General features: G+C 36.3%; 3 protein-coding genes across 7 annotated transcripts; 1 reads left to right on the top strand and 2 right to left on the bottom strand.

Moving 5' to 3' along the window:
• Window positions 1-35,256: 35,256 nt before the first annotated feature.
• Window positions 35,257-38,862, bottom strand: LOC139897063 (pentatricopeptide repeat-containing protein At1g06270). 3 transcript variants are annotated; one of them, XR_011776432.1, is made up of 3 exons: window positions 38,779-38,862; window positions 36,441-38,249; window positions 35,257-35,470 (listed from the first exon to the last, which is right to left on the bottom strand). XR_011776432.1 is itself a non-coding variant. In XM_071879709.1 (2 exons), exon 2 carries the CDS (start codon window positions 38,224-38,226, stop codon window positions 37,189-37,191), a length of 1,038 nt encoding a protein of 345 aa, XP_071735810.1. In that variant the 5' UTR covers window positions 38,227-38,249; window positions 38,779-38,862; the 3' UTR covers window positions 36,348-37,188. The 3 variants fall into 3 exon arrangements, 1 of the variants encoding a protein (XP_071735810.1); XR_011776433.1 differs by lacking the exon at window positions 35,257-35,470 and adding an exon at window positions 36,138-36,295; XM_071879709.1 differs by lacking the exon at window positions 35,257-35,470 and having other exon boundaries at window positions 36,348-38,249.
• On the top strand, window positions 35,282-36,748 carry LOC139900669 (senescence-specific cysteine protease SAG12). The gene is given in 2 exon segments (XM_071883431.1): window positions 35,282-35,789; window positions 36,159-36,748. Coding segments are annotated over 2 exon segments (1,098 nt in total).
• A 1,771-nt stretch (window positions 38,863-40,633) lies between the features above and the next one.
• On the bottom strand, window positions 40,634-49,327 carry LOC139897062 (glucosidase 2 subunit beta). Of its 3 annotated transcripts, none has more exons than XM_071879708.1 (6): window positions 49,169-49,327; window positions 48,960-49,073; window positions 48,608-48,703; window positions 48,054-48,236; window positions 47,267-47,407; window positions 40,634-41,024 (listed from the first exon to the last, which is right to left on the bottom strand). In XM_071879708.1, the coding sequence occupies exons 1-5, from the start codon at window positions 49,275-49,277 to the stop codon at window positions 47,301-47,303; spliced, it is 609 nt and encodes a 202-aa protein (XP_071735809.1). In that variant the 5' UTR covers window positions 49,278-49,327; the 3' UTR covers window positions 40,634-41,024; window positions 47,267-47,300. The 3 variants fall into 3 exon arrangements, 2 of the variants coding, with proteins under 2 accessions (XP_071735809.1, XP_071735808.1); XR_011776431.1 differs by lacking the exon at window positions 40,634-41,024 and adding an exon at window positions 41,045-41,257 and having other exon boundaries at window positions 47,202-47,407; XM_071879707.1 differs by lacking the exon at window positions 40,634-41,024 and having other exon boundaries at window positions 47,196-47,407.
• Window positions 49,328-72,089: the final 22,762 nt, after the last annotated feature.

The following is a 72,089-nucleotide window of genomic DNA, read 5'->3' as shown; positions in this document are numbered from 1 at the left end:
TACACCTAGCATAACATCACTTCATCACGTTGCTCTCTTTCACCCTCAGCTGGTGATAACCGGATCGCTAATCGATCTTAGAGTAAATGCTTGATCCTTGTAGTTGATCAAAAAGATCGTCAATTCGGGGAAGAGGATACCGATTCTTGATCGTCAATTTGTTGAATTCACGGTAGTCGATACACATGCGGAATGATCCGTCCTTCTTCTTCACAAATAGAACAGGTGCGCCCCAAGGCGAGAAACTTGGTTAGATAAATCCACGATCTAACAGTTCTTGTAGTTGGCTCTGCAACTCTTGCATCTCGGAAGGTGCGAGTCGATAAGGTGCGCAAGCTATAGGTGCAGCTCCTGGAACTAAATCAATTTGAAACTCTACTGCTCTTGGTGGTGGTAATCCAGGAAATTCTTCAGGAAAAACATCAGAAAACTCGTTCACAATTTGAACATCGTTCACACTCTTCACCTCGGATTCTAATGTTTTCACATGTGCTAGCACAGCAAGACGTCCTTTCTTCATGATCTTTTACGCTTTCACGCAACTAATGAGGTTCAGCTTCGAGGTAGATCTCTCTCCGTAAATGATCAGTGGCTCGCCGTCTCCGTGTGGTATACGAAGAGCTTTATCTCCACAGATAATGTCGGCCCTTATCTTGGTCAACCAGTCCATACCGAGAATAACATCAAAGCTTCTCAACTTAATGGGTATCAGGTCAATCTCGAAATCCACACCAGCTATGTTGATAATGGCTCCTCGGCTAATATGGTCAACTTTCTCAAGTTTTCCATTGGCTACCTCTACAAGCATACTCTCCTTTAAAGGAACTAACGACCAATTTATCTTATCGCAAAAGTGTCTACATACATAACTTCTATCGGAACCAATATCAAATAGGACAAAAGCTAATAGATTGTTGATAGTGAATATACCTGTCACCAAGTCGGGGTTCTTACGAGCATCCCTTGCATTAACATTGAAAGCTCGTCCACGCGGTGGTCCGCCGTCCTTTCGCTTGTTGGGACACTCATTTCTGAAGTGGCCCGTCTGTCCGCATTCATAACACTTTCTCGGTCCATTGGGGTTCGGCTTCCCAGTCATGGTGGTAATCTTGCAGTCCCTACCAATATGCCCAGTCCGTTTTCACTTTTCACAAACAACGTTACAATACCCGGTGTGGTGCTTGTAGCACCTCTTGCATTTCGGTAGGGTGCCCTTGTAGTTGGGATTTGAGTTGGTGTTCGGAGTGGGATTCCCACCGTTGTTGTTTCCTTTGAAACCCTCATGTCGCTTCGCCGGGTTTTGATCATAGGCTATACCCTTGTTGTTATCCCACTTACGCTTATCACTACTACCTGCTTTAGACTTAGCCTTTTTCGGTTCATCGATGATAATTTGGTTCATTAAATTATGCGCCATGCGCATTGCCTCCGGGACATTAGGTGGCTTAGACGAGGTGACATTTCCCTTAATGGACTTAGGAAGTCCCCACAAGTATCTCTCCATACGTTTGAATTCCGGGGTGACCATGGTAGGACGCATCAGGGCTAATTCTAGATACCTTCGGTTGTAACCATCGAGGTCGTTTCCCACAAACTTCAACTGCATAAACTCAATCTCCATCTTCTGGATCTTGTCCTAGGGCAATACTCTTCAATCATGGCCGCTTTGAATTCCTCCCATGGGGTAGCAAATGCCTCATCAATACCCTTTGCTTGAGCCAAAGTGTTCCACCAAGTTAGTGCGCTGTCAGACAGCGTACATGAAGCAAACTTGGTTTTGTTCGCCTCTGAGCAGTTACTAACTCGAAACACAGATTCTAATTTTTCGAACCACCTAGTGAGACCAACCGCCCCCCCCCCATTCCACTAAATTTGTGGGGCTTGCAGCTTTGAAACTCTTTGTATGTACACCCATTACGAATGGGTTGGATAACCGGTGGCGGTGGAGCTTGTGTAACATCCCGCCTTTTTCTATTTACTTTTCCGTTATACTAATATAAAGTCTGTTATATGTTTATAACATCTCCCGTTGATACGCGTTTTAAATTATCTCGTTTAGGTAATTCCCGCACCCGAACGAAAGTTGAGGGACTAAACTTGACAAGGGATCAAACCCTTGACTAGGTCAAAGGGTCAAACCCCTTTCACCCATTCATTACCATCTCCCTCTCTCTCCCTCTTTCTCTCTAGCAAGAACACACCCAATTTCCTTCCTCATTCATTCATCATCTAAATCCGGATTAGGGAGCTAGCAACCAAATAAATTACATATTCGTGATCCTCTCTTCATCCTCTTCATTTTGGTACCAACTTCATCTCATTTGGGTAACTTTCTAAAATCACTAATTTTATGTGTTCTTGAGATTTTTGAGTTATAAAGTTGTTAATTAGTGTCTATGGCTCATTGTGATGTCGTGTATGTAATTTGTATGCTCGATTCGTTGTTTTTGGTGTAACTAGTTCAATATGAAAATTGCTTGCTAAATCCTTGATTTTGGATAATCAAATGTTGTTAGATTGTTAAAGTGCATGTTTTAAAAGTGTTACTAGTATCATTAGTTTCGTTTTGATGTGTAGGTTGATTAAGAAAACTTCAAAAACATGATTATTGATTTTGAGATGTTTGACTAGGGTTTGATAGTTCTTGACATGAATTTTTGGATGCTTGAATGTCATGGAATGTTAATTGTTAGTGTTTAGTAGTAATGTATGCTCCATTACCTTCAAAACGGCATATCATATGTGTGAATTGGTTTCCCGAAACTCAAATTGCATTTGATGAACTTGAAACCTTGAAATGAACGTTTAATGATCACTTGAGGAGTCTTCGGCTATTGTAAATGATGTTGTCGTTTGATGATAAGTGCTTAGTTGTGTTCCTTGTCAAAAGAGCTTTCCAACGGTATAAGATACGTCTTCTAGTTGTTTACGGTTTGCGTTTTATGGTTGTTTGAAGTTTTGACCAAGACTTGAACATTTGAAACTGACCTGGTACCAGGCCACGGCCATTGTCGCGCCGCGGAGCAATTTGTCGCGCCGTGGCCCAAAGGGTGATTTTAGAACATGTTTTTCAAGCTTTCTGACCTTCAACATAGGCATTTGTCGCGCCGCGGAGCAATTTGTCGCGCCGTGACAATTGCCTGTTTCATCCGAACTTCAGCAAACTTGTTTTGGCCATAACTTTTTGACCGTAACTCCGTTTTCGATGAATCAAATATCGTTGGAAACGTAATAAGATTTCCTTTCTAATGGTAAGGTTTTGAAAGGTCAACTCAAACTTTATTACAAACGTTCTAACATGCTTTTATACTTGATTCTTGCATGAAACTTGACAACGTGATTCACATGCTATACTATTCGAGTCGTAACGAGCCATAGGACTAATTGAACACATTTCACCCGACCTTGTGTCGTAACCGGTTAATTGATATAACTTACTTGTTTAGGTCAAGGCTAGCATTGTTCTTTGCACACGTTTACTTGTTGAAGTACTTTACTACTCGTGCACTCAAGGTGAGATCATAGTCCCACTTTTACTCTTTTTGAACTTATATTTGGGATGAGAAAACATAAACGATTCTTTTGAACTAAGTGAACACAAGAACGGGAAAACAAACATTCTACATACGAGTTTAGAACAAAATCCTCAATTCGATTATCATTAGTTACACTTGCCGGGTGTAAGCGAGAACTTATGTTGTATGGATCCATATGGGTTTGACAAACCCTCATTCAAACGGTTCGCTACCGTTTACGAATGAAATATATTTTCGAGAAACAGTGTTTGTTCTAGCACTAAGTGATGGGGTATACAATGGAAGGAATGTTAAGCTTTGATAATTGGGTGCTCGTGAAACAAACTTTTGGAATGTATTACTATTATTTCATTGATGCAAATCTTGTGGTTCACTTGTACTTACTTACTTAAACCTATGATTTCACCAACGTTTTCATTGACAGATTTCTATGTTTTTCTCAGGTCCTTGAACGATACATGATACATGCTTCCGCTTACTATTTGATACTTGCATCCGATGTCGAGTATACATGCATTTCATGGAGCGTCTTTTGACTTTACTTTAAACCGTGTCGCCTAGATTTCAATCGTATCTATAACGTTGTAACTTAACTTTTGGTTGAACAATTCTTGTAAACTTTGAAACAATCTTTATTTTGAAATGAAGGCGACATATTTTGGTCAAACGTTATCTTAAAGACTTATGACCACGTAACGGGACCTAAGTAGACGGCGCCGTCAATGACGATTTGGTCGGGTCGCTACAGATGGTATCAGAGCGTTGGTTGTAGGGATTTAGAGTTCATTGGTGTCGACCCCGAGTCATAGGGTACATTGGTGAGTCTAGACTACAACCGGCATATAGACTTGAAGTAGGAATTACTTGACTACTTGTGCATTTATACTCGAACGCTTCTACTCATATCTACTCTTAGTTCATCTTAATCTCACGTTGTTTAATTTGATTGACGCGCCACCTTGACTATATGAAATGATGTCGAATGCACATATGAATCAGGGTAATATAATTTCCGGGATTATATTACGGTGACTCATATGAACGTTCCGACATTATGACATAAAGAATTTAAGGCGAGTCGAGGAAAAACTTCTCTTTATCTTTATTCTATATCACGGTTAGTATTATTGAGAATACTAATCAATGATATTCTTGTGTCTTGAAGGAACAATGGCTCCTCGTCGTGTACGCCGCAATGAAACTCCCGAACAAGCTCTCGAACGGATGATAGCTACCGCCGTAGATGAGGCCATGGCCGGTCACTCATCCAACAACAATAATAATAACAACCACAACAACAACAACAACAACAATGGAGCCGGAAACTCAAACGAGGGATGCTCCTATAAAGCTTTCATGGGGTGCAAACCTCACACTTTTGATGGAACCGGGGGACCGGTCGTGCTCACCCGATGGTTTGAGCAAACGGAAGCCGTCTTTAGCATAAGCGGTTGTCGGGACCAAGATAAGGTCAAATACTCCACTCACACTTTCTCCGGAATTGCTCTAACATGGTGGAACACCTATGTTCAATCGGTGGGTACCGATGAAGCTCATGCCCTCTCTTGGGCCGATCTAAAGGAAAAAATGATTGTTGAATATTTTCCGCGCGAAGAAACCCGAAAGCTTGAGGAAGAACTAAGAGCTTTGAAAGCGGTCGGAAACGATCTTAAAGCTTATAATCAACGCTTCGCCGAACTATCCTTGATGTGTCCTAATCTTGTTAACCCCGAATCTCAAAGGATTGAGCTCTACATGCTCGGTCTTCCAAAAAGCATCAAACAAGGGGTGATGTCATCCAAACCCACTACTCATCAAGCCGCTATGAACATGGCTCGCCAACTAATTGAAACGGTTGACGAAATCGTAGTTCCGGCACCTAAGGCCGAGGATAAATCGGGCGGCAACAAAAGAAAGTGGGAACCCTCCCAATCAAGCAACAACAACTTTGCCAAGAAATCTTTCACTTCCGACGGCAAGAAGGGTTATGCCGGGAATCTACCTCTTTGCAACAAATGCAACAAACATCACTTTGGTGAATGTGGCAAGTTAATTTGCCACCGGTGCCAAGGAGTTGGTCATAAGGCCAACGATTGTAAAAGTGCCACTCCCGTTGCTCGAAAGTGGCCCAATGCACCAAAGACGGGCACTTGTTACGAATGTGGTCAAACGGGTCATTATAGAAATGCATGCCCGAAAAGGAAAGATAACACCAATACGCGCGGCCGAGCTTTCAACATCAACACCGAGGAAGCCCGGGATGACACTGAACTAGTCACGGGTACGTTTCTTCTCAACAATTCTTATGTCTCTTGCTTATTCGATTCGGGTGCCGATAAATGCTTTGTATCCAAAACTTTGACTCATTCTTTTAGCATTCCACCTCTTCCATTAGATACCACTTATACCATTGAAGTGGCTAACGGGAAATTATTAAGTGCCAACACATATTACCGGGGGTGTACGTTAAACATTTTGGGTAAGGAATTTGAAATTGACTTGATACCCATGGAACTAGGAAGCTTTGATGTAATAATCGGTATGAATTGGTTAGTCAAAACGAAATCTCACATTCTTTGTGATCTTAACGCAATCCGAATTCCTATCGAGAATGGTGAACCTTTGATCGTCTATGGCGATAAGAGTTGCACCGGACTCAACCTCGTTTCGTGTATTAAAGTTAGAAAACTACTCCGTAAGGGTTGTTTTGCGATTCTTACTCACGTTAAGAAAGTCGAGTCCGATGAGAAGCACATCGATGATGTGCCAATTGTTAGTGACTATTCCGATGTATTTCCCGACGAATTGCCGGGTCTTCCGCCTCATCGACCGGTTGAATTCCAAATCGATCTTATTCCGGGAGCCGCACCCGTAGCACGTGCACCATATAGACTCGCTCCATCTGAAATGCAAGAATTGCAAAGTCAAATCCAAGAACTACTTGATCGAGGTTTTATCCAACCTAGCCATTCACCTTGGGGCGCTCCGATTTTGTTTGTTAAAAAGAAAGACGGATCCCTACGAATGTGCATTGATTATCGGGAACTAAATAAATTGACGGTTAAGAACCGATATCCTCTTCCTCGCATCGATGACCTCTTTGATCAACTACAAGGGTCTTGTGTATATTCAAAAATCGATCTCCGCTCGGGTTATCATCAATTGAGGGTTAAGGGGGAAGATGTCTCCAAAACCGCTTTCCGAACTCGTTACGGTAGTTATGAATTCCTTGTCATGCCATTTGGTCTCACTAACGCACCGGCGGTGTTCATGGATCTTATGAACCGCGTGTGCAAACCGTATCTCGATAAATTCGTTATTGTGTTCATCGATGATATATTGATCTATTCAAAAAATGAAGAAGAGCACGAACAACATCTCCGACTTGTGCTTGAACTCTTGAGACAAGAACGACTTTATGCCAAATTCTCCAAGTGTGAATTTTGGTTGAAGGAAGTTCAATTTCTTGGTCATGTTGTAAGTGACCAAGGTATTAAAGTCGATCCAACGAAAATCGAAGCCATTAGCAAATGGGAGACTCCTACTACTCCTACTCACATTCGTCAATTTTTGGGTCTCGCCGGGTACTATCGTAGATTCATCGAAAATTTCTCTTTGGTTGCACGTCCTCTAACCGCATTGACTCACAAGGGAAAGAAATTCATTTGGGCGACCGAACATGAATCCGCATTCCAAATCTTGAAAACGAAGCTAACCACCGCTCCTATCTTGTCACTTCCCGAAGGCAATGATGACTTTGTTGTATATTGCGATGCCTCAAAACATGGTTTTGGGTGTGTATTGATGCAACGAACGAAAGTCATTGCTTATGCTTCTCGACAACTCAAAATTCATGAACGAAACTATACGACACATGATCTCGAACTCGGAGCCGTTGTCTTTGCACTTAAAATGTGGAGACACTATCTTTATGGAACCAAGAGTACTATCTTCACCGATCACAAAAGCCTTCAACACATTTTCGATCAAAAGCAACTAAACATGAGACAACGAAGGTGGATTGAAACCTTAAACGATTACGATTGCGAGCTTCGTTACCATCCTGGGAAGGCAAATGTAGTAGCCGATGCCTTAAGTCGAAAAGAAAGAGCGGTGCCTCTTCGTGTCCGAGCCTTAAACATCACCATCCACACAAACCTTAATAGCCAAATTCGGGTAGCCCAAGATGAGGCTCTCAAGGATGAAAACCTTTCACACGAGCTCTTGAACATTCTCGTCTCTCGATTCGAAATTAGGGAGACCGGACTCCGATATTTCGCCGGAAGAATTTGGGTGCCTAGTTATGGGGACCTACGAAGCCTTATTTTAGATGAAGCCCATAAGTCACGATACTCGATTCACCCCGGTGCCAATAAGATGTACCACGACCTTAAACAACTATATTGGTGGCCGAACATCAAAAGGGACGTAGCTACTTATGTTTCCAAGTGTTTGACATGTTCCAAAGTCAAAGCCGAACACCAAAGACCGTCCGGACTACTTCGACAACCCGAGATCCCGCAATGGAAGTGGGAAAGGATAACGATGGATTTTATCACCAAACTACCAAAAACGACGGGCGGTTATGATACCATTTGGGTTATTGTTGACCGTCTCACCAAATCCGCACACTTCCTGGCCATGAAGGAAACGGACAAAATGGAGAAACTTGCACAACTTTACATTAAGGAAATCGTAGCCCGACACGGTGTACCTTTATCGATTATCTCCGACCGAGATGGCCGTTTCGTTTCTAGATTTTGGCGTACATTGCAAGAAGCGTTGGGAACGCGTTTAGACATGAGCACCGCATATCATCCTCAAACCGATGGACAAAGCGAACGTACGATCCAAACCTTAGAGGACATGTTACGAGCTTGCGTGGTTGATTTCGGAAAAGCTTGGGACAAGCACTTACCTCTCGCCGAGTTCTCTTATAACAATAGTTATCACGCGAGTATTAAAGCCGCACCTTTTGAAGCGCTATATGGCCGCAAATGTCGTTCACCTCTTTGTTGGGCCGAGGTAGGCGATGTGCAAATCACCGGACCCGAACTCATTCACGAAACCACCGAGAAAATCGTTCAAATCCGAGATAGGCTTAGGACGGCCCGAAGTCGTCAAAAGAGCTATACCGACAAACGACGCAACGATCTTGAATTTCAAGTCGGTGACCGAGTAATGTTAAAAGTCGCACCTTGGAAGGGTGTAATCCGCTTTGGTAAACGCGGGAAGCTAAATCCGCGGTATATTGGTCCTTTCGAAATCTTGGAGCGTATTGGAACCGTTGCTTATCGTTTAGATCTTCCGCCTCAATTGAACTCCGTTCATCCTACCTTCCATGTATCTAACTTGAAAAAGTGTCTTGCCGAACCCGATATCGTCATCCCTCTCGAAGAACTTACTATTGATGACAAACTTCATTTTGTGGAGGAACCGGTTGAAATTGTGGACACCTCCGTCAAGACATTGAAACAAAGCCGAATCCCGATTGTTAAAGTCCGTTGGAACGCCAAAAGGGGACCCGAGTTTACTTGGGAAAGACAAGATCAAATGCAAAGGAAGTATCCTCATCTATTCGTGAATTCAGAAACGCAAGATCTCGAGGAAGAAACAACGACTACTACGCCTACTTAAATTTCGGGACGAAATTTCTTTTAAGGAGTAGGTAATGTAACATCCCGCCTTTTTCCATTTACTTTTCCGTTATACTAATATAAAGTCCGTTATATGTTTATAACATCTCCCGTTGATACGCGTTTTAAATTATCTCGTTTAGGTAATTCCCGCACCCGAACGAAAGTTGAGGGACTAAACTTGACAAGGGATCAAACCCTTGACTAGGTCAAAGGGTCAAACCCCTTTCACCCATTCATTACCATCTCCCTCTCTCTCCCTCTTTCTCTCTAGCAAGAACACACCCAATTTCCTTCCTCATTCATTCATCATCTAAATCCGGATTAGGGAGCTAGCAACCAAATAAATTACATATTCGTGATCCTCTCTTCATCCTCTTCATTTTGGTACCAACTTCATCTCATTTGGGTAACTTTCTAAAATCACTAATTTTATGTGTTCTTGAGATTTTTGAGTTATAAAGTTGTTAATTAGTGTCTATGGCTCATTGTGATGTCGTGTATGTAATTTGTATGCTCGATTCGTTGTTTTTGGTGTAACTAGTTCAATATGAAAATTGCTTGCTAAATCCTTGATTTTGGATAATCAAATGTTGTTAGATTGTTAAAGTGCATGTTTTAAAAGTGTTACTAGTATCATTAGTTTCGTTTTGATGTGTAGGTTGATTAAGAAAACTTCAAAAACATGATTATTGATTTTGAGATGTTTGACTAGGGTTTGATAGTTCTTGACATGAATTTTTGGATGCTTGAATGTCATGGAATGTTAATTGTTAGTGTTTAGTAGTAATGTATGCTCCATTACCTTCAAAACGGCATATCATATGTGTGAATTGGTTTCCCGAAACTCAAATTGCATTTGATGAACTTGAAACCTTGAAATGAACGTTTAATGATCACTTGAGGAGTCTTCGGCTATTGTAAATGATGTTGTCGTTTGATGATAAGTGCTTAGTTGTGTTCCTTGTCAAAAGAGCTTTCCAACGGTATAAGATACGTCTTCTAGTTGTTTACGGTTTGCGTTTTATGGTTGTTTGAAGTTTTGACCAAGACTTGAACATTTGAAACTGACCTGGTACCAGGCCACGGCCATTGTCGCGCCGCGGAGCAATTTATCGCGCCGTGGCCCAAAGGGTGATTTTAGAACATGTTTTTCAAGCTTTCTGACCTTCAACATAGGCATTTGTCGCGCCGCGGAGCAATTTGTCGCGCCGTGACAATTGCCTGTTTCATCCGAACTTCAGCAAACTTGTTTTGGCCATAACTTTTTGACCGTAACTCCGTTTTCGATGAATCAAATATCGTTGGAAACGTAATAAGATTTCCTTTCTAATGGTAAGGTTTTGAAAGGTCAACTCAAACTTTATTACAAACGTTCTAACATGCTTTTATACTTGATTCTTGCATGAAACTTGACAACGTGATTCACATGCTATACTATTCGAGTCGTAACGAGCCATAGGACTAATTGAACACATTTCACCCGACCTTGTGTCGTAACCGGTTAATTGATATAACTTACTTGTTTAGGTCAAGGCTAGCATTGTTCTTTGCACACGTTTACTTGTTGAAGTACTTTACTACTCGTGCACTCAAGGTGAGATCATAGTCCCACTTTTACTCTTTTTGAACTTATATTTGGGATGAGAAAACATAAATGATTCTTTTGAACTAAGTGAACACAAGAACGGGAAAACAAACATTCTACATACGAGTTTAGAACAAAATCCTCAATTCGATTATCATTAGTTACACTTGCCGGGTGTAAGCGAGAACTTATGTTGTATGGATCCATATGGGTTTGACAAACCCTCATTCAAACGGTTCGCTACCGTTTACGAATGAAATATATTTTCGAGAAACAGTGTTTGTTCTAGCACTAAGTGATGGGGTATACAATGGAAGGAATGTTAAGCTTTGATAATTGGGTGCTCGTGAAACAAACTTTTGGAATGTATTACTATTATTTCATTGATGCAAATCTTGTGGTTCACTTGTACTTACTTACTTAAACCTATGATTTCACCAACATTTTCGTTGACAGATTTCTATGTTTTTCTCAGGTCCTTGAACGATACATGATACATGCTTCCGCTTACTATTTGATACTTGCATCCGATGTCGAGTATACATGCATTTCATGGAGCGTCTTTTGACTTTACTTTAAACCGTGTCGCCTAGATTTCAATCGTATCTATAACGTTGTAACTTAACTTTTGGTTGAACAATTCTTGTAAACTTTGAAACAATCTTTATTTTGAAATGAAGGCGACATATTTTGGTCAAACGTTATCTTAAAGACTTATGACCACGTAACGGGACCTAAGTAGACGGCGCCGTCAATGACGATTTGGTCGGGTCGCTACAGCTTGGAGGTTCATTTCTGCTAAAGCTGCGGCGACTCGTTCATTGATCATTTCCTCGATTTGGGCTGTGGTCGGTGTTGATCTTCCGTTGGCCATGATGTTCTAAACAAAAATTTTGACTCAAGTCAAAATCCATCATTCAAATAGTAATAATACATTATATGGTAACCAGCATGGAATCAACACAACACATGCTAATTAAGTAACGCAAATAGATTCAGATACCACAAAGTCATCACACAGTAACGTAAATAGAACACTGTGCAAGAATTAAACAACACAAAGTTCCATTCATTAATAATAAGTTGCATACATCCGCATAGGTTCGTACAATACATAAGTAGAACATAAAACTACAAATGAGATTACATAATGAAATCTACTACAAAGGTCCTATGGTGAAGGTGGGTGTAGGATGTCCAATACATGAGACATCTGGTCCTCGAGCTCAGCTACCCGAGCACGGAGGATCTACACCTCCCTTGTCAGTTCCTCGACAGTGGGAGATGGTGGGGCAGGCGGTGCAGGTGGTGCCAGTGGTGCACACGGTCTGGCTCCAGAAGTAGAGGTTGCAAAGCGGTAAGGCTTACAGATGAAGGGATCAGCAGGATACGGCACAAGTCGCTTACGGGCGGTAACTCTACGACGCCGACCATATGCGTCAGTGAATGCTCGACCTCCGTTGATCCCCGGAATGATGGTGCCATCGAAACGGTACCGCTTCTTCGGTGGGGTGGAGGGTGGCTGTACAGGTGCATCATCAGGGTCCTCATCAGAATCATCGTCACTGGAGTCGTCTGAGGAGGTGTCGTCGGATGATGAGTCGGAGGATGATGCCATTGTATAACCCACACATATATAAAGTTTAAGTACTCGTGCCTAGTATGTAAAACGTAAAATGCGCATGTATTCTCTGTTCCCAAAATAGTTAAAGTAAAAAGGGATGCTATAACTCACAGTGGAAAAGTAGTAGTAAAGTTGACTCGGGAAAAGTAAGCAAGTACGTTGGTCCAGAAAGTCCTCAACCTAAGTCAAAAGTTACTAAGTCAGTAAATCGTCCCAATAGGTTTAAATGTATATAAATTAGGTCTTAAGGGTCATCATCAATCATCATTAAACAAAAAGTATAAAGTAAGTTTCATCTTAGAAAAGAGTTTAAAACAAAGGCTGACTTCGATCAGTCACCACGGCCTCGATACCTACTGAAATAAGGTTAGACCAGTGGCCATGGCTCCGTATATAAGTCCTTTAGTTGCTGTAAAAATTCCAGAAGCAAACTCGTCTTTGTTTGACCGTGGTGACGGTTTAAGTGCGAGTAGGTCAGAATTTTCAGCACAACATTAAAAGGACATAGTGACGTTCGGAGGGCCATAGATCCTATACCGTAACTCGGATTAAGACGAGTCTTAAATGAAAAATTATCTACTCGAATAGAGCTAACTGAAAATCAACTTTACAGTAGCCTAGGTGGTCGGGTCCAACCCAGAAACAGTAGCTAAAAGTGTTCCGGTGGGTTCTTGGTGCTTGATGTTCATCACGGTTCTCATCCTTGATGCTTGAAGACAAAGCTAACCACCGCTCCTATCTTGTCACTTCCCGAAGGCAATGATGATTTTGTTGTATATTGCGATGCCTCAAAACATGGTTTTGGGTGTGTATTGATGCAACGGAAGAAAGTCATTGCTTATGCCTCTCGACAACTAAAAATTCATGAACGGAATTACACGACTCATGATCTCGAACTCGGAGTCATTGTCTTTGCACTTAAAATGTGGAGACACTATCTTTATGGAACCAAGAGTACTATCTTCGCCGATCACAAAAGCCTTCAACACATATTCGATCAAAAGCAACTAAACATGAGACAACGACGGTGGATTGAAACTTTGAACGATTACGATTGCGAGCTTCGTTACCATCCCGGGAAGGCACACGTAGTAGCCGATGCCTTAAGTCGAAAAGAAAGAGCGGTGCCTCTTCGTGTCCGAGCCTTAAACATCACCATCCACACAAACCTTAATAGCCAAATTCGGGTAGCCCAAGATGAGGCTCTCAAGGATGAAAACCTTTCACACGAGCTCTTGAACATTCTCGTCTCTCGATTCGAAATTAGGGAGACCGGACTCCGATATTACGCCAGAAGGATTTGGGTGCCTAGTTATGGGGACCTACGAAGCCTTATTTTAGATGAAGCCCATAAGTCACGATACTCGATTCACCCCGGTGCTAATAAGATGTACCACGACCTTAAACAACTATATTGGTGGCCGAACATCAAAAGGGACGTAGCTACTTATGTTTCCAAGTGTTTGACATGTTCCAAAGTCAAAGCCGAACACCAAAGACCGTCCGGACTACTTCAACAACCCGAGATCCCGCAATGGAAGTGGGAAAGGATAACGATGGATTTTATCACCAAGCTACCAAAAATGACGGGCGGTTATGATACCATTTGGGTTATTGTTGACCGTCTCACCAAATCCGCACACTTCCTTGCCATGAAAGAAACGGACAAAATGGAGAAACTTGCACAACTTTACATTAAGGAGATCGTAGCCCGACACGATGTACCTTTATCGATTATCTCCGACCGAGATGGCCGTTTCGTTTCTAGATTTTGGCGTACATTGCAAGAAGCGTTGGGAACGCGTTTAGACATGAGCACCGCATATCATCCTCAAACCGATGGACAAAGCGAACGTACAATTCAAACCTTAGAGGACATGTTACGAGCTTGCGTGGTTGATTTTGGAAAAGCTTGGGACAAGCACTTACCTCTCGCCGAGTTCTCTTACAACAATAGTTATCACGCGAGTATTAAAGCCGCACCTTTTGAAGCGCTATATGGCCGAAAATGTCGTTCACCTCTTTGTTGGGCCGAGGTGGGCGACGTGCAAATCACCGGACCCGAACTCATTCACGAAACCACCGAGAAGATCATACAAATCCGAGATAGGCTTCGGACGGCCCAGAGTCGTCAAAAGAGTTATACCGACAAACGACGCAACGAACTCGAATTTCAAGTCGGTGACTGAGTAATGTTAAAAGTCGCACCTTGGAAAGGTGTAATCCGTTTTGGGAAACGCGGGAAGCTAAATCCGCGGTATATTGGTCCTTTCGAAATCTTGGAGCGTATTGGAACCGTTGCTTATCGTTTAGATCTTCCGCCTCAATTGAACTCCGTTCATCCTACCTTCCATGTATCTAACTTGAAAAAGTGTCTTGCCGAACCCGATATCGTCATCCCTCTCGAGGAACTTACTATTGATGACAAACTTCATTTTGTGGAGGAACCGGTTGAAATTGTGGACACCTCCGTCAAGACATTGAAACAAAGCCGAATCCCGATTGTTAAAGTCCGTTGGAACACCAAAAGGGGACCCGAGTTTACTTGGGAAAGGCAAGATCAAATGCAAAATAAATACCCTCATTTGTTCCCGGCTCCGGAAACGCAAGATCCCGAGGAAGAAACAACGACTACTACGCCTACTTAAATTTCGGGACGAAATTTCTTTTAAGGAGTAGGTAATGTAACATCCCGCCTTTTTCCGTTTACTTTTCCGTTATACTATTTTAAACTCCGTTATATGTTTATAACATCTCCCGTTAATACGCGTTTTAAATTATCTCGTTTAGGTAATTCACGCACCCGTTTCCAAAGTTGAGGGACTAAGTTTGACAAAGGAGCAAAGAGGTGACTAGGTCAAAGAGTCAACACTCTTCCTCCTCCATTCATTAAATCTTTTTTCTTTTTCCTTTTTCTCTAACACTTTCACCAAATCTCTCAAACACCACTTCAAGGATTCATCATCCAAATCAAATCGAGCAAGCATCCATCTAAACAAATTGCATATTCAGAATCCTCTCATCTTCCTCTTCGATTCCATACCGATTTCATCAAGTTTGGGTAACTTTCTAAAATCACTAGATTTTGTGTTCTTGATGTTTTTAACTTATAAAGTTGTTAATTAGTGTCTATGGCTCAAGTCTAACATGAATATATGATTTATATATTCGATTTCGTTATTTGAAGTAACTAGTTTGAATATGAACTTTGGTGTGTTTGATTTGGTGGTTTGGTTGTTTGAATGTTGTTAAAAGTGATAAATGCATGTATTAAATGTGTTCCTAGTATCACTAGCTTCAATTTGATGTGTAGGTTGTCTTAGAAAACTTCATAAACATGATTAGTGATTTTGATGTTGTTGGTTAGGGTTTGATAGAATTTAATGTGAACATTTAATGCTTTGAATGACATGAAATGTTATTTGTAAGTGTTAGGTTTTATTGTATGCTTGATCACCTTCGAAACGGCATATCATTCATGTAAATTGGTTGCCGAATCATCAAATTTCATTTATGAACTTGAATGCATTTAATGAGGAGCCTTGAATGTGATTTTGGTTGTTGTAAAAGTAAATGTGATTGTTGAAATGTGTTTAGTTGTTTTCCTTGTCAAAATACCTTTCCGATGATATAAGATACATGTTTTGGTTGTTTGCGGGTCATAAATGGTGATTGTTTGAAGTTAGGTTCGTGCATAAAACTTAAAAACTGCCAGATTTCTCTGTACAGGTAATAGCGCGGCGCGCCATATACCCGCGCGGCGCGCCAAAGTGGTCTGTCCAACTTTGTCAATTTTTGAATAATGTTTGCTATGCTACGCACCTCCGATTCACACGTAACTTGTTCTAACATGCTCATACATGATTAAAAACCTCAGAAAATTAGTTCGGGACCCGACCCGAACGTGTTGACTTTTCGTTGACTTTGACCGACCAAAGTTTGACTTTTTGTCAAACTTAACCAAATGATTATGCAACTTTCCTAACTTGTTTATATACTTGTATCTTGCATGAAACTTGACAATTTGATTTCACATGCTACATAATCGAGTCGTAACGAGCCGTAGGACTAATTGAACATCTTTGACCTATCGTGTTTACCGTTATTGATACGACCTATTTGTTTAGGTCAAGACTAGCACTATCCTTCGCACACGTTACTTTGTGAAGTACTTTTCATACGTGCACTCAAGGTGAGATCATAGTCCCACTTTTACTCTTTTTGAACTTACAATTGGGATGAGAAAACATAAACATTTCTTTTACTAAGTGAACACAAGTACAGGAAAACAAACATTCTACATACGAGTTTAGAACAAAATCCTCAATTCGATTATCATTAGTTACACTTGCCGGGTGTAAGCGAGAACTTATGTTGTATGGATCCATATGGGTTTGACAAACCCTCATTCAAACGGTTCGCTACCGTTTACGAATGAAATATATTTTCGTGAAACAGTGTATGTTCTAACACTATTGTGATGGGGTTCTATGGAAGGAAAGTTAAGCATTGATAATTGGGTGCTCGTGAAACAAACTTTTGGAATGTATTACTATTATATCAATGTTACAAATCTTGTGGTTCATTTGTACTTACTTACTTAAACCTATGATTTCACCAACGTTTTCGTTGACAGATTCTATGTTTTTCTCAGGTCCTTGAACGTTTTGTGATACATGCTTCCGCTCATTACTTTTGATGCTTTGCTTGGATATCGAGTATACATGCATACGTGGAGCGTCTTTTGGCTACTTTTAAATTGTGTCGCATATGTTTCAATTGTACTTTAAACTTTGTTATGTATCTAGTTGTCGAACTACTTTGTAAACCTTGAAACATCTTTACTTTTGAAATAAATGCGACATACTTTTGGTCAAACGTTGTTTTAAAGACTTATGACCACGTAACGGGACCTAAGTAGACGGCGCCGTCAAACATGATTTGGTCGGGTCGCTACAGATGGTATCAGAGCGTTGGTTATAGGGATTTAGAGTTCATTGGTGTCGACCCCGAGTCATAGGGTACATTAGTGAATCTAGACTACAACCGGCATATAGACTGAAGTAGGAACTACTTGACTATTTGTGCATTATACTTGAACTCTCCTATCATATCTAACTCTTATTCGATCTTGATATCACGTTGTTAAATTTGATTGACACGCCACCTTGACTTTATGAAGTAGTGTTAAATGCACATGTGAATCAGGGTAATATAATTTCCGGGATTATATTACGGTGGTTCACATGGACGTTCCGACATTATGACATAAAGAATTTAAGGCGGGTTAAGGAAATTTTATCTTTATCCTTATTCCATATCACGGTTGGTATTATTGAGAATACTAACCAACGATATTCTTGTGTCTTGAAGGAACAATGGCTTGTCGACGCGCTCCTCCCGAAACTCCCGAACAAGCTCTACAACGAATGATAGCCACCTCCATGGATGCGGCCATGGCCGGTCACTCTTCCAACAACAATAACAATAACAACAATCACTACAATAACAACAATGGAGCCGGTAACTCAAACGAAGGGTGCTCCTACAAATCCTTCATGGGGTGCAAACCTCACACTTTTGATGGAACCGGGGGACCGGTCGTGCTCACCCGATGGTTTGAGCAAACGGAAGCCGTCTTTAGCATAAGCGGTTGTCGGGACCAAGACAAGGTCAAATACTCCACTCACACCTTCGCCGGTGTCGCTCTTACATGGTGGAATACTTATGTACAATCGGTGGGTACCGATGAAGCTCACGCCCTCTCTTGGGACGACCTGAGGGAAAAGATGATTGTCGAATATTTCCCTCGTGAAGAAACCCGAAGGCTCGAACAAGAGCTAAGAACTTTAAAGGCGATCGGAAACGATCTCAAGGCTTATAATCAACGATTTTCCGAACTAGCCTTGATGTGCCCAAATCTTGTGAACCCCGAAGCTTTAAGGGTTGAACTTTACATGGATGGCCTTCCAAAGAGTATCAAACACGGAGTAATGTCATCCAAACCCACTAATCATCAAGAAGCTTTGAACATGGCCCGCAAATTGATAGAAACGGTTGACGAAATCGTAGTTCCGGCACCTAAGGCCGAGGATAAATCGGGCGGCAACAAAAGAAAGTGGGAACCCTCCCAATCAAGCAACAACAACTTTGCCAAGAAGCCTTACACCTCCGACGGCAAAAAGGGTTATGCCGGGAACCTACCTCTTTGCAACAAATGCAACAAACATCACTTTGGTGAATGTGGCAAGTTAATTTGCCACCGGTGCCAAGGAGTTGGTCATAAGGCCAATGAGTGTAAAAGTGTTGCCCCCATCGCTCGAAAGGGGCCCAATGCACCAAAAACGGGCACTTGTTATGAATGTGGCCAAACGGGCCATTATAGAAATGCATGCCCGAAAAGGAAAGATAACACCAATACGCGCGGCCGAGCTTTCAACATCAACACCGAGGAAGCCCGAGATGATAATGAATTAGTCACGGGTACGTTTCTTCTCAACAACACTTATGTTACTTGTTTATTCGATTCGGGTGCCGATAAGAGTTTTGTATCCAAGACTTTGACTCATTCTTTTAATACTCCACCACGTCCACTAGATACCACTTATACCATTGAAGTGGCCAACGAAAAACTATTGAGTGCCGACACATATTACCGGGGGTGTACGTTAAACATTTTGGGTAATGAGTTTGAAATTGACTTGATACCCATGGAACTAGGGAGCTTCGATGTAATAATCGGTATGAATTGGCTAGCCAAAATGAAATCTCACATCCTTTGTGATCTTAACGCTATCCGAATCCCTATCGAGAATGGTGAACCTTTGATCGTCTATGGCGATAAGAGTTGCACCGGACTCAACCTCGTTTCGTGTATTAAAGTTAGAAAACTACTCCGTAAGGGTTGTTTTGCGATCCTTGCTCACATTAAGAAAGTCGAGTCCGATGAGAAGCACATCGATGATGTGCCAATTGTTAGTGACTATTCCGATGTATTTCCCAATGAATTGCCGGGTCTTCCACCTCATCGACCGGTTGAATTCCAAATCGATCTTATTCCGGGAGCCGCACCCGTAGCACGTGCACCATATAGACTCGCTCCATCCGAAATGCAAGAATTGCAAAGTCAAATCCAAGAACTACTTGATCGTGGTTTTATCCAACCTAGTCATTCACCTTGGGGTGCTCCGATTTTGTTTGTTAAAAAGAAAGACGGATCCCTACGAATGTGCATTGACTATCGTGAACTAAACAAATTGACGGTTAAGAATCGATATCCTCTCCCTCGCATCGATGGCCTCTTTGATCAATTACAAGGGTCTTGTGTATATTCAAAAATCGATCTCCGCTCGGGTTATCATCAATTGAGGGTTAAGGGGGAAGATGTCTCCAAAACCGCTTTCCGGACTCGTTATGGTAGTTATGAATTCCTTGTCATGCCATTTGGTCTCACTAACGCACCGGCGGTGTTCATGGACCTTATGAACCGTGTGTGCAAACCGTATCTCGATAAATTCGTTATTGTGTTCATCGATGACATATTGATCTATTCTAAAAATGAAGAAGAGCACGAACAACATCTCCGACTTGTGCTTGAACTCTTGAGACAAGAACGACTTTATGCCAAATTCTCCAAGTGTGAATTTTGGTTGAAGGAAGTTCAATTTCTTGGTCATGTTGTAAGTGATCAAGGTATTAAAGTCGATCCCACGAAAATCGAAGCCATTAGTAAATGGGAGACTCCTACTACTCCTACTCACATTCGTCAATTCTTGGGTCTCGCCGGGTACTATCGTAGATTCATCGAAAACTTCTCTTTGGTTGCACGTCCTCTAACCGCATTAACTCACAAGGGAAAGAAATTCATTTGGGCGACCGAGCAAGAATCCGCATTTCAAATCTTGAAGACAAAGCTAACCACCGCTCCTATCTTGTCACTTCCCGAAGGCAATGATGATTTTGTTGTATATTACGATGCCTCGAAACATGGTTTTGGGTGTGTATTGATGCAACGGAAGAAAGTCATTGCTTATGCCTCTCGACAACTAAAAATTCATGAACGGAATTACACGACTCATGATCTCGAACTCGGAGCCGTTGTCTTTGCACTTAAAATGTGGAGACACTATCTTTATGGAACCAAGAGTACTATCTTCACCGATCACAAAAGCCTTCAACACATCTTCGATCAAAAGCAACTAAACATGAGACAACGACGGTGGATTGAAACTTTGAACGATTACGATTGCGAGCTTCGTTACCATCCCGGGAAGGCAAACGTAGTAGCCGATGCCTTAAGTCGAAAAGAAAGGGCGGTGCCTCTTCGTGTCCGAGCCTTAAACATCACCATCCACACAAACCTTAATAGCCAAATTCGGGTAGCCCAAGATGAGGCTCTCAAGGATGAAAACCTTTCACACGAGCTCTTGAACATTCTCGTCTCTCGATTCGAAATTAGGGAGACCGGACTCCGATATTACGCCGGAAGGATTTGGGTGCATAGGTATGGGGACCTACGAAGCCTTATTTTAGATGAAGCCCATAAGTCACGATACTCGATTCACCCCGGTGCCAATAAGATGTACTACGACCTTAAACAACTATATTGGTGGTCGAACATCAAAAGGGACGTAGCTACTTATGTTTCCAAGTGTTTGACATGTTCCAAAGTCAAAGCCGAACACCAAAGACCGTCCGGACTACTTCAACAACCCGAGATCCCGCAATGGAAGTGGGAAAGGATAACGATGGATTTTATCACCAAGCTACCAAAAATGACGGGCGGTTATGATACCATTTGGGTTATTGTTGACCGTCTCACCAAATCCGCACACTTCCTTGCCATGAAAGAAACGGACAAAATGGAGAAACTTGCACAACTTTACATTAAGGAGATCGTAGCCCGACACGGTGTACCTTTATCAATTATCTCCGATCGAGATGGCCGTTTCGTTTCTAGATTTTGGCGTACATTGCAAGAAGCGTTGGGAACACGTTTAGACATGAGCACCGCATATCATCCTCAAACCGATGAACAAAGCGAACGTACAATTCAAACCTTAGAGGACATGTTACGAGCTTGCGTGGTTGATTTTGGAAAAGCTTGGGACAAGCACTTACCTCTCGCCGAGTTCTCTTACAACAACAGTTATCACGCGAGTATTAAAGCCGCACCTTTTGAAGCGCTATATGGCCGAAAATGTCGTTCACCTCTTTGTTGGGCCGAGGTGGGCGACGTGCAAATCACCGGACCCGAACTCATTCACGAAACCACCGAGAAGATCGTACAAATCCAAGATAGGCTTCGGACGGCCCGGAGTCGTCAAAAGAGTTATACCGACAAACGACGCAACGAACTCGAATTTCAAGTCGGTGACCGAGTAATGTTAAAAGTCGCACCTTGGAAAGGTGTAATCCGTTTTGGGAAACGCGGGAAGCTAAATCCGCAGTATATTGGTCCTTTCGAAATCTTGGAGCGTATTGGAACCGTTGCTTATCGTTTAGATCTTCCGCCTCAATTGAACTCCGTTCATCCTACCTTCCATGTATCTAACTTGAAAAAGTGTCTTGCCGAACCCGATATCGTCATCCCTCTCGAGGAACTTACTATTGATGACAAACTTCATTTTGTGAAGGAACCGGTTGAAATTGTGGACACCTCCGTCAAGACATTGAAACAAAGCCGAATCCCGATTGTTAAAGTCCGTTGGAACACCAAAAGGGGACCTGAGTTTACTTGGGAAAGACAAGATCAAATGCAAAATAAATACCCTCATTTGTTCCCGGCTCCGGAAACGCAAGATCCCGAGGAAGAAACAACGACTACTACGCCTACTTAAATTTCGGGACGAAATTTCTTTTAAGGAGTAGGTAATGTAACATCCCGCCTTTTTCCGTTTAATTTTCCGTTATACTATTTTAAACTCCGTTATATGTTTATAACATCTCCCGTTAATACGCGTTTTAAATTATCTCGTTTAGGTAATTCACGCACCCGTTTCCAAAGTTGAGGGACTAAGTTTGACAAAGGAGCAAAGAGGTGACTAGGTCAAAGAGTCAACACTCTTCCTCCTCCATTCATTAAATCTTTTTTATTTTTCCTTTTTCTCTAACACTTTCACCAAATCTCTCAAACACCACTTCAAGGATTCATCATCCAAATCAAATCGAGCAAGCATCCATCTAAACAAATTGCATATTCAGAATCCTCTCATCTTCCTCTTCGATTCCATACCGATTTCATCAAGTTTGGGTAACTTTCTAAAATCACTAGATTTTATGTTCTTGATGTTTTTAACTTATAAAGTTGTTAATTAGTGTCTATGGCTCAAGTCTAACATGAATATATGATTTATATGTTCGATTTCGTTATTTGAAGTAACTAGTTTGAATATGAACTTTGGTGTGTTTGATTTGGTGATTTGGTTGTTTGAATGTTGTTAAAAGTGATAAATGCATGTATTAAATGTGTTCCTAGTATCACTAGCTTCAATTTGATGTGTAGGTTGTCTTAGAAAACTTCATAAACATGATTAGTGATTTTGATGTTGTTGGTTAGGGTTTGATAGAATTTAATGTGAACATTTAATGCTTTGAATGACATGAAATGTTATTTGTAAGTGTTAGGTTGTATTGTATGCTTGATCACCTTCGAAACGGCATATCATTCATGTAAATTGGTTGCCGAATCATCAAATTTCATTTATGAACTTGAATGCATTTAATGAGGAGCCTTGAATGTGATTTTGGTTGTTGTAAAAGTAAATGTGATTGTTGAAATGTGTTTAGTTGTTTTCCTTGTCAAAATACCTTTCCGATGATATAAGATACATGTTTTGGTTGTTTGCGGGTCATAAATGGTGATTGTTTGAAGTTAGGTTCGTGCATAAAACTTAAAAACTGCCAGATTTCTCTGTACAAGTAATGGCGCGGCGCGCCATATACCCGCGCGGCGCGCCAAAGTGGTCTGTCCAACTTTGTCAATTTTTGAATAATGTTTGCTATGCTACGCACCTCCGATTCACACGTAACTTGTTCTAACATGCTCATACATGATTAAAAACCTCAGAAAAATAGTTCGGGACCCGACCCGAACGTGTTGACTTTTCGTTGACTTTGACTGACCAAAGTTTGACTTTTTGTCAAACTTAACCAAATGATTATGCAACCTTCCTAACTTGTTTATATACTTGTATCTTGCATGAAACTTGACAATTTGATTTCACGTGCTACATAATCGAGTCGTAACGAGCCGTAGGACTAATTGAACATCTTTGACCTATCGTGTTTACCGTTATTGATACGACCTATTTGTTTAGGTCAAGACTAGCACTATCCTTCGCACACATTACTTTGTGAAGTACTTTTCATACGTGCACTCAAGGTGAGATCATAGTCCCACTTTTACTCTTTTTGAACTTACAATTGGGATGAGAAAACATAAACATTTCTTTTACTAAGTGAACACAAGTACAGGAAAACAAACATTCTACATACGAGTTTAGAACAAAATCCTCAATTCGATTATCATTAGTTACACTTGCCGGGTGTAAGCGAGAACTTATGTTGTATGGATCCATATGGGTTTGACAAACCCTCATTCAAACAGTTCGCTACCGTTTACGAATGAAATATATTTTCGTGAAACAGTGTATGTTCTAACACTATTGTGATGGGGTTCTATGGAAGGAAAGTTAAGCATTGATAATTGGGTGCTCGTGAAACAAACTTTTGGAATGTATTACTATTATATCAATGTTATAAATCTTGTGGTTCATTTGTACTTACTTACTTAAACCTATGATTTCACCAACGTTTTCGTTGACAGATTCTATGTTTTTCTCAGGTCCTTGAACATTTTGTGATACATGCTTCCGCTCATTACTTTTGATGCTTTGCTTGGATATCGAGTATACATGCATACGTGGAGCGTCTTTTGGCTACTTTTAAATTGTGTCGCATATGTTTCAATTGTACTTTAAACTTTGTTATGTATCTAGTTGTCGAACTACTTTGTAAACCTTGAAACATCTTTACTTTTGAAATAAATGCGACATACTTTTGGTCAAACGTTGTTTTAAAGACTTATGACCACGTAACGGGACCTAAGTAGACGGCGCCATCAAACATGATTTGGTCGGGTCGCTACAGATGGTATCAGAGCGTTGGTTGTAGGGATTTAGAGTTCATTGGTGTCGACCCCGAGTCATAGGGTACATTAGTGAATCTAGACTACAACCGGCATATAGACTGAAGTAGGAACTACTTGACTATTTGTGCATTATACTCGAACTCTCCTATCATATCTAACTCTTATTCGATCTTGATATCACGTTGTTAAATTTGATTGACACGCCACCTTGACTTTATGAAGTAGTGTTAAATGCACATGTGAATCAGGGTAATATAATTTCCGGGATTATATTACGGTGGTTCACATGGACGTTCCGACATTATGACATAAAGAATTTAAGGTGGGTTAAGGAAATTTTATCTTTATCCTTATTCCATATCACGGTTGGTATTATTGAGAATACTAACCAACGATATTCTTGTGTCTTGAAGGAACAATGGCTCGTCGACGCGCTCCTCCCGAAACTCCCGAACAAGCTCTACAACGAATGATAGCCACCGCCGTGGATGCGGCCATGGTCGGTCACTCTTCCAACAACAATAACAATAACAACAATCACAACAACAACAACAATGGAGCCGGTAACTCAAACGAAGGGTGCTCCTACAAATCCTTCATGGGGTGCAAACCTCACACTTTTGATGGAACCGGGGGACCGGTCGTGCTCACCCGATGGTTTGAGCAAACGGAAGCCGTCTTTAGCATAAGCGGTTGTCGGGACCAAGACAAGGTCATATACTCCACTCACACCTTCGCCGGTGTCGCTCTTACATGGTGGAATACTTATGTACAATCGGTGGGTACCGATGAAGCTCACGCCCTCTCTTGGACCTACTTGAGGGAAAAGAAGATTGTCGAATATTTTCCTCGTGAAGAAACCCGAAGGCTCGAACAAGAGCTAAGAACTTTAAAGGCGATCGGAAACGATCTCAAGGCTTATAATCAACGATTTTCCGAACTAGCCTTGATGTGCCCAAATCTTGTGAACCCCGAAGCTTTAAGGGTTGAACTTTACATGGATGACCTTCCAAAGAGTATCAAACACGGAGTAATGTCATCCAAACCCACTAATCATCAAGAAGCTTTGAACATGGCCCGCAAATTGATAGAAACGGTTGACGAAATCGTAGTTCCGGCACCTAAGGCCGAGGATAAATCGGGCGGCAACAAAAGAAAGTGGGAACCCTCCCAATCAAGCAACAACAACTTTGCCAAGAAGCCTTACACCTCCGACGGCAAAAAGGGTTATGCCGGGAACCTACCTCTTTGCAACAAATGCAACAAACATCACTTTGGTGAATGTGGCAAGTTAATTTGCCACCGGTGCCAAGGAGTTGGTCATAAGGCCAATGAGTGTAAAAGTGTTGCCCCCATCGCTCGAAAGGGGCCCAATGCACCAAAAACGGGCACTTGTTATGAATGTGGCCAAACAGGCCATTATAGAAATGCATGCCCGAAAAGGAAAGATAACACCAATACGCGCGGCCGAGCTTTCAACATCAACACCGAGGAAGCCCGAGATGATAATGAATTAGTCACGGGTACGTTTCTTCTCAACAACACTTATGTTACTTGTTTATTCGATTCGGGTGCCGATAAGAGTTTTGTATCCAAGACTTTGACTCATTCTTTTAATACTCCACCACGTCCACTAGATACCACTTATACCATTGAAGTGGCCAACGGAAAACTATTGAGTGCCGACACATATTACCGGGGGTGTACGTTAAACATTTTGGGTAATGAGTTTGAAATTGACTTGATACCCATGGAACTAGGGAGCTTCGATGTAATAATCGGTATGAATTGGCTAGCCAAAACGAAATCTCACATCCTTTGTGATCTTAACGCTATCCGAATCCCTATCGAGAATGGTGAACCTTTGATCGTCTATGGCGATAAGAGTTGCACCGGACTCAACCTCGTTTCGTGCATTAAAGTTAGAAAACTACTCCGTAAGGGTTGTTTTGCGATCCTTGCTCACATTAAGAAAGTCGAGTCCGATGAGAAGCACATCGATGATATGCCAATTGTTAGTGACTATTCCGATGTATTTCCCAATGAATTGCCGGGTCTTCCACCTCATCGACCGGTTGAATTCCAAATCGATCTTATTCCGGGAGCCGCACCCGTAGCACGTGCACCATATAGACTCGCTCCATCCGAAATGCAAGAATTGCAAAGTCAAATCCAAGAACTACTTGATCGTGGTTTTATCCAACCTAGCCATTCACCTTGGGGCGCTCCGATTTTGTTTGTTAAAAAGAAAGACGGATCCCTACGAATGTGCATTGACTATCGTGAACTAAACAAATTGACGGTTAAGAATCGATATCCTCTCCCTCGCATCGATGACCTCTTTGATCAATTACAAGGGTCTTGTGTATATTCAAAAATCGATCTCCGCTCGGGTTATCATCAATTGAGGGTTAAGGGGGAAGATGTCTCCAAAACCGCTTTCCGGACTCGTTATGGTAGTTATGAATTCCTTGTCATGCCATTTGGTCTCACTAACGCACCGGCGGTGTTCATGGACCTTATGAACCGCGTGTGCAAACCGTATCTCGATAAATTCGTTATTGTGTTCATCGATGACATATTGATCTATTCTAAAAATGAAGAAGAGCACGAACAACATCTCCGACTTGTGCTTGAACTCTTGAGACAAGAACGACTTTATGCCAAATTCTCCAAGTGTGAATTTTGGTTGAAGGAAGTTCAATTTCTTGGTCATGTTGTAAGTGATCAAGGTATTAAAGTCGATCCCACGAAAATCGAAGCCATTAGTAAATGGGAGACTCCTACTACTCCTACTCACATTCGTCAATTCTTGGGTCTCGCCGGGTACTATCGTAGATTCATCGAAAACTTCTCTTTGGTTGCACGTCCTCTAACCGCATTAACTCACAAGGGAAAGAAATTCATTTGGGCGACCGAGCAAGAATCCGCGTTTCAAATCTTGAAGACAAAGCTAACCACCGCTCCTATCTTGTCACTTCCAGAAGGCAATGATGATTTTGTTGTATATTGCGATGCCTCGAAACATGGTTTTGGGTGTGTATTGATGCAACGGAAGAAAGTCATTGCTTATGCCTCTCGACAACTAAAAATTCATGAACGGAATTACACGACTCATGATCTCGAACTCGGAGCCGTTGTCTTTGCACTTAAAATGTGGAGACACTATCTTTATGGAACCAAGAGTACTATCTTCACCGATCACAAAAGCCTTCAACACATCTTCGATCAAAAGCAACTAAACATGAGACAACGACGGTGGATTGAAACTTTGAACGATTACGATTGCGAGCTTCGTTACCATCCCGGGAAGGCAAACGTAGTAGCCGATGCCTTAAGTCGAAAAGAAAGAGCGGTGCCTCTTCGTGTCCGAGCCTTAAACATCACCATCCACACAAACCTTAATAGCCAAATTCGGGTAGCCCAAGATGAGGCTCTCAAGGATGAAAACCTTTCACACGAGCTCTTGAACATTCTCGTCTCTCGATTCGAAATTAGGGAGACCGAACTCCGATATTACGCCGGAAGGATTTGGGTGCCTAGTTATGGGACCTACGAAGCCTTATTTTAGATGAAGCCCATAAGTCACGATACTCGATTCACCCCGGTGCTAATAAGATGTACCACGACCTTAAACAACTATATTGGTGGCCGAACATTAAAAGGGACGTAGCTACTTATGTTTCCAAGTGTTTGACATGTTCCAAAGTCAAAGCCGAACACCAAAGACCGTCCGGACTACTTCAACAACCCGAGATCCCACAATGGAAGTGGGAAAGGATAACGATGGATTTTATCACCAAGCTACCAAAAACGACAGGCGGTTATGATACCATTTGGGTTATTGTTGACCGTCTCACCAAATCCGCACACTTCCTTGCCATGAAAGAAACGGACAAAATGGAGAAACTTGCACAACTTTACATTAAGGAGATCGTAGCCCGACACGGTGTACCTTTATCGATTATCTCCGACCGAGATGGCCGTTTCGTTTCTAGATTTTGGCGTACATTGCAAGAAGCGTTGGGAACGCGTTTAGACATGAGCACCGCATATCATCCTCAAACCGATGGACAAAGCGAACGTACAATTCAAACCTTAGAGGACATGTTACGAGCTTGCGTGGTTGATTTTGGTGTATATTGCTACGGTTTTAGGACAAGAAAAAGGAGAGAAAAGTAAGCTTGTTACTTACAAGACTTGAGAGAAAAATGAGAGAAAATGAGATGCAAGTAAGTGTGTGAGTGAGAAATGAAATGATACTAGTGAACAAATAACAAAAAAAAAAAAAAAAATTTGCACCCTCCCTTTATCCCACCCAAACCGACGGTTCACACAACCAAAAGGGGGAGGGAAGTGTCCACTAGTCTCTTGCATGTATTTGGCTCAAATTGGTAATAAAGTAAGCTTGCATGGGAACTAGGTGTAATGATACATGTAACAAGTCGTTCCTTTACCAACTAAACTAGTTTTAAACCTTAATGGACTAGTTGTAACAAAAGGCTCCTAATTAATCCATTAAGATAAGTAGGGTGGGCTTCTAAGTCTATTAGCATTAATAAAAGCCCATGTTCTAGTAATTAACAAATTAATCCAATAAGGCCCAAGTAATTAACTAGTAACCTTAGTTAATTAAAAATGATTAATAAAAATTAATCATGAATGTAAATAATATCCGAAATATTATTCGTGAAAAGTTCGTGTGTCACTAAGACGTGTCGGGACATGTAAAGTCAAGTACGGTAACAAGTAAATGTATAGAAATACATTCATTAACACGTAAGCATTAATAATAAACATTATTAATTAAACGTTGAAAAATCCAGGGTCGTTACACTTCTTTTCCACCACAGTTGGTAATTGCTCGAACGAACTTCTTGGTGAATCAGTTAATATTACATAGATCGGAGAATGGAACAATGCTTCTTTGAGTCCAGTGTACTCTAGAGTCTAGTTAGGGATGGCAATGGCCGGAAAAAAATCCGTGACCAGCGGGTACTCGTGCCCGTGATGGACGGATATTTATGAAAAAATATACACGCTGGCACGGGTCGGGTAAAATTTTGTACTTGTTGGCGGGACTCGGGTATTTCATACCCGTCGCGGGTAAAACCCGAACCGTGAATCTGTGATGTCTGTTTGAGCTACCCACGGGTATACCCTTTTACCCGCATACATATACTTAATTATATATTATGTAAATTAACTTTTTAATGTATTTTTATAATTATTCGAGGGTAAAACCCGCGGGTAGTGGGTATCCGTTACTAAAAAATTAATCAAAGTGTACATTTTGTAAACCGGCAAGTTTACCCGCGGGTCGCGAGTACCCGAGGGTTGCGGGTACGGGCAGAAAAGTTCACCTGTTGGCGGGTAAACTGGTACCCGCGTGTAGTGACCCGAACTTTTCCATGTTTATATATATTAATTGAGATTGATATTTACATGATTAAATGTTTCCAACATGTTAAGCAATCAAACTTGTTAAGACTTGATTAATTGAAATATGTTTCATATAGACAATTGACCACCCAAGTTGACCGGTGATTCACGAACGTTAAAACTTGTAAAAAACTATATGATGACATATATATGGTTATATATATAGTTAACATGATATTATGATAAGTAAACATATCATTAATTATATTAACAATGAACTACATATGTAAAAACAAGACTACTAACTTAATGATTTTGAAACGAGACATATATGTAACGTTTATCGTTGTAACGACATTTAATGTATATATATCATATTAAGAGATATTCGTACATCATAATATCATGATAATATAATAATTTAAAATCTCTTTTGATATTATAAACATTGGGTTAACAACATTTAACAAGATCGTTAACCTAAAGGTTTCAAAACAACATTTACATGTAACGACTAACGATGACTTAACGACTCAGTTAAAATGTATATACATGTAGTGTTTTAATATGTATTCATACACTTTTGAAAGACTTCAAGACACTTATCAAAATACTTCTACTTAACAAAAATGATTACAATTAGATCCTCGTTCAGTTTCATCAACAATTCTACTCGTATGCACCCGTATTCGTACTCGTACAATACACAGCTTTTAGATGTATGTACTATTGGTATATACACTCCAATAATCAGCTCTTAGCAGCCCATGTGAGTCACCTAACACATGTGGGAACCATCATTTGGCAACTAGCATGAAATATCTCATAAAATTTCAAAAATATGAGTAATCATTCATGACTTATTTACATGAAAACAAAATAACATATCCTTTATATCTAATCCATACACCAACGACCAAAAACACCTACAAACACTTTCATTCTTCAATTTTCTTCATCTAATTGATCTCTCTCAAGTTCTATCTTCAAGTTCTAAGTGTTCTTCATAAATTCTAAAAGTTCTAGTTTCATAAAATCAAGAATACTTTCAAGTTTGCTAGCTCACTTCCAATCTTGTAAGGTGATCATCCAACCTCAAGAAATCTTTGTTTCTTACAGTAGGTTATCATTCTAATACAAGGTAATAATCATATTCAAACTTTGGTTCAATTTCTATAACTATAACAATCTTATTTCAAGTGATGATCTTACTTGAACTTGTTTTCGTGTCATGATTCTGCTTCAAGAACTTCGAGCCATCCAAGGATCCATTGAAGCTAGATCCATTTTTCTCTTTTCCAGTAGGTTTATCCAAGGAACTTAAGGTAGTAATGATGTTCATAACATCATTCGATTCATACATATAAAGCTATCTTATTCGAAGGTTTAAACTTGTAATCACTAGAACATAGTTTAGTTAATTCTAAACTTGTTCGCAAACAAAAGTTAATCCTTCTAACTTGACTTTTAAAATCAACTAAACACATGTTCTATATCTATATGATATGCTAACTTAATGATTTAAAACCTGGAAACACGAAAAACACCGTAAAACCGGATTTACGCCGTCGTAGTAACACCGCGGGCTGTTTTGGGTTAGTTAATTAAAAACTATGATAAACTTTGATTTAAAAGTTGTTATTCTGAGAAAATGATTTTTATTATGAACATGAAACTATATCCAAAAATTATGGTTAAACTCAAAGTGGAAGTATGTTTTCTAAAATGGTCATCTAGACGTCGTTCTTTCGACTGAAATGACTACCTTTACAAAAACGACTTGTAACTTATTTTTCTGACTAGAAACCTATACTTTTTTTGTTTAGATTCATAAAATAGAGTTCAATATGAAACCATAGCAATTTGATTCACTCAAAACGGATTTAAAATGAAGAAGTTATGGGTAAAACAAGATTGGATAATTTTTCTCATTTTAGCTACGTGAAAATTGGTAACAAATCTATTCCAACCATAACTTAATCAACTTGTATTATATATTATGTAATCTTGAGATACCATAGACACGTATACAATGTTTCGACCTATCATGTCAACACATCTATATATATTTCGGAACAACCATAGACACTCTATATGTGAATGTTGGAGTTAGCTATACAGGGTTGAGGTTGATTCCAAAATATATATAGTTTGAGTTGTGATCAATACTGAGATACGTATACACTGGGTCGTGGATTGATTCAAGATAATATTTATCAATTTATTTCTGTACATCTAACTGTGGACAACTAGTTGTAGGTTACTAACGAGGACAGCTGACTTAATAAACTTAAAACATCAAAATATATTAAAAGTGTTGTAAATATATTTTGAACATACTTTGATATATATGTATATATTGTTATAGGTTCGTGAATCAACCAGTGGCCAAGTCTTACTTCCCGACGAAGTAAAAATCTGTGAAAGTGAGTTATAGTCCCACTTTTAAAATCTAATATTTTTGGGATGAGAATACATGCAGGTTTTATAAATGATTTACAAAATAGACACAAGTACGTGAAACTACATTCTATGGTTGAATTATCGAAATCGAATATGCCCCTTTTTATTAAGTCTGGTAATCTAAGAATTAGGGAACAGACACCCTAATTGACGCGAATCCTAAAGATAGATCTATTGGGCCTAACAAACCCCATCCAAAGTACCGGATGCTTTAGTACTTCGAAATTTATATCATATCCGAAGGGTGTCCCGGAATGATGGGGATATTCTTATATATGCATCTTGTCATTGTCGGTTACCAGGTGTTCACCATATGAATGATTTTTATCTCTATGTATGGGATGTGTATTGAAATATGAAATCTTGTGGTCTATTATTATGATTTGATATATATAGGTTAAACCTATAACTCACCAACATTTTTGTTGACGTTTTAAGCATGTTTATTCTCAGGTGATTATTAAGAGCTTCCGCTGTCGTATACTTAAATAAGGACGAGAATTGGAGTCCATGCTTGTATGATATTGTGTAAAAACTGCATTCAAGAAACTTATTTTGTTGTAACATATTTGTATTGTAAACCGTTATGTAATGGTCGTGTGTAAACAGGATATTTTAGATTATCATTATTTGATAATCTACGTAAAGCTTTTTAAACCTTTATTGATGAAATAAAGGTTATGGTTTGTTTTAAAATGAATGCAGTCTTTGAAAAACGTCTCATATAGAGGTCAAAACCTCGCAACGAAATCAATTAATATGGAACGTTTTTAATCAATAAGAACGGGACATTTCACCGCGGGTAAAAAAAAATCTTGGCGGACGGGTCGTGGGTACCAAGGACCCGTCCCGTCGCCAGCGGGTGCCATCCCTAAGTCTAGTTTAGAAGAAGAAAAAAATAATAAATACAGATGCTTTCTAGAAAACTAAGTTGTCTTTGTACCGTGATAACAATAGTTTTTTCGTATTTTACAGGGTTCACCCTTCTCTATTCTATTTTGAGGATCCCTCGGAGGAGGCTTTTCGGACTCATAAAATAGAAATGGAAAAGAGATGCTTTCAATTCATAAAAATTGATAATTATTAGATAAAATTCTACTTTATTATGTTTGTTAATTTGTTAAAAGACAACACTCTATTTTTTTTTTTTTTTAAAGGCAAGTTGTTGGCATCGAATACTCTCATTTGCCACGCACGCACGCGCTTTCGGACAGGAAAACCGAACCGCATTACAGGGATCCGAACCTTATACCATCCCGAGGGGCAGGCAGTCGAACCTGGTTCCTAAATACGGGTCAGTAAAACCTTCCCCGGGGCAATTCGGCTTTCAGGAAATAAATCCCACGAATATTTTTAAAGGGAGAGACTCGAACTTGAGACCTCCCCACCCCCGTCCCAATGCACAAGTGCAAAGGGGTGAACCACTAGACCACAAGGGTGGGTTCAAGACAATCCTCTAGTTAGGAAAATTTAGACACTCTTTCAAGTTTTGTTCGTTGAAAACACACCATAAACAAGATACTTTAAGAATTATAATAATAAAACAACAATGCATAGCTCGCAAGATGAACAAACTTTAGTATATAGTTAAAATTTAGACACTTTCAATTTTTATTCGTTAAAGATATATTAAGAATTGTAAAAATAAAACGACAATGCATAGATTGAAAAACAGCTAATCTTTGCACTCCTAATAGTGTGTAGGATTAATTCACTTCTTACATGAATGTATAGTGATTATCACATAAGTATAGAAATTAAATATACTGCACACAAATTTGATTTTCGTATAAAATAATGTTAACTGATTCTCTAAAGAGACTATACATGTGGAGGCCACACATTTATAATTATATCATCTTATTTTAGATCATCGGTATTTAAAAAAGATTTTGTAGCTCAATCAAGTTCGTATAATCCATGCATACATAATTAAGCTAATAACTCACCGTAAAAATGTAAAAGAACGCAAATATTTGTATGTGGATAAATAATATGTTAATTAAGAAATACATGGATATTTGTGTTATTCAACATTTTTCGATGAAGTTTTATGTGAATTTTGATATGCAAAGAATAATATATGAATTATAAATGACTTAAAAATCATTTTCAAATATTAGTGACCTATGACATCAAGTTAGTGGCCTCAAAACATATACAACAACAACAACAACAAAACCCAATACCACATAAGTGGTGTATGGGGAAGGTGAGATGTAGACAATCATTCCCCTATCCGAGAATAAAGACAAGTCATTTCTCCACCCAGAGTCAAACACTCTCAAAAGTAGAGGAAGTCATCCCTCTCTATATTCGACGGATAAAGAGATTGCTTCCGAGAGGACCTCCGGCCTTTAAGTAGGAAAAAATTTTTAAAAAATTAAAAAAATATAAAATAAAAATAGACGCCATGAAAATGGTAGAATCAAATTTCCACGGATTTTAACTCCTGACTGGAATTTAATTTAGGCTCTAAGAGTCAGTCAAGTCGCCAATAAATCGACGATTGTTGTCGACTCAAAACATATGATTCTTCAAAATTATACAAAATACCTAGTGTTGGTTCAACAATGCCAAATCGAAATTGTAGCTCTATACATACATCAATGACATGCTTGGAACATATGAATACTTAGGTGAGCTTGTTTATTACTCCGTAGTATATTTTTTGTTTTCCAAGTACGTGGACATATTAACAAATTCTATAAACAATAAAATGAATGTTTGAGTAAATTCAGAAGACAAAAGTTTAAAGATTTACGGAGTAATTGTTATAGTCAGAATTACCCACCTAAAGTATTTATGTAGTTCATATCATTCATAACAAAGAAATATCAAACAAAGCCGTGAACAATGTACATGGCATAAACGTAACATGTTCTCAAAGGCACAAAACACATGAACTTAAAACCTCAATATTACGCAGCTACATTTGTAGAAACCACTGATGACGGAAATATTAATCATATCGAACTTACAATGACCGCCGCCCAGCTCAGAATAGCATTGTGCACCCTTTTGGTCACATATATACAATGTTGTACATCTTCAAAAACTGAACCACCAAGCTACAGTTCAAGCAATATGCTGCACAGGTACGAAAAATGGCTGAAAAAATACGAGAGAACGTACCAAGGTACAAATGAAAGGGATGTAAGATATGGTATCTACCTATCTAATGTCCAGTATATCGATTATATCAATTCACCGAATCATTCATAAAAGCTCATCGACAATAAATTTGCGGATATGACCAATGAGGAATTTCGGTCTATTTATATGGGTTATAAAGGTAAGAGACGTTATAAATCAACCAAGCCCAGTAATATCACACACGATTTGCCAGACAGTGTGGACTGGAGAAAGAAAGGAGCGGTAACTCCAGTCAGAGATCAAGGCAGATGTGGTACAAAATTCGCTAGGTTTAATTAAATGTGGCAATTTGGGCATGGTTTGAAATGGGTCATTTTTACTATAGGACATAACAGGTTGGTAAGTCTGGTTGGGTTAGAATTTCAATCACTGTATGAGTAAAACAATTATGAGGTAAATGGACCAAAATTGCCACTCTGTTTGACCTTAGCAGACTTTTACTCTGTTTGACCCATTCTCTATTAACTTTTTTTGTTTGACCCTGTGGACATTTAACACAACCAAAAATAAACCAGTTAACAAGTAAATGGACCAAAACTGCCAAATTTAAGTATAATTCATTTTTCATTATTGTGCTGTAATGTTACATCATTTTCCTCAACGAAAAGTGTTACAAATGCAGGAGCTTGTTGGGCATTCTCTGCAGTAGCGGCAATTGAAGGCCTCAACAAAATAAAAGGAGGCAATTTAACAACTCTATCAGAACAAATGCTTGTAGATTGTGATGTCAACAATGGTGACACAGGATGTGTTGGAGGTCTAATGGAGCAAGCATACGAATATATCATCAAGAACAACGGAATCAGTACAGCAAAAGATTACCCATATGTAGGCAGAGAGGATAACTGTAACATTTCAGAAGCTACAAAATTTGGAGTCAAAATAAAAGAATACAAAAAAGTACCTGCCAAAGATGAGAAGAGTCTGCAAGCTGCAGTCTCCAAGCAACCCGTATTGGTTGCTATTGCTGCTGGTTTTTTATTTCAGTTGTACTCAAGTGGCCTTTACAAAGGTGCTTGTGGGAGCCATTTGAACCATGCGGTCACGATAGTTGGTTATGGGGAAGAACTGGGAAAAAAGTACTGGATCGTTAAGAATTCATGGGGTGAAGAGTGGGGTGAAAATGGTTATATGAGAATTCAACGTGGAGTTAAAAGTAAAAAGGGTAAATGTGCCATTGCAACGGACTGTACTTACCCTGTCATGCTTTAAGTGCCTTCATTACATAGCTGTATTGATATCAGATGAAAAAGAATCAAGATTCAATAGGTTACTAATCATGGGCTGCCGGAAATTAACAATACGTCAATACAATAAGGTTTACATTGTTTATAAGAATATACTAAGGTGTTGTTTGTGGTTTAAGATGTTTTTGTATGAAGACAAAACTGTAAACCACATCCGTAGAGAAGATAAAACCACATCTGTCGAGAAGATGTGGTCTAAAGATCTGTAGGGGCTAAACATCAAAGTCTGTTTCTTTTTGTGTTTGTAGCAATGAGAAGCATATTACTAAGTCTGCAGACTTGCAGAGAAAAAAAGACATTATTTGTCTTATGTTATCAGAAAACAAACAGTGTGCATTGTAAACATCTGCGGACGCACACACAAAAACACTAATATGGTCTTCACAATAAAAAAACAAGCAACACCTAAGAGTTCACTTCTGCGAACTTCTTTTTAAGAATATACGCAAAATCCACTTCACCAACAGAAATTAGCCCTTCGAATACCTTCTGCCGCACCTTTATATAAGGTATGAAACCTTTGTTTATCATTCTCAAAACGATTTTCCCTGCTAAAACAAACAAACTGGATTCTAAACACGTCTCGACAACCAGCTCATAGCTTTCAAACCCAATATGTACCTCCATTTCTTCTAGATAACTAAGCATCTCAACCGCCCTATGCACATCTTTGTTTTCCCGCATTTTCTTAAAGACCTTTACCGTTAACTCATTTCTTGGAGATAATCTGAACTTAGATACCATCTGCTTCAATATCTCTTCAACGTATTTCGTCTTTCTAAGGGAACAAAGAAGACAGATTACACAACCGAAACTGTCCAAATCAGGAACACATCCTGCACCACTCATACATCGCAAGACGTGAATTGCCTCCTCGTACTGATCAACCTTGCATAGAGACGAAATAAGGTAGTTGCAAACGCCATTATCAGGTGGATATCCAATCGAGTTCATCTGCAATAGTATTTTACCAACAGTATTATCAGATTTCTTTCTTTCGTGAAGCCATACACTTGATAAAAGTAGATGCGTTTGAGGAACAGGGGCACAGCCTGACCGAAGGGTGCGTTGTAGGACTGCCAACGAGATCGGTAGAGGATTATCGCTTTGTAGGGTGAAAGAAAGGAGATATGCATATGCAACACGAGGGCGATCACGAGGTCTTATAGGAACAAAACTCTGTAGAATTTCATCAATAACTTTGGTTCTTTGATCTTGGTTAAAGTTCGAGAGAAATGAGAAAGGATTCGAGGTTTGATAAGTTTCCTTTGCAGCGGTTAAAATGTCAGGGATTAGACGGTAACTTTTAGCTTCGACCGCAGATTTAACTGATTGCTCGAGCAATTGTTGTGATGAGACAGAATGGATGAAGGAGGTAAAGTGAACGCAAGTACAAGAAAACGAACGGAGTGGTTTATATAGCTTTGTAACTGAAATCACCATAGCTTGATTCTAATTTATACTGCCTGCAAGCATAAATCATAAGTCATAACGAGAATCAGCATAACTTTGAAATTTTGATCAAACTTACATTACACATTTGAATTAAAAGGTCTATATGTGTTGCAAGGATAGGTTATTATACTCTAAATTGGCTAGAATATGAGATACAGCATGTCAAATCATTTGGAACTGGTTGAGGCATTTTATCAAACAGTTGGTGCTCAAATTAGCTAAAACAGCTTGCATAACACTCGTAGAGACAAAAACAGAGTATTTTAATCATCATTACCAGTATATTCAAACAATGAATTAATGAAATTCGACTTTGAGCCACCACAGTTCATAAAATGATTCAATTGGCCATAGAAGATACTTTCTATAGTATATATGTTCTATAAATAAAATATATATAAGGTATTTTAATACTAATATTTGTTAAAAAAAATAAGTACTCCATTTAATTTACTTTTATTCAATTTTAATCACGATTGAAAAGCAAATTGAAAAAGATAAAGAAACGAAGTTGGTGTAAATTTAAGTAACTTTTCTTACCCAATAAAGAAACTTTTGAATTGGATGTAACTAAAACTAAAAGGATAAATATAATTCCAAAACTAAAGTTAAAAGTATATTTTTTAGCTTTATTGATGCCGTCCCGCCAGAGCGCAACTCGTTTCATCGCTCTTCATTTAGTCCTAACCGATAAATTATTTCGGTTGTTATATTTCTATTTATATTTATAACATATAATAACATATTTATGAACCCTTTATATTGGCTACAAATTTGTATTTAAGAGTTTAAACATTACACCGTGTCATCAACGTCAACCCAAACATGAAACCTTCTTACATGTTAGAAACAGATTGTAAGCACATATTGGCTACCATTAATCACCTTAAATTCTCCATTTTTCTACGTCATGGGTGACCAAGAACACGATCGTGATAGTGTTAACCCGCTCTTAGTTACAATTCTCGGGGTTGTTTCGGGAGCGATTATTGATTATAGTTGCATTAATCCATTGCATAATTGTTTACCGGCATTGTGGTAGTGTTGAAACCACCATCGAGCCAACTAGACCACTGAATAATATGCACCAACATCGTATAATTCATGTTGAGCGTGACTCAAGTCCCAATGTATCATTACCAAGTACTAGTACGTCGAGCTCAAGTGGGTCGTCGTCAACCTGGTGGCTTGTTCATAAGTACACAAAAGAGTTTAAAGAAGTGACATGTGCGGTTTGTTTGGGTGAATTTGATGAAGATGAAGGCGTAAGGATAATGCCGGAATGTGCACATGTTTTTCATGGAAAGTGATATGTGCACAATCATTTTTTATATGTACATAACCAAATATGCTTTAGTGTTTAACATTACAATACTGTAAATCATGATTGATTGTATAAATATAAAAAATGATTGTGTACGTATCATCACTCATTTTTCATGTGTCGTGTATTGACATCTGGATATTTTCGCGCGGAAATTGTCCTCTTTGTCGAGCTAATGCTACTCCTCGGACACATGAAGTTCTTTGATCACTCTTGACTTCAAATCTCATTGTGTAACCTGCCTCAAATGTTTATGAGTTCATTGTGGCCAAGCTACATTTGATTAAGTTGTGAAGATAACTAAAAGTAAAAGTTCATGAGGTTGAACATATTTTGTGTTCTTCAAAGCATATTTCGTCTTACTAAGACCATCTTTAACGCGACGTGTTCGCCTCTAGCGCGGCGTGCTGGTGGGTGGTGAATAGTGATGTGCTGGTGGCTGGCACGAGGAAGAAGAGATGCATGTTGGTAGCGTGGCTGTTTTTTGATTCGATTTTGGGCAATGGATATATACATATTTGTGTTTAACGATCGATTTTAATAACTTTATCCATCTATAAATACAACAATGTAATCAAACACACTTTCCATCCAATCTTAACTTTCATTTCTCTCTTTTTATAAAATTCTTTCAACTTCTTCATTCATATTTTCTCCAACTTCATCAATGGCTCCGACGATGGTTTCATTCGACGTTAATTTTGGAGGTAAACCAACGGTCGATTGGAAGTCATACGTCGGCGGAACGAAAATGAAATTTAACGACTTCTATGTTAATGCCTTTGATCTATCAAAGTTGAAGGAATTACTCAAAAAAGAAATACCGTTCTCATTTTCGAATATTGTGTATTTAGACGAAGAAAAGTCAGAATTATTGCACATGTTTAATGATGTTGTATGTAAGAAGCAAAAAACGAGACAGGAAAAACGGTAATCGAATTCACTTGTATGTTAATATAATTTGTTTTTATAATTACAAAATAATAATATAATGTAAATAATTAAACAAAATAAAAACCAAAATCATTTTTACAGTAAGAAAAATGAAAAAAAAAATTAAAAATACTCACCCTTACCTCCAACACGTCACTCAACACGCCACTCAGCACGTCACTTATTATTTATTATTTTACAATCACGCTCGTTACCAAGTACTAGTACGTCGAGCTCAAGTGGGTCGTCAATCTTGTTGACTGTTCATAAGTACACAAAAGAGTTGAAAGGGACATGCGCAGTTTGTGGGTGAATTTGAAGATGATGATGATGTTAGAATAATGCCAGAATGTGCACATGTTTTTCACGTTTCGTGTATTGACATATGGGTATTTTCACATGGGAATTGTCCTCTTTGTCGAGCTAATGCTACTCCTCGGACACATGAAGTTCCTTTATTAATCTTGATTTCAGATCCCATTGTTCAACCTGCCTCAAATGTTTATGAGTTTGATTGTTTGTGGCCAAGCTACATTTGGTCATAGATTGTGTTATTCAAAGAATTTTACACGAATGGATCGACAATGAATGACCCGAATAACAAAAATTACATCTATCATGTGAAAGTTTATCGGGTCGACTCATCATTACAAAACTCTAAACAGCAAAAGCACATCTCAGTTCTAACCAGGACGTAGGCATAAGCAATACAATGGAGTTTTAGCACCACTTTACATCTAACCAATTTTATATATGCAAAATTGTTATAATAATAATAATAATAATATAGATATGGATAGTCAATTTTGGTGTATACATATAGTCAATTTTGGTACACAAAGTATGTATTTTTATATTGAGATTTTAGGCTATAAATACTCATGAATGCAAGCATTAAACTTGCACCATTTCTCACACTTACAAAGTGTTTCTTTCTTTCTCTCCATTATCATCTTTGTTCTTACACTTCATTATTAGTATTCTAAATCAAGAATCAAATCACTAAAGGTAGTTATAAGCCTACTGAATTATAACATCAAGAATCAAACCACTAAAGGTAGTTATAAGCCTACTGAATTATAACATCAAGAATCAAACCACTAAAGGTAGTTATAAGCCTACTGAATTATAACACGTTATCAGCACGATAATCTTAATACTAAATATGGTTGGCTCTGCCACCAAAATGATATATGGTCGGTTATACCACCAAAATGATATATGGTCGGTTATACCACCAAAATGATATATGGTCGGTTATACCACCAGAATGATATAGGTCGGTTATACCACCTGAAAAAATATATGGTCGACACTGTCGCCAAATTTTCATTTATGTTTACTAATATTTATATTTTTGTTATATAACATTTATTTATGATTACTTACACATGGTCGACACTGTCACCTACTTATCATTTATGTTATATTAAATTTATGTTTAATGTTTATATACTTATGAATATAAATTGACTCTAATTTATCATGATGTTTGTTTTAATTTTTGATAATAGAAAATGTCGAATCTGGAAAAGCTTAAATTTACTCCTTTAGAATCAACTGGAAACAACTACATGCCATGGGTTATAAAAGTAAAAATGCATCTTAAATCAATGGGCATTCTTGAAACCATAAATGAAAACAACACTTGTTCTGAAAAAGAACAAGCTACGGCATGTTGCTTTATTCATCAACATATTGATGAATGCTTACAAAATAATTATGTGACTGTAGAAGATCCCCATGTTTTATGGGAAGGTCTCAAAAGCAGATTCAATAATCAAAGAGAAATTTTACTTCCAGCTGCAATGGAACAATGGAGAACATTAAGGTTCCAAGACTTTAAGAAAGTAAATGAATACAGCTCAGCTCTGTATAATACATGTTCACAACTTAAATTCTGTGGACATGAAATTAGTGATGCAGACATGATGGAGAAAACTTTCTCCACAATGAATGCTGCAAACATCACAGTGCAAAGAAATTTGAGAATGCTAAAGTTCAAAACATATCCTGAACTTAATTCATATCTCTTAGTTGCAGAGCAAAATGATGAGCTATTAATGAAAAATCAGCAATCCCGTCCTACTGGTACACTTGCAATCCCTGAAGCAAATACTGCAAATAATTATAAACAGGGACAAGGACGCGGGCAAGGTCGTGGTTATAATAACCATCACCATCATCATGCCAAAAGCCATAACTATGGTAGAAACCATCCTTATGGTAATGGTAATGGGCGTGGACGTGGTCGTGGTCGTGGCCGTGGTGGTCAAAGAAATAGTAATCCACGAAAATATAAATATCAACCACAAAACAAGCCCATTAAACAAGATGTTGAAGAAAATTCTTCTAAAAATTCTGAAGAATCTTGCTACAGATGTGGTAGAATGGGCCACTGGGCTAATACTTGCCGAACATCTAAACATCTTGTTAAGATGTATCAGGATTCGCTGAAAGGTAAAGAAAAGGAAGTAAATTTTGTGGATAATATTGATCCAACAGTCACTGAGAAACCATCTGATTTATATGAAGATTTCTTGAATGTTTAAGTTGTGTGTCTTTTGAAAAATAAACGATTTAATATCGTCTGTCTTTGTCATTATGTTTGCTAAATGTTTTCAGTACTATCTATTTGCGTTTAAAATATTGTGTAATATTAATGTACTCACTATTTATTTCTTATATATGAAGTTCAATATGAATTTTGCTGGAATACAACATCAATCAAGTGGTGGAGATCTCTGTATAGCAGACAGTGGAACTACACACACTATACTTAAATCCGAGAAATATTTTATTGATCTAAAACCAACGGAAGGAACTATACATACAATATCAGGACCTGCTAACTTGATAAAAGGGATAGGAAAGGCAAATTTCATACTACCAAATGGTACAAAATTTTTAATAAATGATGCCTTATTTTCTCCCAAGTCAAGCAGAAATTTATTGAGTTTCTCCGACATATACCTTAACGGGTATGATTATCAGTCAGTGACAACAGAAAATGAGAAATATTTAAGTATCACTGACAAGAGTCATGTGGTTGAAAAACTGCCAAGACTTAGTTCTGGATTACATTATACACATATAAATGTACCAGAAATACATATGGTAGTTAACGAAAAATATATTGATCCTGGTGTATTCAGTTTATGGCATAACAGATTAGGCCATCCAGGATCAACAATGATGAAAAGGATTATTGAATGTACTCATGGACATCCACTAAAGGATAGAAAAATCCATCATGATACAATGGTTCCATGTACATCTTGCTCTCTTGGAAAATTGATAACTAGACCCTCACCACTTAAGGTTGAGAAAGAATCACCAATGTTTCTTGAAAGAATTCAAGGTGATATATGTGGACCAATTCATCCACCATGTGGACCATTTAGATATTTCATGGTTCTAATAGACGCATCTAGCAGATGGTCTCATGTTTGTCTGTTATCAAGCCGTAATGTGGCATTTGCAAAATTTCTTGCCCAAATTATTAAATTGAGAGCTCATTTTCCTGATTACACCATTAAAAGGGTGAGACTTGATAATGCTGGTGAATTTACATCTCAAGCATTTAATGACTATTGCATGTCTATAGGAATTGTTGTTGAACATTCTGTTGCTCATGTGCATACACAAAATGGTTTAGCCGAGTCATTGATTAAACGTTTACAGTTAATCGCTAGACCATTGATAATGAGAACAAAACTCCCTGTATCTATATGGGGTCATGCAATTTTACATGCTGCTGCATTGATTCGCATCAGACCAAGTGCAAGTCATAAATATTCCCCCCTACAACTTGCTTTTGGTCAAGAGCCAAATATTTCCCATCTTAGAACATTTGGTTGTGCAGTGTATGTTCCAATTGCGACACCACAACGTACAAAAATGGGTCCTCAAAGGAGGTTGGGAATATATGTTGGATATGAAACATCTTCAATATTAAGGTATATTGAACCTATGACAGGTGACGTTTTTACAGCACGTTTTGCTGATTGTCATTTTAATGAAACATTGTTCCCTAGATTAGGGGGAGAAATGAAAAATAAAGAAAATGATGTTTCATGGTGTGAACCTCAATTAAAGTATCTTGATCCTCGCACAAAAGAATGCGAGACAGAAGTTCAAAAGATAATGCATATACAAGAACTTGCAAATCAATTGCCTGATGCATTTACAGATACAAAAACGGTGACAAAATCATATATACCAGCAGTAAATACTCCAGCTCGAATTGAAATTCCAAAAGCTGGCAATAACGTCACTCATGAATCTTTGCCACGTCAGAAACGTGGAAGACCAATCGGTTCAAAGGATAAAAATCCTCGAAAAAGAAAATCAGCTGATAATGAAGTAAAAGAAAGTGTTCAAGAAGAACCACAAATCAGTACTCCTACTGCAGAGGAGATTGATGATGTCAATACAGAAATTGCAATCAATTATGCATATTCAAAAATATTATGGAACCGAAATGAAATGAAAAATCTTGATGAGAAATTTTCATTTAATGTTGCATATGACATCATGAATAATGATGATGATCCAGAACCAACATCTATGGTTGAATGTCAAAATAGACATGATTGGGCTCAATGGAAAGAAGCAATACGAGCTGAATTAGAATCACTCAATAAAAGAAAAGTTTTCGGATCCATCATTCTCACTCCTAAAGATGTGAAACCTGTAGGATACAGATGGATTTTTGTCCGAAAAAGAAATGAGAAAAATGAAGTTACAAGGTATAAAGCTAGACTTGTAGCTCAAGGTTTTTCTCAAAGACCGGGAATTGATTATGAAGAAACTTATTCTCCTGTTATGGATGCAATTACTTTTAGGTACTTAATCAGTCTGGCAGTTTCTAAAAATTTAGAAATGCATCTCATGGATGTTGTGACTGCTTATCTATATGGATCACTTGATAGTGATATATATATGAAGATACCTGAAGGATTTAAGGTACCAGAAGCATCAAATGCAAAACCCAAAGAAATGTATTCGATTAAATTACAAAGATCTTTATATGGGTTAAAACAATCGGGACGTATGTGGTATAACCGATTGAGTGATTACTTGATAAGCAAAGGGTATACAAATAATCTTACTTGCCCTTGTGTTTTCATTAAGAAAACAACATCCGGATATGTGATCATAGCTGTTTATGTTGATGATCTTAACATCATAGGTACAAATAAAGAGATCCATGAAGCCATTCAACTTCTAAAGAAAGAATTTGAAATGAAAGATCTCGGAAAAACCAAGTATTGCCTTGGTTTACAAATTGAGCATATGCCTAATGGTTTACTTGTACATCAAACAACATATACTGAAAAGATTTTGAAACGTTTCAATATGGACAAGGCAAAACCATTAACTACTCCTATGGTTGTTAGATCACTCAATGTTGAAGCTGATCCATTTCGTCCATGTGAAGATCAAGAAGACATTCTTGGACCAGAAGTACCATATCTTAGTGCAATTGGAGCTCTTATGTATCTTACAAATTGTACAAGACCTGACATTTCTTTTGCAGTTAATTTGTTGGCAAGGTTCAGCTCTGCTCCTACCAAAAGACACTGGAATGGGATCAAACACATATTTCGATACCTTCGAGGAACTACTGATTTAGGATTATTTTATTCTAACGAATCAAAACAAGATTTGGTTGGTTATGCAGATGCAGGTTATTTATCTGATCCACATAAAGCTAAATCTCAAACTGGATATGTATTCCTAAATGGAGGTACTGCAATATCATGGCGTTCTCAAAAACAAACACTTGTTGCTACATCGTCAAATCATGCCGAAGTGATTGCATTACATGAAGCTACTCGAGAATGTTTTTGGTTGAGATCAATGACACAACTCATTACTGATTCTTGTGGACTAGAACGCGATAAAAGTCCAACAACTATCTATGAAGATAATGCAGCTTGCATAGCACAGATGAAAGAAGGGTATATCAAAAGTGACCGAACAAAACACATACCACCTAGATTCTTCTCATACACTCAAAATCTCATTAAGGACAACCAGATTGAAATGAGATATGTGCAATCTAGCAAAAACTCTGCTGATCTTTTCACGAAAGCACTTCCAACTGCTATTTTCAGAACACACGTTCATAACATTGGCATGAGACATGTTCAAAAGATGTAACAGCTGAAGCGATGTCTACTTGAGGGGGAGTCAACTCCATGCTGCACTCTTTTTCCCTTAGCTAAAGTTTTTTCCCACTGGGTTTTCTTTAGCAAGGTTTTTAACGAGGCAGTAATTTATAGTTGATCTTCAACAAAATAAAATTGCTATCCAAGGGGGAGTGTTATAATAATAATAATAATAATATAGATATGGATAGTCAATTTTGGTGTATACATATAGTCAATTTTGGTACACAAAGTATGTATTTTTATATTGAGATTTTAGGCTATAAATACTCATGAATGCAAGCATTAAACTTGCACCATTTCTCACACTTACAAAGTGTTTCTTTCTTTCTCTCCATTATCATCTTTGTTCTTACACTTCATTATTAGTATTCTAAATCAAGAATCAAATCACTAAAGGTAGTTATAAGCCTACTGAATTATAACATCAAGAATCAAACCACTAAAGGTAGTTATAAGCCTACTGAATTATAACATCAAGAATCAAACCACTAAAGGTAGTTATAAGCCTACTGAATTATAACAAAAATGACCATTATATAAATTATGTATTTTAGCTAAAATTTTGCTAGAACTAATATACTGAGAACATTACCGAAATAAAACTAATCGTAGCTGATGTTACAAGTTCATGAACGAGAATGTCTCCTCCTTGATTTCGCATGTCGACGACACCGACAAAGGAATACTACAAAAGCGATAAGAATCACCTGTACCATTATCACAACCTTCAAACCTGCAATCACTTGAGGACGTCATGACAAGAAAAAGATGTTCACTTCTGTTTTTATACCAAATGAAGACAAATGTGCAGCATTTGACTTTTAAAGTCAAATGAAAATGATTTTAATTTCAATACCAATATGGTTTGTTACAGTAGCTAAAATTAATTGACAATGCCACAACTAATACAATGTTGGTGTTATATTTAAATACTCCCTCATTAAGAAAGTTGTAAGATTTTCCCTATTCGGGTTACCCGGGAAGAGGGATTGATACGACCCCATACTCTACTGTACGCAGCCCATCAGGAATACTCCCTGGCTGTTTCCAACCCTTCCTCGGCCACCCAAGATTCGAACATGCGACCCTCTTGCAAGGATGTCAGGGGCCCAACCACTAGACTACATTGGGTTGGTTACTCCCTCATTAAATGTTTGGATTTATGTACACTTTAGTGAAAGTGTGTGGCTATGACTTAAATTTCCAAGATCCCCTTTATTGAGCACATTTGGATTGGAACTTATGAACCCACAATGAAAGTGCGATACTTTTTGGGGATGATCACGCGTGATTTTTTATTTCTTAAGTTCATATAAAAGGTCTTTCATTTTGCAACAACAAATGTATATATTTTGACCTCAAATATCAGATATATATACCTTGGAGTTTCTGGACTGTGTCTTCACCGTCAAGGCTAACCTTTTTGTGTTTATTGCCAGCAGAAGCAAATTTGTTGATTCTGGAACCGTAATTTAGTCTCTTGTATTCAGTATGCCCACCCATGACACATGTATTGGGACACAACATACTTCCATCATTCTCATCACTACCATCACAACAGTCTAGGAAAAAAAAAAACCAAAAATAAATAAATAAAAACGTGCAAGTAGAATTTCCTTTCACCACATGATAATGTTAAAGATTTACAGTTCAAAGTAAAATACGATAAATTGTCTCAAAGTTAAAAACTAATTTAAAGGAAATCTTTGTATCCGAAAGAATGGTAAAAATCTAAATCCCAATTATGCATATCCTGCATGTATAATTGTATATAAGTATATAACCAATATAATGTATATTATGTTTAAAAAGAATGGTCTGCTAGTAACTAATTACTAATAGCATCAGCATGTCTTATTTGGTAAACAGTAAACACTTAAAATAACCATATGCAAATGAGTAGTATAACATATAACATAGTAATATATCATACCACAAATTTGATCGTTCACACGAGACGAGAACAAAAACCGAGGTGAACTGCCTGCGTTTTCGCAATAGAATTTAGCCCTAGGACAAGCTGATGTTCCTAAAAATCATTGAAAAAAAAAAAATTTGACTAACTTGTATAGATAATAGGTACTGTAACTAATAAACAAGCATCATTAAAGCACAGATAAAAGTAGAAAATTTTGAATTGAATAATTGAATAATAATTATACAACAATGGATAACTTATATACCAATTTGTTTATCAGAAACGTTAAAATTTGATTCAAATTAAGTTAATTAACATTAACATAATTAACAATTAAGAATCATGTCAACTAGGGTTTGACCAATACCAGGTTCATCAGTACCATCAACACAATCGCAAAATTCGTCATTAAGACGATCTCTAGTGAAAGAATTGGATCCATCTTTGCAATTGATTACCTCAGAAGCAAAGTATTTCTCATCTGTAAAGGAAACATATCAAATTTATTTAACCACAAAATTAGTAACGGAATTATTATAAAGATAGAAAACAGAAGGAAAAAAACAGGAAATTAACCTAGAGGATGGATTCCGATAGGTACATTTGATGAATATGATGAGTATGGTAAATTGAAAAGGATGTAGATACTGAATAAAATTACACCATTTGTTGCCGTTTTTTCCATTGGAATTGGAGGAGCAAGCAATATTACTTGTTCGGAAACAAAAGTCAAAATTGCTCCAACCAAATCAACGACTAGTTAGTGAACTTGGTTATGCTTATTATTACTCAGGTCCGGCTCTATTATTTGGGCCAACAGCAAACACGTCAAATTATTGATGATGATTTGGTGTTGCTTTTTAGCCTAAATTGAATTTCAGAAGATAAAATCTATGAAATTTTATATTTACCATTTTTATTTTATATTTATTTTATATTAATTTTTTTTTTTTTTTGAGAGAGTTGACTTTCTCTACTATTTGAATTTAAGCCTAATTTGAATTTCTACTTATTGGACGGAGGTCCTCTCGAAAACAATTTCTCTATTCATAGAACATTGAAAGGGACGACTTTCTCTACTCTTTGGAGTGTTTCACTTCGGGTGCAGTAATGACTTTTTTTTACTCTCGGATAGAGGATGGATTGTCTACATCTCACTGATGTGTAAAATCGCGTCTATAAATTATAATGGGAAATACCTGTTCAAAAGATTAATACACACTAATGGACAGTGTACCCGATCGTGCAATAGTATAAAGTTGGTAAATCCGAGATTGTTCCAAGGACAGTTTACACGTGAGAATTAAGATTGTAACTACTGGAAATAAACTAAAGTTAATCTAGGAAAATTGAAGGTACGAGATAATTGGGTTTGTGACTATTTAACGATTAGCCAAATCTGAGTAGATAAAAAGTAAAAACAATATTTTTGGTTTTTTAAAAATTTATAAAATGAAAACAAGAAAGCAATTAAGATAGTTTTGATATCAAATGAAATGGAAATGCTCGTCTAGACCTTTTACCCTCAATAATGGATGTTTTTATACTTTAGCCCGATAAATAACTCAATTGCATGCAAATTACTCAGTCGACCCGCCAAGAGTTCTCATTAGCAAGTACTCAAACTATAATTACTAGATGTAGGGTTCCCTAGCACCTAAGACCTTTTCGTTTGTGACCAATTAATTAACTAGATCAAAGACTCGAATAACAATTGCCTTTGCGTTCGCTCTACACAATTCACCCCCATGATGTCTATCCGTTTGAATCCAATTTACCACCTTGGTCCAGTTAGCAAACAATCAATTAAGACAAACCGATTGTAATTCACTATATTAAATTGACAAGAGTTCTCTTTATCAAACAAATATACTAATAAATTGAAATCATCAAGTTAAACAAACATAAGAATCGATCTTTTATTCAAACTATTGAAATAAATATGCATGAGTTCATAAATCATAACATCCAAACCTTGGTTATTAATCTAGACAAGCATTAAAAGCTTACCCAACAATCATGGATAAAGACAAAATCATAAATAAACAACTAGGAGAATTCATTGTGTTGACAAAGAAATAAACCTAATGAAAATAGCGATCTTGAATGATGAACGAATCGATAAGCGTTTCCGGAATGATTGAACCGTTTGAATGATGTTGGGATTCCCTAAAAATCACCAAAATTCGGCTGAAAGCTGTTGCAAAACGTCCCAGAAAAGTGTGTGAAAGTTAGGGTTCAATTCCCTTTTTATACCCTTAAAACCGCCACCAGTTACGACCCGCGCCGCGGGCATATGAGCCGCGCTGCAGCTTTATGAACTAATTGAAGCCTTATTTTTAACAACCCTCGACCTGCAATTCACCTTGTAGCCCGCGCCGCGGGCTCTTAAGCCGCGACGCGGCTTAATACACCATTTGAACCTTCATGATTAATCATCCCTCGACCTTGTTTTTCTTCTTTAACCCGCTCCGCGGGCTAAATAGCAGCGCCGCGGCCTATAATGCTGCTGAATTCTTCTCATGAATGTTAGAAAAACTCCAACGAAATCGACTTTAAACTGCATACCAAGATAACAAAGATAGAATAGCATAAAATATACCTCATAATGCTCCAAAAATCATACCAATGACCTTCTCGACTCTCAAAACTCAAATCTATCAAATAACTCCCAAAATATTTCCAATTCGTATCCAATGGACCAAAATGCGACTGGTATTGCGCGAATAAACATGTGCAAATTAAGCAATATCATTCACCTCCACCGTACCCCACGCATATGGGATTGGGTTTTGTTGTTGTTGTTGTTTGTCCGATCTTCACGTTATCACTCAAAATAAACATCGAAATATGATGTTGGAAAACTATCACGTGATTGAAAGGTGTACTCAACATAAACATTGAAACACGATGTTGCAAAACTATCACGTGTTTGAAAGGTGCGGTTTTAATTTTTTTGCAACTTTGACTATAAATAACATTTTGTATGTTATATACAGAGTAATACTTGTACTTGATGAAAGTTATACTGAATGAAAGCACATATAAAACATAACATTTGTTTAGCTTTATCTATGTGGAGGTTTTGAACTGTATTGCTAGGTAAACTACCTCTAGTCCTAATGTCAGGGCGTTGAGCCAATTGTCCTAATTGGGTTTCTAAACTTTTGAGCACAACCATTGGTTTATGAGCATAAGGTCGGTTAGGTCTTGTCTGGCTACGGTCTTTTGGTTCAGATTGTATTGACCTTGGATATATTGTTGAAGAGTTTCCTTTATTCCAGTAGAATTTGGTCTAGTACATATTAGACACGATTGTACTTGACGAACTCTTTGAGGCTGCTTCTTCAGTTACCCAATATGTTTCGAAATCGTTTCCATCTTATATGTTAAGGTTTTAATGGCTTATGTTTGCGTGTTGAAAACAACAAGCGGGGCTGATGGAGAAAGGTGTTCGCCACTATTCCAATCGTGGTGATGCATCGTCATATTTTTCTAATAGATCTCATGCTTCGTGGGTTATATGGTTGATTAGGTTACGTTGAGCTGCTGCATCGATTGTAGTCAAATGGTTTACTGTATGACCATTATAGAATGTACAGATTTGGGATGAACATTCTAGTTGGAGATTAGGGCATTTCTTCAAAATTCCTTTGAAAAGTTCTCATGAGGTATAGAAAGATTCATCAGAGAATTGTTTGAAATTGATGATATCATTCTTGAGTTTGGTTTGTTTGGACGGAGCAAAATATTTGGTGAGGAATTTGGTTGCCATCTCTGTCAATGAAGTAATGGAATCAGTTTCAATCCTTCAAACCAAGCTTGCGCGTGATGGATTACAGAATATGGGAAGAGACGCAAACGGATTATATCCTCGTGGACTCCGATTTGTTTATAGGAATTTGATAGAGAAATGAAGTTGTCAAGGTGAGAATATGGGTCATCATTTGGTAGTCCATGAAATTGACAGCTATTTTGGATGAGCTGAATAATGTGATGTTTAAGTTCGAATGACATTCCTTGTATCTCGGATACCTAATGGGACCTCCTCGACCTTTGATCGAGGGTTTGGTTTTATTGGCGAGGGTAACTCTGTCGGCTATCATACTGGTGTGGGCTTTACGTCAATTCTCACGTCGATGGTGCGTATGATTGATTTAGGATCAGACTGTAGACTAATGGTTTTGTCCTAAAGGATTTGTCCATACACTAGAAAGAATTGTATTAGGATGAGAAAGGAATGGCTACTGGTTTCCTAAGGTTTGCTAAGAGTTGAAATTAATTACGGTGAGAGCTTTAGAATCTTGCACTGTTTCCTCTCGGTGGAGAACAATGTTTCTCACAATCTGATAGTGCTCCAAATGAACATATATTTAGGCACAATATCCTTCCAATATGTAAAGCTTTTAGTTGTAATTGTTCTATTTTTATGTAATATTCGGTTAAATAAATAAGTGCGAAGACAAAAAAAGAAAACGATGATTTGAAGACGCAAATGACCAAAAAGCCAAAAAGTACAAAGTACAATCCAAGTGGTTCGAAATATTGATGAGAAACGTCTAAAAATTACAAAAGTACGAGCTACGGAACGCAAAGTACAAGATATCTCCGCGTACGAAAGGACGTTCGAAAATCCGGAACCGGGACATGAACCAACTATCAACGCGCGACGCAACGGAGCTAAAATTACAAGTCAACTATGCACATAAATATAATATAATATATAAATAATTCTTAAAATTATATATATATATATATATATATATATATATATATATATATATATATATATATATGTATATATATTATATATATATTATATAATAAAACGTCGGCAAATAAGAAAACAAAAGTATGTGAGCTGTCCCAGGCGGCCATGCGATCGCATGGCCAGAAGGCACAAAACTCATGCACTCGCATGAGTTACTGTAGCAGACCACATTCTATAAATTCAGCATTTTTCGGACGAATTTATCACATCTTTTTCTATCTCTTACTCTCAAAATATATATTTATATTTATATTATAATTTTAATATTAAAGTTTAATAATAATAAGGTTATGTTAGCGAATGTTGTAAGTTTGTAAGTCGAAATTCTGTCCGTGTAACGCTACGCAATTAATCACCACTGTAAGCTATGTTCTTCCTTTTTTAAATTAATGTCTCGTAACTAAGTTATTATTATGCTTATTTGAGCAAAAGTAATCGTGATGTTAGACTAAATATTAAGACAGGGTTATTAGATTTTGTACCATAATTAAGGTTTGGACAAAAGACCGACACTTGTGGACATTGGACTATGACTATTAATAAATAGGGGGTATTGTCTAATTAAGCGACAACTCATTGGAACCTGTCGAACCTATCTTCAAATTAGTTAATCTAATAATTATTAAAATGATTATGTATGTCCTATTTAGTGACGTGTATACGACATTTTTTACGATCATTTAATTAATTATTTGGGTTGGGTAATTGATTATTCATTCTGATCAAGTGGGTAAATTAATATTCATATCTCGTTAAAACAGGGGTGGATTACATACAAGGATAATTGGTGTAATTGTTAACAAAGTAATAAAATCTTGAATTACACGCAGTCGATAACCTGGTGTAATCATTAAACAAAGTATTAAAACCTTGTTACAGTTCGAATCCCAAATTAGTTGGAATATTTGACTTCGGGAATAAGGTTAATTTGACGAGCATTTTATAATTATGACCGATGGACTATTATGGACAAAAACCAAATAGGTATCAAATAATCCAGGACAAAGGACAATTAACCCGGTTAACAATTAATTAAAATTAAAACGTCAAACATCATGATTACGGAAGTTTAAATAAGCATAATATTTTTATTTCATATTTCATCGTACCTTTATTTACTGTCATTTTAATTACTGCAATTTACTTTATCGCAATTTAAATTCTTTCATTTATATTATCGTCATTTATCTTTACGCTTTATTTAAAATCGACAAACCGGTCATTAAACGGTAAAAACCCCCTTTTATAATAATATTACTATATATAATTATATATTTTTTATACAAATATAGTTTTTAAAATATAGCGTTAAACTTAGCCAGCTCCCTGTGGAACGAACCGGACTTACTAAAAACTACACTACCCTACGATTAGGTACACTGCCTATAGTGTTGTAGCAAGGTTTAGGTACATTCCATCCGTAAATTAATTAAAACTTGTGTAATTTGTTTCGTATTTTGTAATAAAAATAATAGTATTTAGTATACACCGCTGCACACATCAAGTTTTTGGCGCCGCTGCCGGGGACGCCGAAGCGAAACGCTATAAAAAAGATTTTTATTAAAGTTTTAATTTCTTTTTGTAAAAATATGTTTTAAATATTAAAAATACAAAAATATAAAAAGAAAAATAAAATATATATATTTTTAAGAGTTTGTTTAAAATATAAAGTTTTTCTATTTCTATTTTAGTTTTTAAAAATTAAGTTTTTATTTATTTTATATAAATAAATTAAAAATAATAATAATAATAATAATAATAATAATAATAATAATAATAATAATAATAATAATAATAATAATAATAATAATAATAATAATAATAATAATAATAATAATAATAATAATCGGGCCACTACACTGTAGCAGCCCAACATCTGAACTGGATTCGAGGGTCATGCGACCGCATGGATTTACAACACTCATCTCATGCGATCGCATGAGCTGATTTGACAGGCCTGGTACATCAGCTAAATCGAATTAGGGTTTGATTAATATATAATTATTATTAATTAATTTAGATTAGGATTTTGTTTTAATATTAATTAGTTTTAGTTTTATTTAATTTGTATTTTTAAGTTATAATTAGTTTTATTAAATATATAAACTTAATACTTTTATAAAATAATAATATAAAAATAATATTTTTATAAAAATTGTATTTTTACAACTTTAAGTTTTATTTTTATATTTTATATCTTTTTATTCGTAATATTTGTATTTTTATCGTTCGTATTTAGTTTTAAGATTAGTTTTAGCCGTAGTTATTTTTATTTCTAGATTTTTAGGCTTTGCCGTAAAATCCCTTAAGTGCTTTTTCTTTAGACTAAGATTTAGGTGCTTTAGAATTTTGCAACGTCGTTTTAAGATTTTAGTACTTTTTAAGTTATTGCCTTTTTGGATATAGATTTCCTTTTAAGTTTTAATACCTTTAGACGTAAGTTTTAATTTTTAGTTTTTAGACTTTTAAATTTCGACGTTTTTCTTTATTATTTTTATTTTTTGACCTTTTATTTTTCTACGTTTTTCGACGCATTCTTTTTCTTTCTCATTTCTCGACACTCTAGTTTTTTGGACATAGAATTTTCTTTATTTTCTTTAAAACTTCGACGAAAAATTATTTTAAGTGGTTAAATTGATAGACATCCAAATTTTCTGGTTCGTAGTAATAGTTGGATTTGTTAGTGGCGAGTTGTGGGCTTCCGATTTAAAGGGTCCTGGCTACCTGCTGCATCTATTGGCTATTCGAAACGTGGGTAAAATCAGAAAAGTCTATTAATTTGATAACTTATATAATTTTTATCTTTATAACTAATAGGATATTCAGTGAATGCACCGAGCAAAACGTTCACTACCTTTCATACGTTCACCACCTGTAACTCGATCAAGACATCTAGCCAATATTATCGCCGTTGATTTTTCTTTAGAATCATCATCAAGTCGACCAAGTACTCCAAATCAAATTTTTGATAATCCATTTTTTGAACCCGACCTCACAATTGAGAACCCGGAGGATATTCAAGGACAATTCAGAGATCCTGAACCACTAATCATTCCTCCGAAACCACAAATCATTCAACCAGAGATTGTCGAGGAAGAAACCATTAAATCAGAATCCTCTAGTGATTCGTATTCAACAAATCCAATTATGGAAGTAACGGAACCTCTAAGTATGAAAGACCGAATGAGAGCCACACGCACTGGCCAAGGTCACACCATTATTAAGCCAGACATTAATGCGCCAGATTATGAAATCAAAGGACAAATCCTACACATGGTAACTAATCAATGCCAATATAGTGGTACGCCAAAAGAAGATCCAAACGAACATCTTCGAACCTTTAATAGGATTTGTACTCTATTCAAAATCAGAGAAGTTGAGGATAAACAGATCTATCTCATGTTGTTTCCCTGGACTTTAAAGGGAGAAGCCAAAGATTGGTTAGAATCGTTACCTGAAGGGGCGATTGACACATGAGATGTTTTAGTTGAGAAATTTCTTAAAAGATTCTTTCCGGCATCTAAAGCTGTGAGACTTCAAGAAGAAATTGTTACGTTCACACAAAAGCCAAATGAAACTCTATATGAGGCATGGACAAGATTTGGAAAGTTGTTGAGAGGATGTACGCAACACGGCTTAGACACTTATCAAATAGTACAAATATTCTACCAAGGATGCGACATTACTACACGAAAAGACATCGACATAACAGCTGGTGGTTCCATTATGAAGAAAACCGCAACTGAAGCTTACAAAATTATTGATAACACTGCTTCCCACTACATGAGTGGCATCAAGAAAAAGACATCGTTAGATCATCTAAAGCGGCTAGAGCCGATTCTAGCCATGACTTTGATTCCGTTTCAGCAAAAATAGATGCTTTCGAGAGACGAATGGAAAAGATGAATAAAGATTTTCACGCAATACGAATCAGTTGTGAGCAATGCGGTGGACCACACTTAACAAAAGATTGTCACAATGAACAAACGATGGAACAACGTGAGAATGTTTCCTACATGAACCAAAGGCTGGGAAATAATTATCAAAATAATTATCAACCGCCAAGGCCAAACTTCAATCGAAATCAAAACATTCTTTACAATCTAAATGGACCCAACAATAACTCGTATAACCAACAAGGTTCGAATAACCAACCAACTCAAAACAACACTTTCAATCAACAAAGACCTAGCTTGTATAAACCACCACAACAAACCGAATAGAAAAAGTCAAATCTGGAAGAAATGATGGCAAAGCTAATGGAATCTCAAACACAATTTATTACATCTCAAACCCAAACAAATGAGAGGTTTGATCAGTCATTAAGAACTCAACAAGCTTCCATTTTGAATCTAGAAAAACACGTAGGTACTCTTATTAGAATGATGAGTGAGAGGGAACAAAGAAAGCTACCGAGTAATACTGAAGTAAATCCTCTGAATGAGAATGTTAATATGGTTTCAACGAATTCTGAAAAACCAACATTAGATGATGGGAAGGTTTTAGATGTGAGTAAAAATGAAGAAGTTACACCACCACCACCACCCGAGTATGTAAAGCCAGTGGTGGCACCATACAGACCACCCATCCCGTTTCCAAGAAAAGGAGTTGAGTATGAGAAAGTAATAGGTAATAAAGTTTGTGATACCTCTGGATAGAAGAAGAAGAAGAATAAGAAAATGCAAGAAACAAAAACTGTTGAAGTAAACCCGGTGAAGATAGTTCCACCAAAACTTCCACCCAGGTTGGGTGATCTGGGTGAATTTATTGTTCCTTGTCTACTTAGTGATTGTGTCATGTATGATGCACTAGAAGATTTAGGTGCGAGTGTGAGTGTTATGCCTCTTTCATTATATAAGAGATTAGGAGTAGGTGAGTTAAGTCCAACAGAGATGAGTGTCCGACTCTTTGATCAAACCATTAGGCACTCAGTTGGAATTGCTGACAACCTACCCGTTCAAGTGGGTAATTTAACCTTTGTAGTCGAATTTATTGTTATTAACATAGAAGAGGACTCAAACATTCCTCTAATTTTTGGTCGACCATTCTTAGCGTCCACCGGGGCGTTATTTGATGTAAGAGAGGGTAGAATGACACTTAGTGATGATGAAAAATCGATCACCTTTGTGAGTCGAAAGTCTAAATCTCCACCAACCAAAACCGTTGAACCAATAAAAATGATTGGTAAAAACCATATTGTTTTACCAACTCCAACGGTAGTGCTTAACAATAATAAAACGCCTAAGTGTGGGGAAGATGAAGTAACACCTAATGATAACTTGATAACAAAGAACCCCGTTGTTGATACGAAATTAAATGACCCCGTTATTAATAGTTCAATGAAGAAACTTATTAAACGGATTCGCGATGCTAGAACCAAGGGGAACTTTAAGTTATGTAACCGGTTAGTATCCAATCTATCGCCTAAAGAAAAGGCGAAACTAGTTGAATTTGTGGATGTTACACAGGAATCCGACCAATGGCTTAAAGCAAAAGTCACAGATATGCAAGTTGATTATGGTCCCAAAAAAATTGACGATGAAGTTAATCACAATTTCGACACCACAGCTACCTAAGTGTGAGGAGATTCAAATGTTCTAAAAAGAAAACGTTGTCTAGAGTTAGTTGTTCTGTTCTCGTGTAGTTCCGAGAATGGAATCCGATTGGTCTTTTCCACTAGCAGACACTAAAGAACTAGTTTTCTCCCCCCATTCTGAATTTTTGTTTTGTAGGTTTTGTATGAAATTAATTTGCATTTTTAAATTTAAGTTTTGTGTGAATTTAAAAACAAAATTTAATTTATTTCATTAAGTTTAAAAAATGATTTCTAAAATTCATCGTAAGTTGAAGACTAGGTCATGGAACCAAAATTGCTTTACCCGAGGGCGAGGCGAAAAATTTTGTTATCATTATTTTTAATTTTATTGATCTAAAGTATACCAAAAAAATAAAAATAAAAAACACAAAAATCTTTGCTTTTAAAACAATCGCTTTAAAAACGACAAATTTTAAATTTTGTCGAGGGACGGACTAGGTAAACATACCGAAACTACCTAAAGTAAAAGGAAACAAAATTTTAAAAAAATTATTCATTTAAATTGTTTTAATAAATAAAGGTTTTATAATATATATATATATATATATATATATATATATATATATATATATATATATATATATATATATATATATATATATATATATATATATATATATATATATGTTTGTAGTTTATCTTATATACAAAATAGGGTAAAAAAGCGTACTTTCAAAGACTGGCATTAAATTCAGCAAAAGCTACTAATTTTGACGACAAGACGCAAAATATCAAATGTGATATAAAATAATATGTTTGCAAACTCGGTATTTTTAATCACTTTTCTACACTAATCACCCTCATGAATTTATAATTATAGTCTGATTTCATGCAAATGAGGGCATTGCATGATCTCAAGTGTGAGGATATTAGGGTTATAAATTCTCTCGGGTTTATACTTAGTTTAATTGCCAAATTTTTTGAAAATTTGAAAAATTTTCAACTAAATGAATTCAAAATCATGTTTATACATATTTATGAACGATCAAACTAGGTGTTAATACCGAAATTATTGTTACCTCGGAGAGAACATAAATGGAGAAACAACCCAAAACGCTTGAATTCATTTAAAATGGAATAGAGGAGAATAAAAAGGCAAAGAAAAAAATAAATAAAAACTAAGTGTGAGAAGAATTTACCAAGTTATTTAAAACACATATCACATATGCTTGTACAAGATTATTACAGGTACTTTTGCTTTGGACTAAACTAATCAGTTTTACCCGATTTATGGTGATACCTTTGAAAGAATGGATGGATCTACACGATGAATCAATTCCATCATTAAAAGGAAGTAAAGTCTTCTGAAAAAGACACGCGCTTCTTGATTTAGGTCAGGAAGTTGTCGTTCAGACCAGCTGTAGGTTGACGAAAAATCTAGAAAAGTCATCTCTAAAATCAGCAGGAAATCCACGGACCTCAGCATCAAACAGGGTCGCCAAGTGTTCAGACTTATCCTAACCATGAGAGGATCTGTCTCGTAAAATGGTGAGGGCGCCGTGCAAATTAGCTTGATAAGACTAATGAATCAGACCCCCAGAAAGGATAATCTCCTTAAAGATTAAAAATCAGCTTTTAAGCCTGATATTACTCAATCCTTGAGATTGACTTTAAAGATTGAGAATTACAAACTCATGGAATTCGACGATATCTAAACTCAAGCTTGAACGAGAAAATATTTTGATCAAATTAAAACCGATTTGTTTTCTGAAAAACCTATTTTCAATGCATTCATTACCATTGAACGTAAAATCCTGAGAATTCACCGGAATTCATTAGGTCACCTGAACCAAATCGGGTGTCAACCGTAAGAACGGTGGTTGCATAGCATAGTCGAAGACAGGACCTTGTGCCAGACCAAAAAACTATAGGGTGATCTTTACTATTGCTCCTACAAAGGATAGTAATTGCATCCGACACGATTTAGACCATAATCAAAAGCATGTCACGGGACATTGCCTTAACAGTTGCTTGTTCAACGCTTTCCTTTACAACCGGACGGTAGTTTACCAAAAGGTAATATATGGAGCAAGTATAACGGACGTGTTGCTTTCCCAATATAAGGATAGCAAGTGGGTGACACAAAACCGCAAGTTTTGAGCTAAAATTTTACAAGTGGGTGACACAAAACCCACAAAAATATTTTGCAAACACCGGTGAAGGGTTATTCCGGAAAACTTATCTAGGGTAAAAGCTAGAATTAATTTTCAAAAGATCAAATGTTTTCATAAAGATCCAATTTTCTTAAGGATCTAAATTTTCATAGTCATGTGGGACTGTAAACCACATTGTTACTATCATTGTTTATACCGCCGTATCAAAATCACTGATGTATAAAGTGTGAGAATAAAAAAAAAGTGATTCAAGTGAAGTGTGATTTTATTTTAAGTTCTGTATTGCTTGAGGACAAGCAACGCTCAAGTGTGGGGATATTTGATAGTGCTCCAAATGAACATATATTTAGGCACAATATCCTTCCAATATGTAAAGCTTTTAGTTGTAATTGTTCTATTTTTATGTAATATTCGGTTAAATAAATAAGTGCAAAGACAAAAGAAGAAAACGACGATTTGAAGACGCAAATGACCAAAAAGCCAAAAAGTACAAAGTACAATCCAAGTAGTTCGAAATATTGATGAGAAGCGTCTAAAAATTACAAGAGTACGAGCCGCGGAACGCAAAGTACAAGATATCTCCGGGTACGAAAGGACGTTCAAAAATCCGGAACCGGGACATTAACCAACTATCAAAGCGCGACACAACGGAGCTAAAATTACAAGTCAACTATGCACATAAATATAATATAATATATAAATAATTCTTAAAATTATATATATATTATATTATATAATAAAACGTCGGCAAATAAGAAAAAAAAAGTATGTGAGCTGTCCCAGGCGGCCATGCGATCGCATGGCCAGAAGGCACAAAACTCATGCACTCGCATGAGTTACTGTAGCAGGCCACATTCTATAAATTCAGCATTTTTCGGACGAATTTATCACATCTTTTTCTATCTCTTACTCTCAAAATATATATTTATATTATAATTTTAATATTAAAGTTCAATAATAATAAGGTTATGTTAGCAAATGTTGTAAGTTTGTAAGTCAAAATTCTGTCCGTGTAACGCTACGCAATTAATCACCACTGTAAGCTATGTTCTTCCTTTTTAAATTAATGTCTCGTAACTAAGTTATTATTATGCTTATTTGAGCCAAAGTAATCGGGATGTTAGACTAAATATTAAGATAGGGTTATTAGATTTTGTACTATAATTAAGGTTTGGACAAAAGACCGACACTTGTGGACATTGGACTATGACTATTAATAAATAGGGGGTATTGTCTAATTAAGCGACAACTTATTGGAACCTGTCGAACCTATCTTCAAATTAGTTAATCTAATAATTATTAAAATGATTATGTATGTCCTATTTAGTGACGTGTATACGACATCTTTTACGATCATTTAATTAATTATTTGGGTTGGGTAATTGATTATTCATTCTGATCAAGTGGGTAAATTAATATTCATATCTCATTAAAACAGGGGTGGATTACATACAAGGATAATTGGTGTAATTGTTAACAAAGTAATAAAACCTTGGCTTACACGCAGTCGATAACCTGGTGTAATCATTGAACAAAGTATTAAAACCTTGTTGCAGTTCGAATCCCTAATTAGTTGGAATATTTGACTTCGGGAATAAGGTTAAATTGACGAGCATTTTATAATTATGACCGATGGACTATTATGGACAAAAACCAAATAGGTATCAAATAATCCAGGACAAAGGACAATTAACCCGGGTAACAATTAATTAAAATCAAAACGTCAAACATCATGATTACGGAAGTTTAAATAAGCATAATATTTTTATTTCATATTTTATCGTACCTTTATTTACTGTCATTTTAATTACTGCAATTTACTTTATTGCAATTTAAATTCTGTCATTTATATTATCGTCATTTATCTTTACGCTTTATTTAAAATTGACAAACCGGTCATTAAACGGTAAAAACCCCCTTTTATAATAATATTACTATATATAATTATATATATTTTATACAAATATAGTTTTTAAAATATAGCGTTAAACTTAGCCAGCTTCTTGTGGAACGAACCGGACTTACTAAAAACTACACTACTCTACGATTAGGTACACTGCCTATAGTGTTGTAGCAAGGTTTAGGTACATTCTGTGACAACCCGGAAATTTCCAACCGAATTTAAACTTTAATCTTTATATGTTTCCGACACAATAAGCAATATTTGTTAAGTTAAATTTCAAGAATTTTAAACTATGTTCATACATTCATTCAACCTCGACCAAGTTCCAATGATTCACGAACCATTAAACGAATATAATTATATATGTATATGTGTATATATATTATAACTTGAAACGTAAACAAAATATTAGATTAAATACTTTATATGATTGTATATGTTTCAAAATATTTATCAATGGAATTAGAAGATAAGATCAAATGATTGAATTATCAGATATATTGAATTATGATTACAAGTCTATGTTGAAAGGCCCACGTTGATTTGAGAAATCTTTCCATTTTAACAATATTCGGAAAATGGTAAAGTGATTTATAAATAAGAACAAATTATCAATCATTGAGAACTAGACAAAGGATAGTGGAAGATTGAATCTCATAAAGACTCGATTGATCTATTTAGTTTCAAACGTACAAAAACGTTTTCAGTTTAAAAAGAACTGTATTATTAAAACGTATATAACTTTTATAAATATATAGAACCACTTTTGACAACTCATTACTTAACTAGTATGATAAAGATAACGATATTTATATTTTATTTTATTAAATATATATAACGATTTAAATTAATATTATATATATTTATACGCGTATTATACGTACATAGTTTTATACTTTTACTATACTTAAACTTTACCTTTACTTTATTTTTTACTTTACTTTAACTTTAATAATTCACTTTAATAATTCATACTTTAATAATTCATACTTTAATAATTCACTTTAATAATTCATACTTTAATAATTCACTTTAATAATTCATACTTTAATAATTCACTTTAATAATTCAAAAATCTATTATAAATAGAATTCAATAGGTTTCATTATTTCATAGAAACTTGAAAATATTTTTCTCTAAACTCTCTCAATCGATTTACATATATATATTTACTCCGTATTATTTCAAGATATTATTAGTATACATAAAATATTAAGACGGAGTGCTGTCCGAGTGATTTCGAAATTGTTTTTCGAGTGGGAGAGGATTAAGGAAATTATGGGTTATAGCTATGGAGGTGATTGAGTATGGTTCATGGGTATGCTCGTGAGGTCAATATAGTGTTTATCATTTCCATTGCGTCTACGTACCTTTCCTGCAATATTGAATCTCAATATTGATACGTGAGTACTCATAATTTAACTTTTACATACTAATAGTGTATCCCTGACTAGTGCTCGAGTATTTAGGATTATGCATGTTTGTACTTTTGATATTGCCCTTAGACAGGTTAGGTTGAATCTTGATTTAGTTACACTTGCGGTTGAGATAAGGTATAAGATATGCATTTCCTTGGAAAGCTAGCGAAAAATTAAGAACTTTTCCTTTAGATATTGAATGGTTTCGATGAACGGATTAGAAGTTATAATCAATTGAATTTTCGATATTTTTATTAAAAATGATTATTATTATCGTCGTTTTTATCATCGTTCTAGTTTTATCTTATTATTATCATTATTATTATCTTTATCAATAAAAGGGATTTATCATTAAAAATTGTTATTTTTTTTATTACTATCGTTATTATCGTTAAAGTTATAATTAGTATTATTATTATTATCTAATTATTATTATTATTATTATTATTATTATTATTATTATTATTATTATTATTATTATTATTATTATTATTATTATTATTATCATTATTAATATATATATCATTATTTAAAAATGGTTATTGTTATTGTTATTATTATTATTACTATATTATCATTAAGATAATTATTAGTATTATCGTTAATAATGTTATAGTAACTATCATTATTAATATTAGTGTAATTAAAACAAATATTTGTAACACCTAATTATTTTGATTACTATTATTATCATTATTATGAACACGAGATAAAAGACGATTAAAAGCTATTAAACGAAACGATTAGGAAATAATGGGTAAGAGTATCATGATGAAATTAAAATATTATAAGATATTGATTTAGATAAAATTATCGTTCTTATTATTTTTATCATTACTATTATTATTAAAAGTATTCGTTAGTATTAAAACTATCATTTTAACAAAAATTATCATTTTAATAGAAATGTCATTGTTACTATAAAATATCATCATTATTATTATTATTATTATTTTAAATAGAATTATTATTTTAAAGATAATATTAAAAATTATCGTAAATATTAAAGTTATCATAATTAGAATTATCGTTTTATCATAATGTCATCTTAGTAATTATAAATATTGATATTTTTATAATAATAATTATTATTACAAAATAATACAACTTTTACTTACTATCATTATAGATATTATTTTATCAAATAAATATGTGATACAAATATATTTTACTACGTGTAATAACTTACTTTAATAATACCTATCATATTATCTTTATAATATTAAATGAACCCTATAAAATTTTATTACTTAATATATATAAAAGTATATTTTATTATATAAATTTAATATAAAATTTTATTTATTAATAAATAAATTATATTATTTACTCTAACAAATCTTTTAAAAATATTTAAAAATGTAAAACGACGATATTTAAACTATATATTAATCATGTATAGATTTTTGGAAATTATTTTGAGTCAAATTTACTTTTGTTGACTTTTGCATATTAGTCTCGAGCATTAGGATTGTGGTACACTATGACTTGACCTAATTTGTTAGACAAATATTGACCAACACATAAATATATATAATTAATTTAGGTTCGTGAATCCGAGGCCAACCTTGCACTTGTTCAATGACGTTATATGTATTTTTACTACGAAATACAGTATGGTGAGTTTCATTGCTCCCTTTTAAATGCTTTTGCAATATATATTTTTGGGACTGAGAATGCATGCGCTTTTATAAATGTTTTACGAAATAGACACAAGTAATTGAAACTACATTCTATGGTTGAATTATCAAAATTGAATATGCCCCTTTTTATTAAAGTCTGGTAATCTAAGAATTAGGGAACAGACACCCTAATTGACGCGAATCCTAAAGATAGATCTATTGGGCCTAACAAACCCCATCCAAAGTACCGGATGCTTTAGTACTTCGAAATTTGTATCATGTCCGAAGGAGGATCCCGGAATGATAGGGGATATTCTTATATGTATCTAGTTAATGTCGGTTACCAGGTGTTCACCATATGAATGATTATTTTTATCTCTATGCATGGGACGTATATTTATGAGAACTGGAAATGAAATTCTTGTGGTCTATTAAAATGATGGAAATAAATGATTATGATAAACTAATGAACTCACCAACCTTTTGGTTGACACTTTAAAGCATGTTTATTCTCAGGTGTTAAAGAAATCTTCCGCTGTGCATTTGCTCATTTTAAAGATATTACTTGGAGTCTTTCATAGCATATTTCGAAGAACGTTGCATTCGAGTCATTGAGTTCATCAAAGATTATTATTAAATCAATTTATAGTTGGATAGTGGATATTATGAAATGGTATGCATGCCTGTCAATTTTTGATGTAAAGAAAGATTGTCTTTTAAAAACGAATGCAATGTTTGTAAAATGTATCATATAGAGGTCAAATACCTCGCAATGTAATCAACTATTGTGAATTGTTTATAATGTATATGAACGGGTCCTTTCAGTTGGTATCAGAGCGGTGGTCTTAGCGAACCAGGTCTGCATTAGTGTGTCTAACTGATAAGTCGATAGGATGCATTTGTGAGTCTGGACTTCGACCGTGTCTGCATGTCAAAAGTTTTGCTTATCATTTTGTGTCGAAAATTAACTACTTATCATCCTCAGGAAATTACCTGCTTATCATTTTTAGTCTAAGACACGTCTTGCTGCATTGATTGCATGAATAGTGTATAGACAAAAATTCATATCTTAGCATATCTGCTAAATCATATCTTATCGTATCTGTTACTTTAAACTTTGCCTGACATATCCCGCAAAGTCCTCCGTAATCTACGAAATCTTTTGATCTATATATATATATATATATATATATATATATATATATATATATATATATATATATATATATATATATTATATGTAATTAGAATACCATCCGTTAGCCAAAATCATTTCATATCGAAAAAAAAATCCTTTATCCAATCGTACGAAATGGAATTCGTCATCAGTTCAAGTCACTCAGATTTCGAAATGGAATCCCATTTAAGCTCCAAAAGTAGTGTGACCGGAATAGATCAACCAATCAGTCATCACCTATTCTGAATGAATTGGGGATGGGTTCGCAGCCTCCTCAATCATTGGAGACAAGAAGAAGGTGATCCCTTCCATCCACCACATTGCCCTCTTGACGAAGAACCTAAAGCACTTACCGGCGAACCTGTCCGAAATACCATATTCTCGCTCATTTTCAGAGTATCTCGTCACGATTATATATTACATCAAATTTTAGATTTTATTTATCCGCTCGTCCGAACCGACAATCACTCCCGGTGTAATAGAAGAAGTCAACGAGCTTCGCGCTCGGGTAGTGGCTTTGGAGAATATGGTGCAGAGATTACAAACACCAGTAGCAGCATCAGCAGCATAACCAGTACCACCATCATCAACGCCAATAGTACCATTACCACCTCCAACCACAACCGCGTCGTAAACCTCAACTTCACAATCTGTCCCACGAGCATCAACATCATACGCACCATAGATACCAAGGAGTACCAACAACAATAACTGATGAAGTATTAATTCATAACTTCATTGGAGAAACATTCTGCGGCGATTATGTAATCTCTAAAGTCTTAGAGATTATCTAATCTAGCCCTAACCATAAATCAGTTAAGTGAACCAAAATGATAAAAGGAAGAGTAGAAACCCTGACAAAAATGGTGTGTGATTAACAAGCTAAACTTGCTTTACCAACAGCATCAATAGTACCGTCAGCGTTACCAGCATCGTCAGTACAGTCAACATCCGAATCAACAACACCGATAACATCACAAACTCCATCAGTTCAAGAATCACTGTGGACATCATTACGAATCAATAACGTGTATATTGTATCAACGAGTTATGAAGAATTAACTCATTCCCTCTGAAGAAATTATATGTATATATTATATATATATATATATATATATATATATATATATATATATATATATATATATATATATATATATATATATATTTTGAAATAAATCTTTCCGTGCTAAGCTATTGTGTGTGAATCTTAACTACTAATATGCAATAATGTACGTCCTTCGGCCGCAACTTAACCAGCGTTAACTACAATCTCTGTCGCAATTCAACAAATTCTAATTCATAATAAATAAAGTATATATTTGATTTTACACTTTCTTCATCGATGTACCCGAAACTTTTCAGATAACATCATTCGTACTTTGCGAAATTCACAAAAATTCCACGAACCGAACATCATACATCAACAAATAATGAAGTATTGATTCATAATTTCAATGTCATTAAAGAAATACTGCGTAAAAGTTATGTACTTTTTAAAGCCTTTAGGGATTATTCAATTCTAGTTTCAACCGTAAATCAAATGAGTTTAATTTAACATTAACTCATTAAATCTATGTTACATCTGAAGAAAATATACATATATATATTTTCATAAAGACTATAATAAAATTCTTTTGTACAAAATATTAATTGTGAAATTTTTTTTAACGGGTAGGTAATACCCGAGAGATATATAAATTCACAAATAATATGTTACATTCTTCTAATCTGATTCAGCAAATCATCCATTATACTCCCTACTTTCACAACAATATACATTCTTTTATAGAAATCAAAACAAACATACTCATTCAAAATTTAATTACATATTCTGATTTTGAAATCTCAAAATTCAACTCGAGATATGACCAAAATCATCACTCTTAGATCCTTACATCTTTCACAAGCTATATTTTTGACTTCAAAACTGTGTTAGAACATCAAATGTATGTTAACGATTACAATCTATGTTCAAACCCTTCGAAAATTTCTGAAGACACTTCGAATGATGAGCAATCGAGATGATGATCCAACCACATGTTACCCACAGTTATGTACCCGAAAAACTCTTGAAACCAAAGTAAAAGTTTAAACAACGTATCCTCGTCAGATTCTTTGGCATTTATTAGCAAAAATAACTTTGCGACTCCTATTCAAAGTAGCCAGTTTTGTCACAGCTCCAGCAAGTCAACTTCGACTTTTCAGTCAGACTAACCTTATTATAACCTTGAGATATACACCATCGTTACCAGGGAACCTTTTACATTCCACCACATTATTAGCAGATGTACCAACAACTTCATTACCCTTTGACTTTAGCCTCTCCAAAAAGTCATTATAATTATTTATTGAAATCGCATCATTTACTCATTCGCATCTTGTAATGAGAATTGCCATACGAATCATTAGGAATTAGCAATCAGTATTTTGAAATCTCGCAACATGTCTACACCAACAGTTATATGTGTATATATAACGTCTATCTTCTGGACTTAATTTGAATGTGAAGTTTCTGAAAAACACTCCGAACTACGAATTGGTTCTCCGAAAATGGAAAAAATACTGATGAAGCAGCAAAAACTATAAACGACTTTAAACTGTAAAAGCTGGATGATAATGATGAAGTGTGCTGGCAAAGCGCAGAAAAAGAGAAGTTTTGGAACTGGAAAACGGATTGAGCAAAGTAGGAAGGAGGCTGTGGACAAATTACAAAGACTGAACCTGACTTCAAAGGATCCAAATGATTCAGTACCTGCTGAAGTCATTAACGAATACCTTGCTCCTGACTCTAAACCCCTGCGGACAATATTCTTCATCATCTTCTGATATTAGAAATTATAAAATATCATCATATCTTTCATTATAAATATCCTCCATATTTCTGAAGATATTTTCTTAATTTTTCTTATTTGAAATCATTTACCTCTTCGCGCTATCTGTATTACATCATAAAAGAAACTATTTTAGTTTCTAAATTCTGAAACATTCAAGTTTAAAATAGTAATATTTTGAAGTAGTGTTGGGAACTGAAGGATGAATTAGTATAATATAATGACACTTGATCAACGTGATTATATTACAGTAAGTCATGCTGAGTTTCTAAATGGAACGTGATGATTCACAGATCATAACATCATCATGTGCCATGTTATACGACTCTTTTATTCTATTTAACCTTTAAAATATCAAGAAAATATTTCTTGATGATTCGGCCTTTTCCAAGGTATTCTAGTAATTTGACAAGTCAAGATCGTGCCATCACAATTTCCTTCCTAGAACATTAACAATGTTCATTCCGAAATTCATATCTGTGAATTCTGGACCATTACAAGCGGTGCTTAATCACAAGAAGAAGAAACGAAAGGACAAAACTCCGAAATAGAAATTGGGGTATAAATTACAGCAAATAAAAGAGAGCATTAACTGTGAATGATAATGATTATAGAAGACAGAAGCAGAGACTTTGAAATATAAGGGAACATATAAAGGCCAACGATAAACCAGAAATTATAAACCATTTATATCGATGCATATAGCAATATAAAGACACGGGAGAACTAGAAACACTATAAACCCAAGAGTATAGTAGAAGTAAATAGATTCTTCCGGCGGTAGATAAAAAAGAAGAATGACCGATATGAAAGTTAGAAGTATATCGAGAATCAGAAATGGATGGAGCATATTGATGAATACTTTAAAATATGAGTTGAGGGGAAAAGAATAGAAGGTGATGAAACATGACTAGGAACTTAAAAATCAATAGATTTAACTCACACAATGGCGGAATAAGTGAATCAAACCCTCTAGTGAATAGATTAAGTTTTTTTTTTTTTGATTAATTTAGTCAAACCACAACTAAATCAAGTGTGATTAGATCAACACCTAGAGCTATTATTCACCACCTGGGTGATTTGGACTGAGAGAGAATCGGAGGAGCTCACTAGATCTGAGTGTGTGTAACAAATGAGAGGCTTAACCTAAAATGAAGAATATAAGATTTTATATACCCCTGCTGTTGACTCATCCATACGATTCATTCATCACACGTACGAGTTGGCTTCATCAGCCGTACGGGTGATCACTCACTCATGTCTTCTCATTTAGGTTGTAATTGTGACTTAGCTCAGCATAAACCGTGCGTATGAGCCTGTCAGCCGTACTAGTGAGGCTTCACTCGTACGTCTGACTAAGTCTAACATAGTCAAACATCTAAATCTCGTTCCTGCAGTTCCTGTAACCACATACAAACACGGATAGGATAATAACGAGCCATCATGGTGGCCTGTAAACTGTTGTACCTGCAATGGACGTGGGTAGATGTCTAGGGACTTGCATAAAATGCATCAACAGAAGGTGTGAGTTTTAAGGAAATGAAGGAGGTGAATTTATAAGAAAATCTCTGACAGAACAATTAAAATGCACGATCGCATTTAAAGCGGATCCTAATTCCCTTGATTACCGGAGAGTCAAATCTTATTAAGAAGATTTTCTTCAAATCCCTTGAAATCTGGGAATCAATCATATCTACGTCAAATGATAAGATGAATCTACACTTACTCATTTCACTCTTCTATGTTAGCTTCATTCGTACTCTTCATATAAATGGATTGTTTATCCAAATTATTCGCTGATGATAAAACTCTAATTTTCAGCCCGTATGCATCATGAAAACATACTTATTATCATTCACAACCTTTTCACTCAAATTTCGGGGCGAAATTTCTTTAACGGGTAGGTACTGTGACAACCCGGAAATTTCCAACCAAATTTAAACTTTAATCTTTATATGTTTCCAACACAATAAGCAATATTTGTTAAGTTAAATTTCAAGAATTTTAAACTATGTTCATACATTCATTCAACCTCGACCAAGTTCCAATGATTCACGAACTA

This window comes from Rutidosis leptorrhynchoides, chromosome 3, assembly GCF_046630445.1.
Source record: "Rutidosis leptorrhynchoides isolate AG116_Rl617_1_P2 chromosome 3, CSIRO_AGI_Rlap_v1, whole genome shotgun sequence".
NCBI lineage: Eukaryota > Viridiplantae > Streptophyta > Magnoliopsida > Asterales > Asteraceae > Rutidosis > Rutidosis leptorrhynchoides.
This window is presented reverse-complemented; position numbering and strand designations above follow the sequence as displayed.

Excerpts from the sequence above, each read along its gene's own strand:
- LOC139897063 (XM_071879709.1), bottom strand. The coding sequence starts at position 38,226 with ATGGTGATTTCAGTTACAAAGCTATATAAACCACTCCGTTCGTTTTCT.
- LOC139897062 (XM_071879708.1), bottom strand. The coding sequence starts at position 49,277 with ATGGAAAAAACGGCAACAAATGGTGTAATTTTATTCAGTATCTACATC. Across the intron at positions 49,074-49,168 it reads TATCGGAATCCATCCTCTAG|ATGAGAAATACTTTGCTTCT; the intron begins GTTAATTTCCTG and ends TTTCCTTTACAG. Across the intron at positions 48,704-48,959 it reads TGATGGTACTGATGAACCTG|GAACATCAGCTTGTCCTAGG; the intron begins GTATTGGTCAAA and ends AATGATTTTTAG.